Source organism: Enhydra lutris, unplaced genomic scaffold, assembly GCF_002288905.1.
Source record: "Enhydra lutris kenyoni isolate GAN:26980312 unplaced genomic scaffold, ASM228890v2 scaffoldscaffold55, whole genome shotgun sequence".
NCBI classification, from domain to species: Eukaryota; Metazoa; Chordata; class Mammalia; order Carnivora; family Mustelidae; genus Enhydra; species Enhydra lutris.
The window spans coordinates 545,564-612,727 of NW_019154139.1; the positions used below are offsets into that span (position 1 = coordinate 545,564).

General features: G+C 54.6%; 2 protein-coding genes across 2 annotated transcripts in view; one reads left to right on the forward strand and one right to left on the reverse strand.

Moving 5' to 3' along the window:
- Positions 1-2,439: 2,439 nt before the first annotated feature.
- LOC111157580 (Mov10 RISC complex RNA helicase like 1) lies at positions 2,440-60,590 on the reverse strand. Its single transcript, XM_022519118.1, has 26 exons — positions 60,494-60,590; positions 59,371-59,555; positions 55,293-55,455; positions 49,086-49,198; positions 48,287-48,474; positions 44,938-45,081; positions 44,060-44,301; positions 43,571-43,700; positions 42,214-42,408; positions 40,919-41,033; positions 36,478-36,655; positions 35,642-35,712; positions 33,104-33,195; positions 25,644-25,702; positions 25,114-25,211; positions 17,546-17,663; positions 16,911-17,089; positions 15,988-16,134; positions 15,041-15,162; positions 13,823-13,922; positions 12,804-12,968; positions 8,472-8,645; positions 4,542-4,691; positions 3,640-3,747; positions 2,910-3,047; positions 2,440-2,820 (listed from the first exon to the last, which is right to left on the reverse strand). Exons 1-26 carry the CDS (start codon positions 60,588-60,590, stop codon positions 2,725-2,727), a joined length of 3,567 nt encoding a protein of 1,188 aa, XP_022374826.1. The 3' UTR covers positions 2,440-2,724.
- A 3,659-nt stretch (positions 60,591-64,249) lies between these two features.
- Positions 64,250-67,164, forward strand: part of LOC111157614 (megalencephalic leukoencephalopathy with subcortical cysts 1) — a 17,977-nt gene continuing 15,062 nt past the window's right edge. Inside the window, exons 1-4 of the mRNA XM_022519189.1 lie at positions 64,250-64,456; positions 64,991-65,080; positions 66,135-66,188; positions 66,845-66,946. Of these exons, the coding sequence (XP_022374897.1) occupies positions 64,277-64,456; positions 64,991-65,080; positions 66,135-66,188; positions 66,845-66,946 (426 nt within the window). The 5' untranslated portion in view covers positions 64,250-64,276. The remainder of the gene's footprint in view (positions 64,457-64,990; positions 65,081-66,134; positions 66,189-66,844; positions 66,947-67,164) is intronic.

Genomic DNA, 67,164 nt, shown 5'->3' on the forward strand with positions numbered 1-67,164 from the left:
AGCTTCATCACCTGGCTGACCCCAGGGCCAGGCGTGAGGGGTCTGCAGTCAGTGGAGTCCCGTCCTCAAGCATGGGGGCCAGCATGGGTTCTGGGCTGGGCCAACGGAGCCTCAGTGTCCCCATCTGTACCCAGGAAGGCCTCTTGTGTTGGCAGCAGTGACAAAGCGCTCGCTAGTGCCCTGGGGAGCGGGGGTGGGGTCAGTGTCACAGGGCGCACTAGGGTCCTGGGTTGGGGGCCCTCTCTGCCTTGTCCCTCCTCACGATGCCCCTGTCCTCTGCAGGACCCACAGGAAGTCCTCTAGGACAGCACCAGGTGGCGGCTCTGGCCAGGCCATTAGGTTTGTGTCAGGAGCTGCTTGTGCTCCCTCTTCCTGCCCTGCCGCTCCCCCTTCCTGCCCTGCCACCAGCCCCTCCTCCCCCGACTCGCCCACCACTCTGGCTGGTGGGGATGGTGGGGAGGGCACGGGTCCTTGCACAGGCCCAGGGGCCAGGGACGGCCTGTGCAGACAGGGAGCCCTGTGCCCTGCCGAGCCCAGAGGCCCCAGCTCTCCTGCTGCCGCCGTCACCTGAAGTTCTTGGTGACTTCACGCCTGGTGACCGTTTGTACCGGAGGTCTGCCGCCCTGCGAGGCCAGGGAGCACAGAACTCCCAGGGACCCACCCAGGGTTCCCAGCCCTTCACTGTCAGGCCCTGGCCGCTTCTGCAGGGCGGTTGTCCAAGACCCAGAGAAGGGGCCTGGGCCCCACGTGTCTGCCCCTTCCCCTTTAGCCACTCGACAGCACGAGCAGCGCGGGTCAGGAGCCTGTGCACCCACAGCCCCTTTCCGTGACCGCTCTGGGCAGTACCGTGAGCCCGGAAGTGCCCCAAGTCAATTCTGGGACAAGTCACCGTTGCCCCCGAGGCCCGGCTTCTGCTCCCTCCCTGTGGAGATGGCCCTGGGGGCACACAGTGAGCCGGTCGGTCACTCACACCAGCTGCCTTCCAAGCGCGTGACAGCCCTCCCAGCTCTCCCACGGCCGTCAAGAAGCGGGTGTGCCGGGTGGCTTCTGGTCAGGCGACCCCCAGTCCTAAGTCACACTTGCTCTTGGCGCACTCAGGAGCACCGAGGGTTCCAGAACCAGCACCACTGAGCAGCTCCCAGGGTACCTTCCCCAGGGCCTGGGCCAAAGCTGGGGAAAGACACGCAGAGCCCTGCTGAATACTCGGCACGTCCAGACCCTGGGTGTGAACAAGGGTCTTCTGGGCCCTGCAGGCACGTGAATCACGCCCACAGAACCCCGTGTCTGCACACGTTGGGGGGGGACCTGCCTGGGGCCCAGACCTGCAGAGACAGAGGAGGTTCCCACCTGCCCAGAAAGGGCTGATGCCACGAGGCAGTCTCCCCAACTGTGAAGTGGGGCCCACTGGAGTGGAGGTGAGCACCCCCCAGAAGGCCCAGCCCGGAGCCCGCGCTGCTGGCCTCTGGTGGCAAAGACTCAGGGACCTGCTGGCCTGGGCAGGGTGGCTGAGTGGGGTCCACACCACCCCGTGGCTCCCTTGTCATGTCTGGTGCCACATGCTTCATCCTCAGAGCCACCGGCTTCATGTCCTGGGGGGCGGGGAGGGCTCTGCCTGGGCCTCCACATTCCGCAAGCAGCCCGCCACCCTGGCTGCCTTCCTGGAGGAAGCGGTCATGGGTTCCAAACACATGTGGGGACCCAGAGCCTCAGTAAGGAGCACTGCAGCCACACAGGGCCACGTGTCTGGGCAGCGGCCTGTCTTCCCGTGGAGTCAAGAGCCTCTGTGCCCCAGGGTCTGCTTCTTGTGGTTGGCGAAGGTGTGCCTGGGCTTCTCCCCGGCCAGGGCTTGACCGGCCCCCGCACAGGCTGCTGCAGAAGCTTCCCACCCCACCGAGAGCACAGCCGGCGACGCGGCCCCTTTACCGGGCGCCCGGGTATTCCCGCCCCCATGCCTGGTGCTGTTCACAGAGAACAGTCCCCAGCCAGCCCTCCCTGGAAACCGGTCCCCGAGGATGTGCACAGACGGCCCCCCCCAGCTGCTCCACGGTTCCAGGGGAGCAGGACGCTGACCCCAGTTCCGTGTGGCCGCCCGTCCCCACGTGGAGCCCCTACGGAGAACCCAGGCTTTACGCGGCTGACGCTGGCCCAAGGGGCTGGAGAACGCATGGCAGCCTGCAGGGGTCCGAGGCCATGGGAAAGCATAATGGCCTCCCCGTGTCCGGTGCGCCTGGAGGTGGAAAGCCACGCTGGGTGTCTCATGTGAGCATTTATTTGGGTGACGGGTTCAGGTACCTGCCCCGCGGCAGGAAAGGGCTGGTGCAGAGAACAGACCAGGCTCTGTCTGACCCCACGGGCCCCACACTCCTGGCTGAGGCTGGGACACAAGGCACGTGGCAGGGTTCCCAGCCCAGAAGGGAGGACAGCAGATGTCTGGGATGCCTTACCAGCTGGGGCTGGGGACCTGGTCCTGTGGGGCCCTCTGACCCAGGCTCTGTGGGGCGGGGGAGGGACGGGTCGCATGTCTCATCACAGCTACAGGTAGGGGAAGGGGAGGGAGCTGGTGAGCTGGGTTCCCCACAGCAGCTCAGGGTTGGGTCCTGGGGGCCACCAAAGTAGGGCTTGGGGCTGATGTCTCTTTCAGTGGCCCCGAGCGTCACCCCGGGACTGCACAAGAAGGAGGTGAGGGTGGTGGGCTGCAGGGCGGGGCAGGAAGAGGAGCGGAGCTCACTTTGGCAGGGACTGCAGTTCCGGAGGGAGACCGCAGCCCGTGTAGACACCGTTGGTGATGCTGTATTCCAGTAAAGCACCGAAACAGGGATCCTGCCAAAACACCAGAGAGCCAGGCCTCAAAGCCCAAGCTGTCTGAGCGGCACCCTGTCCCCACGCCCTGCCCTCCTCAGGTGACTCACTCTGACCAGAACATGAGGGTTTCCCAGCACGATCAGCAAGGCTTTGGGTCTGGTGATTGCAACATTAAATCTTTTCGAGTTGGACAAGAATCCCAAAAAGTATCTATCATCTTCAAATCTATCTTCATTTGACCGTACCTAAAAAAACCACAAAGAAGTAAAAACGGTAAGTTTGGCATGGAAAGAAATACGACATTTTAAAGCGTTTAAAAGCATTAGACATCAGTATGACTCCATTTTTGGTTAAAAAAGGAGACAACCAGCACTGTGGGGAGAGCCTCATGAGACCCTCTCACGTGTCTCTGGGTGCAGGTCCCCTTTATCCCACCCGCACTCTCTGACTTATCTCAGTCAGGAGAATCTGACAGGGAAAGAGTTGTGAGAATTAGAGCTGGTGCTCCCCGGTGGCCGAGCCGCTGGGGCCTTCTTGGGTGGCGGCCGTCTCCTGCTCGGCCCCTCCGTCCCCTTCTCTTTCGGCGCCCTGTGCCTCCTCCTCCAGTGCGTCTCCCACTGCTTCCCGGATCGCTCTGCTTTAGTCGTGTGAGGGTAGCTGAGTTTCTAAGGCGCCCCCACAGTCGGGACCTGGGATGCCGGAGCACCCCACCCTGCAGTGGCTTCCCTGTGCTGGGGAAGGGCCTCCGGCACGTTCTACGGGGAAGTACCAAGAACCCGACAGACATTGGGCGGCGTCGGACACACCGCCACCCCTACTAAGAGCAGGAGCACCTACGGTGGAGATGATGACGGCCAGATACTCCTGCCCTTGAAACTCCTCCACCGATCCAACCTTTATGTCCATCAGATCGACACTGCGCAAAAGAATTTTGATTTTTTCCACCTTTGAAGCAGATAAAAGTAGAACTTTACAAATATGACCATTTCTTTATATATTTAAGCATAAGCCAATATTAACCAATATGCAATATTGCTTTTCAATTCCAAACCCTATTTCATCTGGGTTGACTGGAGCACAAATTCTGCTTTCAGACCCAGTGCACTAGGGGAAAGGGGACAGCGTGTGTCAGGAGCGCAGCTTCTGTCTCCCCATGGTGCGCAGGAAGGAGGGTGGAGGCGCACGGGCCTGCTGCTCTGTGGACGGGGTCATCTCCTTGGGGACAGCGGAGGGACCTTCGGCCGGGCAGAGCCGAGTGGCTGGACAGAGACCTGGAAGCAGGCTTTGTACAACCACCGCAGGAAGGCAGGGGCGGGGTCTCTGGGAGGCACGAGCTCCTGGAGGAGGGGACTAGCCGTGGTGTGGAAACAGGACCCCGCACTGTGTGTCTAGAGACAAGGCTCTCCAGTGGGTCTTGGCAAAAGAAAAGCCGATTTGAAACCCTGGAGGAAAGCATGCAGTACGGGAGAAAGCTCGGCATGAGGGAAGCTTCTGTTCCCTGGGAGCTTGGAGGGTGGCCCCTCGCCCGCCAGCCAGCATCCTGTCCCCCACCCCGCCAGGGTCTGAGCACCAGGACTCTGGGGGTGGGGTGCAGGGCCGGCCAGCGGGAGCCCCCTGCTGGGCGCGGACGCAGGTGCAGTGGATGTGGAAGGACTCCGTGCCGCGTAGAGGAGCTTGTCTCCACCCTTTCCAGACTCCCAGACCAAGGACGCTCAAAGGAGCGGTGGGCAGGTCCACACCTGCTTCCGGTAGGGCGTGATCACACCAATGTCACTGGCGGACACCTGGCCGGAGAGGCCCCTGGCCAGCAGGCAGCAGTAGCGCAGGACCTGGACCGCCTCCGCAGCGTTGAACCACGACGGGCTCCTCCCTTCACGAGCTTCGCTGCCCTGAGGTAATCAGAGGACAAGGGAGGGGGACATGCATCAGGACACTTCATGTGCTCAACACATGCTTGCGAAGGGGGCTCTGAGCCAGGAGGGAGCAGAGGCTGGTGTTGGGAGTGCGGCACGAACGAGAGCGAGAACACCCCACCCTCCCAGTGGAGAGGCGCAGCACAGCCCCAAGAGGAGCCCAGAGAAGGGCTGCTTGGGGGCAGCGCGTCATTTGCTGCAACAGGAGTGGACGGTCAGCGAGGCGTGCGCCGACACAGCCACACGCAGGAGGGCATGCTAGGACAGGGAAAGGTGACCGGGGGCCTAGGGGGCAGGGTTCAGAGCAGACTGTGTGGCCTGCGGAGGCAGCTGGCCAGCTGTGGTCAGCTCAGCAGGGGCCAAGCACAGCCCTGCCACGGAACAGGTGACCATGCACCCAGGGTCCCACTCCCTCCCCACAACTAGGATTGGGCCCGCTCAGCCCACCAGCAAAGACGACAGACGGTAGACCAACAAGGACGTGAAGGTGTTCAGCATCACTAATTGGGGAGACACAGATCAAACATCCAAGATGCCGCCACACACACACACACACACACACACACACACACACACACACACACACGGCTACTACAGAAAAAACAAAACAGGTGTTGGGGAGGATGTGGAGGAACCGGAGCCCCTGGACGCGGCTGATGGGAACGTAAGTTGTACAATCACCGTTGAAACCAGTGTGGAGGTTCCTCAAAACCTCAATTCCAAAAAGTCGTTCTGACCCAGCAATTCCACTTCAGGGATTTACCCAAAGGAAATGAAAGCCGGCTTCAGAGAGACACTGTCCACCTGTACTCAGAGCATTACTCACGACAGCTGAAACGTCCCCTGCGGGACGAAGGGACAGACAAAATGCGGCCCGTGGGCGTCGTGGAACAGTCCTCAGCCTTGAAAAGGAAGGAGCAGCGGACGCCTGCCACGACCTGGGGGAGCCCCGAGGACACGGTGCTGAGTGAAACCAGCCAGACACAGGAGGACAAGTCCTGGCCCCACTTCTAGGAGGCAACCGCAGTGGTCAGACTCGGGGACAGAGTCGACGGTGGGGCCGGGGAGGGGGCGCTTTCTCTCTCAAATAAGTAAAATCTTAAAAAGAGAAAAAAAGTATATGGAACTTAAATTCCTCGAACAGAGATTGGGGGTTGGGGGATGTCCTTAGAACACCCACCAAACCGGATACACGTTTGGCCAAAGATTTCTTAAAAAAAGATCTTATTTATTTATTTGACAGAAAGACAGCGAGAGAGGGAGAAGCAGGCTCTCCACTGAGCAGGCCAGGACCCTGGGATCACAACCTGCGCTGAAGGCAGATGCCCAGTGACAGGCACCCAGGTGCCCCAGCCATACATTTTTAAAAGCAAAGAATTTCCAGGCCTTAGTTCCTGATCAGAACCTAATAAAAACAGAAATAAAAAAAGAGGTAAAAAGCATTCCTGGCCACTTGGGCATTAAGAAAAATGCTTCTCTATAACCCTTGGATCCAAAAAGAAGATAAAAACCAAGTTATAAAGGTCCAGAAAGTCATGAGAGAAGGGTCTCTCAGCAGACACATGGGGAAGAGAAAGCTACAGGATGGCATCCCCGGTGCCTTCCTAACTAAGAGGACGAGGAGTATGGGAATGAAGTGCCCGTCTTACGGGAATTACAACAAAGAAAAATAAGGAAGTCAGTAAGGGGCTGCTTAAAGAGAAAGCTGAAATTAATGAGCGAAACAGAGAAGACATAAACAAGTCCAAAGCTGGTTTTTTTTCAATTAGACCAGGGGTTGCCACATCTTACTTGTAAAGGGCCAGACAGTATCTCAGGCTTACCGGGGCTTTGCTGACCTACTCAACTCTACCGCAGGACGAAGTCTGAGATCAGCCACATGTCCACTGCGGTGCAGGCTTCCAACTCTCCTTTACCAGGACAAGACCACAGCGACCTTGGTGGTCCCTCCTTGGGCCGCCCCGGGGTTCAACCCCACAACGTTCACACAGCACACTCTACTGAGCCTCCCCTGCTGAGATGTGCTGGGCACGGGCATGGCGCCGTGAGTCAGACGGACAGAGGTCCTTCTAGAACCTCCCCAGGAGAAGGTGTGAGTCAAAGGAACTCCCATGAGGGGGTACTTGCCAGGGAGCATGTCTGACATTGTGTCCCGAGGAACTGGGAGTGGCCTGCGGGAGCCAAGAGTGAGCGTGCAAGGGGAGGGCAAGGGCCGGGCCCCGCCGGCAATCCTGAGGCCACTAAACTGGTGATAAGACCCTTTTGCTCAAACGAAGGGCGCAGACCATGTTCTCTGCAACCCAGCCCCAGAGCCCTGGTCCCCATTTTGTACTCAGGACATAGACTGGAGTCTGCGACACAGGCCCTTAAAAAATCCTTACTAAATAAACAAATGTTTCTGGACTTTGTTTCACTGACCTATAGGGTTTTTTTTGAGCTTGAAACTATGCTTTTATTTGCTACAGTTTGCAGTATGTTATCCAGCTGGCTTTGTATTTCCTCCTCCTACAAACACTTTTGGCACTTACAACACATTTACACACTTACAATCACTCTCCTGTGAAAAAACCCATGTGGCTTCTATGTAGGTCACACGGACATGCGAGTTACTGCGGGCAGGACGATACTGGGGTCTCCGTTCAGGGCCGCTACGTGCCCTCTCGCTCCACGCGCTCCGCTAGCGGTTTCCAACGCCACGGCCCACCCCGCTTAGGCTGGTTTCTGGATGGGCCCGGAGAGACCACTGCTGCCCTGCTCCATCTCCTTGCTTTACGGATCTACAGGAAAGCTTCTGAGGACGGACAGAGCAGGAGCGGAGTGTTCCCCGGAGAACGGCACAGAAGGCTGGGAGGAGACAGCAGCCCACGGGGCCTTGTGCTGAGAGCTCCGAGTTGGGAGGTACTGGTCTCACCACGGAACCCCTCGCCTTGAGCTCTCTTCTGCCCAAAGGGCAGGCATTCCACAGCTGCACCCGAACACGCAACTACCTGTCCAGCCGCTTCCGCGAGCAGATGAACCCGGGGGCCTGAGGTGGTGCTGCCGTCACCTGGGCCCACATACCTGAACGCAGGCTGCGTGGAAAGGGCAGACGGCACCCCGGGCGCACCCCAGCACTAGCTCCTCCCGTCCGAGGGTCCGGGTGCAGCCCCAGGTCTGGATGACTACGTGGGGTGGTTAATGCAAGAGGCGACCTGTGCTGCCCGACGACAGCCTCCGACACACACCGGCTCCAGGGCGCCCCGGTCATTTGCGGGATTGCCGAGGATCTCGCTCTTCCCTGCCAGGGAGCCCCCACCCACCGGTAAGGCCATGGTGAGTGAGGGGAGGCTCCCCCACCCCCCAGCAGTGTACTCACTCGACTCACGCACTCCTGGTGGGCACGGGAGCCCCTAGTGTCCAGGTGCCCTCGGCGCTGCTCATCGCCCCGGCCTCCCAGTCCCTGACGCGGCAGCTTTAATGCCCTCCCTTTAGGGTGACATTCCGATGCCCACTTGGCCGGCAGCCTCCGGAGTCTGCTCCGTATGCGGTCACCTGCGTGGCTGATGGGCCGCCTTGCAGGGCCACAGGCCTTCCCTACCGCTCTTTATGCGTCCGCCCCAGAACGGCCCTCAGCCCACCGGCGACGGGTAAATGCTTCCCGAGCGCCCGACCTGAACGAAACACACTCGGTGCAGGACAGCGCCGAGGGCCCGAGGGCTCGCTCCACGGCTGGAGTCGAGCCTCGTCCTCCCAGGCCGCCCTCAGTGCACAACTCACCCTCACGCCGTGGAAGACGAGGGGGAAGCCTTTCTTGGGTAACTTCTCCCAGCCCAGCAGGGAGGTGACCACCGTGGGGTCTGCGCACACTTCCAGCTCCTTGTGGTAGAAGAGCCGGGACGGCAGCGCCAGCAGAGCTGGGTGGGACCTGTAGTTCTTCACGAGCTTCGTGACCTGCAAGGAGAGGGCTGGCAGCAGGCCCAGAGCCAAGTTGGCACACGCAGGTCGCATGTCTGTCCAAGAGAAAAATGCTGAGGACCCCCTCAGATCGCAGCCCCAGGGCACCCTCTTCTCTCTCCCCCCCACCCAGCTGGTCACCTGCCACTGCATCAGGAAGCTCATGTACCTCCAGGGACTTTCTGAACTATTAGTTGCAGATGTGCGATGTAACGATTCAACACGTGACTCCGTGCGCGTCACGACCCCGCCCCGTGACCATCCGTGCGTTCTCTGTATTTAACAGCCTGTTTGGCTCATCGTTTTGTTTCTTAAATTCCACATACGAGTGAAATCACGCGCTGTTCATCTTTCTCTAACTTATTCCACTTAGCGTTGTTCTCCCTAGATCTGTCCACGTCATTGCAAACGGCAGGATTCCATTTCTGAGCGCTGCGTAATAGCCCACTGCACAGACACACCACATCTTCCTCACCCGGTCATTTCTCAAGTGACCCAGTGGACACTTGGGTCAGAGCAGCCCTTTCTTGAGAGGACTAAAGTGTTCCCACCACCTTTTAAAGATTCTACTTATTCATGGCCAGGGGTGGGGGGAGCGGGCACGCTCACAGGGGGAGAGGGAAGCAGGCTCCCCGCTGAGCAGGGAGCCCAATGCAGGGCTGGCCCCCAGGACCCTGGGATCACGACCTGAGCCAAAGGCAGAAGCTTAACTGACTGAGCCACCCAGGTGCCCTTAAACTGTTCTCTTTAAGACCATATAATAAAATATTAATTTCACTAAATGAGCAAACAGGAGAGCCGGGCTTAAAACGATCCCTACCAAACCAAACCAAACCAAACAGACCCATAAGCCAGAAGCAGTTCTTGGCTTTGCAGAGCCAGGGACGGTGCAGGTCTTAAAGGCCAGCCGTGATCAGCCGGTGACCGGTGACCTGGAGCAGACGGCAGGCCGGCTCATCAGATCACGGGGCTTTGGCTGGGGGACTGAGATGGGGAGAGACTGGGTGAGCTGAGCTGCCGGTGGTGGTCTTGGTGCAGCTGGTGCTGACCGCGAAGGGCTTAAAGCCAGGCGAGGAGGTGGCAGCAGGGATGGCGGGCCACGGTGCCCCTCTGTGGGCTCCTCCTCAGCTTCTGTAGGGCTGCATCCACCTCTAGGCCCCACTCTCCCCTGAAGTCCTGAAGGCACCCCGAAAACATCCTCCTCACCTGTGTCCCCAGCCCCCAGAAAAGGGTCTCCGGCTGTGCCATCCCCCGGTCAGGGAAAAGGGACGGCAGTGGAGGAGGACACGTCTGTGGCCATGGACTGGGCTGGCAAGTCGGGCACTGCCCGGGCCCAGGAGTCCGCAGGTGGCAGCTGCTTGGGCACTGGGGGACTTCGCAGCCAGGCCCCCGGGCAGGGTGGGCAAAGAACACTGTCTGCTCCAGGTCCAGACTGCCCTGGGCCTCCCCAGCTGGGCCACCGGGCCTCAGGAAGAATCCATCCCGGGCCAGGCCGGCCCCAGGTGGGGAGGCTGGGGGACCGGGAGCCGTTGTGCGGGGGACACACAGGCTCCGTCCACCCAGCCCCGGGAGCTGTTGCTGCAGCGGCGGACACGCTGTCTGCTGCATGTGTGAGAGCAGTCCTCTCACTCCCAGCCGACTGGAAGCCACAGATGTCCGTGTTGCAGCCTGAACTGGCCCTTTGTCCATCCCGTGTCTCTGTCCGTCTGACAGATCCTCCTGCCCACCTGGTCCCGAATCCAGCCTTGGCCATCCCGGGGCCACCCGGGTGGGTCACCTCAAAAGCGTAGGCAGAGGCAGAATCCGACAGGCGAAATCGGCGTCTCTGTCCCATCCCCCCAGCCGCAGACCCTGGGAGTCCACAGAATTCTCCAGGGAGCTGCAGGCGTCCTTCCCCTTAGGTTCCTCCTGATCCGCAGGCTGGAAAATGCCGAGGTTCTGGAGTCTGACCGGCCCGTCCTTACTCCGCTCCCCACAGCTGCCGCTCCCTGCCCCCTTGTCTTACTTGGCTCAAGACTCCTCGACCCACCCCTGTGGCTTCCCCATCTCCGCGCCACCACGGCCTCCCGCCTCTCCAGCCTGGTTCCCCGAGCTGTAGGCCCACTGCTGCTGCGCCCAGGCCTCGGGAACTCGGGCCATCCCGCCCTTCTTGCCCTGGTCCCGCAGAGACGCAGGGGAGGCTCCTGGGCACAGGCCGGAAGGTAGCTGTGGGGCCTGCTGGCATCCATGGGGCTTTGCACGATGCCCGGCGGTCCCTGCCGCTGCGAAGGCTGCAGCCGTGGTGGGGGACCCTGACCGTGAGGCTGACACACGTTGGGTGGCACTGGCAATGCCTGCCGATGGCTGCACAGAGCACCCGGGCCTGGCTCCCCGCCGGCCACCAGGGCGCCCTAACCCCCACTGCGCTGATGCCGGGTATGAAACACGTTTCCTCTGTCCCAGGGATTTTAACGTCCACCACCTGACTGGAACGCACGGTCCCTGACAGAAGAGCTCCTGCCCCGGGAGACGCATCTGGACGGCAAAGCTCCTGAGAAAGACGGTTTGCTGAGAAGCACGTGCTCTGGAGCTGGGGCCTCTGAGCCCACGCACTGGCCAATGGGCCTGTGTTTTCCCAGAAGAAGTGGAAATCGGGGAAGAGAAGAGAGAGCTGCTCAGATGGTCTCCTGGGTCCAGACAGCTGAGCGGCCTTCCTCGGGGGTGGAAGGGCCAGGCTGCATTCACTGTCCTGTGGCCCTGGCTTTTACACAAACCCATGAAGCCTGGTCTCGGCTCAGGTGCAGGTGGCCAAGAACACAGCCCCTGGGACCCACAGCCAACTTGAAGCCCTGCTGGGATCTTGTAGAGCCGCTGCTGCGGTCACCAGCACAGGGAGCAAGAACCACTCACGTTCTGCCTCCAGCTGGCCTAGAGCACCCTTCAGTACAAGGCGTCCTCCCCCCTGGGGTCCTGGGGTGAGGACCCGGGAGGCCCCACAACTTTCGGGCTGATGGCAGCAGTATCACCTCAGTCACTACAGCATGTCCCATCTCCAAGATGCTAATCAAAACCCCAAACTCAATTACGCACCTCAGCTTCTCACTCCCCCAAACCAGGCCCTGCATTAGCCTATGGGGTGCCGGGGAGAGAGGTTCTCTGCCCCCAGACACTCCCTGTAGCTTAAGGGCCTCTGGGGAGAAAGCAGGTGTGGGGTACTCAGGCCGGGGCAGCCCTGCCTCCCCGTCTGACCTGTGCCTGCGCCAGAGGCTGAGGCTCCCGCCTGAAGGAGGCCGGCACACAGCGCATCCCAGCTTTGCTGGAGGCCTCCCCTTCCTCCAGCAGCCCTGGGGACATGGGTGCTGGGTAGCCTAGATGGGCAGGGGGCTCTCTGCTGCCCAGTCTGGGCCAGCACAAGTTCACCACCTGCTCACGTGGTCCTCAGAACCTCCTGAAGGTCCAGTGCCCCCGGCGCCCCCAGCTCCCACACGCTCTCTGGCCTCCTCCATTCTCCAGTGGGTAAAGGGTCTGAGGACCGACAGCCTGACATGGGTCTCAAGCTATTTCCAGGAAAATCTGCCCAGAATCACTGCATCTCTTTTCTGCTCACTGCTAGAGTTTAGAAGTAGCGCTCGTTTTTGTAGCGTAGGCACTGAGAGACCACGCCCCTTGGCTCATCTTACTGAGGGACCCCCGAGACCCACGGTTCTAGGGCTCTAGTGTGTTGGGGGCTGTGGCGGGCTAAAATGCAGACTGCAAAGCCCATCCCTCAAAGTGCTTGCAGTGGGGCTGAGGAGAGACTGCAGGTTAGCCAGCAGACCGGCCCCACAGGAGAGCACGGGGCCTTGTCCTTCAGATGACAAGTTAGAGGCTCTTTCCTGTGTTCCCATCAACCCCGATTCAACTGCTGCTGTGTTTGGCCCCACAGAACCTCTGCCCTCGGGCTCGGACGGGACTGCCTGGAACTGCGGATCCCTGTGGGCCTGTGAAGCACCCGTCTGAGTGGCTGGGACGGAGTGCTGGCCAACGTCCCCTCTGGAATGGGAGGGGGAGTGTGAGTTCTCTGCCTCCTCCCCTCCCCTCCCCTGGGAGCAGCGCAGTGTAGGCAGGGAGCAGAGCCCAGCTACAGGGGAGGCAGGGACTGCGGGGAGCCACAAGGACGGGGATCCGCGTGCTTACCAGCAGGGGGTTGTAGGCGCCGCAAGCCCCAAAAGCGTTTTCGTCCCGCAGGTACACCTGCCGGGACATCAGTCTCTCCAACATAGAGACGCTCAGCCCGTAGGCCATGGCGAGTCTGGACTTAATGACGGGTCCGAGCTGCATGGGGTCTCCGGCAAGGACAATCTGCAGCACACGAATGGGCAGCCATGCTAGAGCAGGGGGACCGTGGTCCCACACACCCACCACCACAGCCAGGAGAGGCCCAGGACACAGGTGTGGGGGCCCCGGGCAGGCAACAGCCCAGCCTCCCGCCTTCTGATGGCCGACTGAGGGTCCCTGAGTGTAGGCTGGGAGGTGGCAGAGACTCAGACTGGCAGGGCAGCCTCTGTCCCCGTCATCTGAGCACGTGCCGCACCCTTCCTCCTGGACACTGCCCTTTGCCTACCCGTCCTGCCAACTCCTGGCCCACGTGGCAGCCAAACTAGATCTGCTCCCTGCTCGGTCTCTGTGCCGCCCCCGCACCTGACAGTCGGGATGGGAGGAGGCCAGTGTCCAGGGGCCAGAAGCTGGAGTGGTTCTGCAAGTACACTCGTGTGCCAAGAGCAGGCTAAGGGGAGCTTAAGAGGACCCCAGGCCATTCCCAGGGTGAGCACTGAGGAGGCAGCTGGTGTGAGCAGGAGAAGCCCAAAGCATCAGCCTAGGGTAACGGGGGTCAGCAGCTACGGGCAGGGGAGGGGCAGAGTGGTCAGTCTCCGGGAAGCGAGCCAGGGCCCTACCTGCAGGTCCCCACCCAGCTGCACAGTACCTCTTAGTGCTACTTGAAAAACAAATCCAAGGGCAGAGCGGCCCTTCCCAGGCCTCGAGGTGGGAGATATGGGACTGAACACAAGGCCCAGCTTCGCAGCCTCTGGGTCCTTAGCACCTCGCCCGAGCCTGTCACCCTGGGGCTGTCCTGGGCAGAGGCCGAGGTCGGGTGTGCAGAGCACCCAGCAGTGCAAGGGAGATGGGAGGAGAACCACACAGCAAGCGGGCCTTACCTGGCCGTTGGCGTCTGAAACCAGCCCCAGTGGAATCAGGCATTCCGGCTCACTCGCCTGTCCCGCTTCGTCCACAAACACGTGTGTAAAGTGTCCGACTCTAGAGCCAAAGATGTCCTCAGTGGTCCCAGTGTGTCAGGCAGCAGCCGACACCCCGCACGGCCGCGTCCGCCCCGCCCCGGCAGGCCGGCCAGGAAAGTGGGATTGTCTGGTCTGGGTGAACTACAGGCGCCGGCACCGGGGACTCCGGATGCGGGGCCTCTTGTGCTCTTAAGCGGACTCCGAGACAGACAGGGTGGGGGGCGGGAGCGCGCACACTAATGGGAGACTGTGCGGGCAGGGCCGTGACGGGCCCCATCAGAGCAGATGCTCTTCCCATTTGAGGCCTGGCTGGGACACAGCTCCACTGCCCACAAACCACGTGATCCTGGGCAGGTCGTGGTGCCTCCGTGCCTCAGTTTCCCCGACTTGGTGGATATGAGAACAGGGTGAGCTGGTCCGTCTGAGCGACGCCCCCACATGGTGGCTGCCGTCCTCCCTGATTCGCACTCTCCGGCGCGCGTTCAGCTAGGACGACAGCCAGTGCTCCAGGCGCAGGGGGCCCAAGGGAGAGAGCAGAGCATGTGCTCTGGGCCCCAGGCAGCCCCTGCCCCACCAGATGCCCGTAGAAAAGATCTGCGGCAGGGACCGCACGCTGAAAGTCCCAGAACCGCCGGCAACAGGACACACTCTGGGCTGAGCCTGACAGGAACCCCATCAGAGCCCTCTGGTGTGCAGTGAGGCAGCTCTGGGTCCCCATCTTCCTCCCTCCACTGGGAGTCCGATTACAACCCCACCACGACACCCGCGGGTCCCCCCCTAGAAAAGACGGGAAAATCACACGCTTCCATTCTTCTACCTCATGTCCCAATTCCTGATGAAGAAACTCAAGATTACATATCTTTCTTAGGATATAAACACTTGAGTTTTCCATTTTTAATAACCAGCTTAAAGTTATTTTTATCCTTTCACACTGCTGCGCGTTTACACCCTCTCAGCTTTGCGCGGCCCCAGCTCCCGCTCGCTCCCCAGCTGCTGGGTGGGGGTTCCGTCCTCACTCTCTGGGGTCTGGCCTGGCCCCCAGCCTGTGTCCTCATGTCCTGCCCTGCACAGAAGCTCCACGAGGACACCGATGCTGCTTCTGTGGGTCCCTGCGGCCCGAGCCACACCAACGCCCACCTCACACCTATCTGGTAGAAGAGCCCCGCACTGCTGCACGTCGTGATGATGACCCTGAAGCGGGAGGCCTTCCAGATGTCCTCTCCGTCTCTGCAGTACGTCTTGATGGCGTCAGTGACTGTCTGCAGGGAGGCGTGCGGCCAGCTCACTTTCCAAGTATTACTTTTCGAGTGTTTATTTTTTTAAAAGATTTTATTTATTTGACAGAGAGATCACAAGCAGGCAGAGAGGCAGGCAGAGAGAAGGGGAAGCAGGCTCCCCGCTGAGCAGAGAGCCCGATGCGGGGCTCGATCCCTGGACTCTGAGATCATGACCCGAGCCGAAAGCAGAGGCTTAACCCACTGAGCCACCCAGGCCCCCGTCAAGTGTTTCCTTAAATTGGACATCATCACAAAGCTGAAGAGAGTTCTAAAACAGAACACCCTGTTCCCACTTCTTAGTTCCCAGTTCTCTTAAAGCAGAACATTTTACATTTTCCTGTCAACTTACCCCATGTTCTACAGACTCTTCAGCCCCGAAGAGAACACAAAACCTGCAGAACTTTCTCCCAAAACAACTGTACATTTCCTAGATTCCGTTTCTTTTGTTAAGCAAACCAAGAGCTTCTAATTTTCCCAAAGGAATATTTATAGATAAATCAATAAAACAGAACCCAAAAGGAACAATACATTTGGGTATCAAATAAGAGAAAAACACCAGCATTCAATAAAGCGGAGAATGCCAAGGGTTCCTGGGTGGCTCAGGTCATGATCTCAGGGGCGTGAGACGGATCCCTGTGCTGCGCTCAGCACGGGTGGGGAGTCTGCCTGAGACTCTCCCCCATCCCCTCCCCCGGCTCTAACCAAAACCCCATGGGGAATGCCCGGCTCCCAGAGAAAGGAGAATGCCGTTACCGTCAGGTGCAGGTGGGCGGGACCCGTCTACCCCGGCCGGCTGTGGCGGCTCACCTCCTCGAACCTGCAGGTGGCATTTACGCGGACCATGGCACCAGGCCGCAACACCTGGCTGTCGTGCAGCCGCAGACACACGAGGTCAGCCGCACTGTTGGAGGGCGCACACACCAGTATCCGACTGTCCGGCAAAGCGTAGTACACCTTCAACCAGGACACAAGACACACAGGGGCATAAATGTCAACCTGTCCCGTGCTCGTGCTCACCACGCGGGCTCACGCCAGCCCCTTCTGTGCCTGAGGCCCAGCTGTGGAAACACGCAGGGATGGTTCTGCCCCTCACGTGCGTGTGCCAGCAAGACACGAGAGGAGGTGAGAGTTCTGTTCTCCAGGACCCTAACCTACCCCCCTCCAGGCCTCCAGGCCCCTAACCTAACCGCCCCCGCACCCCGCACTGAGGCAGAGACGGCGTCGGATCGGTTCGGTGCGTGGCTCGCACATCACGCCAGCGGCACACTCAGCACACGGCTACTGGTCTGAATCCCGAATGACACAAACACCTCCACAAGCTCCGTCTTAAACACAGAGACACGGACACTTCGGCACAACAGTGGCTTAGCTACTGTTAAGAGAACTTCTTCAACAAAATTTCATGTGACTGAATGGTCAGCCATTCCTTTTTTTCTTTTTAAGGACTTTATTTTGCAGTTATCTCTACACCCAACATGGGGCTCAGACCCAAACCCTGAGATCAAGAGTTGCGTGCTCCACCGAGCAGTCAGGCACTCCAGAATGGTCGGCCGTTCGGAGGGGAGAGCCCTTTCTAACCTATGGAATAAGCTTTGAAAATCCTATACATTCCCTTAAAAACTGTGAAACAAACTTGGCTACCCATGAAATAACTGGGATTTTTTCAAGCTTGTCCTTCCTTCCTGACGACACAAGCGCGGCACTCGGCCAAGGCCGCTCCCTGGGGTTACCTGTAAGACAGCCTCTATAATTGTCACCGTCTTCCCGGTTCCAGGAGGTCCGAAAAGAATATACGGGAGCGGGCGGCAGTCCCCACTCAGGATTCTTCTAACAGCTAACTTCTGGTTTTCGTTGAGCACAGGATTGAAAAATTCCTTTTCTCTCGCCCTGGGGACCTGCACTTCGTTTACTGTATTCAAAGTGAGAACCAGAGTCAGGCAGAGGTCAAACACCTTGGCACGACAGGAGCACAGGTCAGCAGGGGCCATCACGACGGCCACGATGTAGCCGGTCGGGTTCCCGCTACTGAGCTGTGCTCCACTGGGCAGAGTCGGGAAAGTCAACTTCATCTTCTGAGAGCCGAGATGCAGGCCACTCAGGCCGTGTGCAGCATCGCCTGGCCCGGGGTCTGAGACGCGGGCTGGGCGAGGCCCGCAGCAAGAGCCTGTAGTCACGTTCACGTCCTGAGCTGTGCCCTCACGGCTCCACTCGGCGTCCGGTCAGGACAGGAGTGTTCATCTCTCTGGCTGTGGCCAACACCCCACCCCCCGCCCAGGTCCCAGCTGGTCCCCTCTGGGCAGGAAGGAGCATCTCGAGGGGCCTATCTTCCAGGCCAGGTTCCCAAGGTTGCCCTGGCAGCCCTCACCATATGCACCCCGAAGAGCTGACTTTTCCACAAAGGCCGCCGGTCCCGGTGAGGCCTGGGCATCAGGCCACCTCTCCTGGGCTGCAGGCTTGGTGTGGTCCTTCGTGGCTTTCCTATTCTGGAGACAATCATGTAGAAAAACAGCCTTAAAGAAAAAAAGCTTTGCATCTACACAGGTGTGGAGAGTGACATAAGCACCTGCCCACGTTCTCCGTGTTTTATTTAACTCTGCATGGATCACAGGTTTCAAAACGCAGCAAAATACAGAATAGCTGAGAAAATTTGCTAAAAAGATTTCTTTTTTGAATTCCCTTATAAAAGTTAACATGAACCAACTAAATCCTGGGTAATGATGCCAGATCAAAGGGTGACACTTATCTGATGGGGCGTCTTTTCTCTTCCTGCATCCTTCCCAGTGCTCACCTACGAGGGGAAACCCACGTGGCTAAAGGCAAATCCTGGTCCCTCACCCCCCAGGAGCCCTCAGGCAGAAGCCCTTCCTCCGCAGCGGGAACGAGCCCTGCCAGGGATGGCTCCGGCGAGCTTCGGCTCCGAGGGGACCGTTGCATGCCTTTTGGGTACCGCCAAGGGCCGGCAGGTCCCGGTCAGCCGCGTTCCGCATCCTGCCCAGGAACTGGTTCTGTGGGTGCTTCAACACACCCGCTCTGGCCCGGACCGGGGGAAGCGGTTTCGGGCCTCCCGTGCTGCAGACCACACTGTGATCAACAGCTCCGCACACTTATCTGTGTGCCGCCACAGGCTCACTGTGTTCTGAAGATCTAGTTGGCGTTATGCAACAATCGCACAGCAGCCCACCTGACACAACGACTTCTACAGGATGAATTCTAGAAGTGAAATTCCACAAAGTTCCTCGTTAAAAACGGTGTGCATGCCGAGTTTTAGTCCAGAAGGCCACAGCTGTTCCCTTCCCTGACGCTGAGTGTTCAGGGTATCACGGACACACGTTCACATGCGCCATCTAAAGCACACAACTCGACAAGATGACACAGGGACACACGTGACAGGCTAAACAGCCCTGCTGAGTCCACAAGATGCGGCTTCAGAATGCCCCCGCTGTCAAGGGCACGGTTACCTTTCCCAGAACGCGCCGCGTGTGAAGTCCAGATGGCGCAGGGTCCGACATCTTCCCACCGTGGAAGCAGCCACCGTGAGGCCCACAGACACTGTCCCGTGCACGAGAGCCGGCTGCTGTCACTGCGGAGAACCGCTGCACCCAAGCAACAGTGCCATTCCTCTTTCCACTCGCACGTGGGTGGCCCCGGGGCTGTGTCTGTGCTGGCCCCTACTGAGCGTGCTGTTGTGAACATCTGTGCACAAGCCCTTACGTGGACACGGGTCTTCTGTCTCTGGGGCCAGCGCCGGAAGGGAAGTGGCCGGACTGTATGGCCAGTGTGGGCCGAGCTTTCCAGAGGAACTCTTTCAAAAGCAGCTTGTACAAGGCTCCAGTCGCCGCGCATGCTCACGACCCTTCGTCCAGTTGGTCCTTCTAATTTGTTTGGTCACTGTCATCCATGTGTAGTGGTGGCTCACCGTGGTTGTTCCCTAACGACGGATGCCGAACATCTTTGCATGGATTTACTTACTGTCTGTGTACACGGCCCGATGATGGTTTGTCTTACGGGGGTGCGAAAGCGGTCCGCGTTCTGCAGAAACTGTACTTGGCATTTTGAATCTGTATCTTTTCTGTGCTAGCGATCTGTGGTACGAGCCCTCACGATGCTGGGCTGCGGCCACAGTTCCCAGTCAGCCCGCGATCAGGAGATGGACAGTCCCGCCGTCTTTCCCCTTGAGTACGGTGCACGGTCCGTTACACGAGGTACTCGACGTCTGATTATAAAGAGGCTTTGCATTAGCTGATTTTACCTTGTATGGTGTTATAAATTCGGTTCTGAGTACATACGCTCGTAAATACACGAGTTATTTCTGTATACTGACCTTATACCCTGTAAGCTTCTCACCTATTAGTTCCAACAGCTTCTTTTTAGAGTCCATCAGATTTTACACATCAACAACACGGCTGCCTTTTATTTTTCTTGCCGAATTGCTGGTCTACAACCTCCCGCACAGGGCTGAACATAAGTGGCAGGACAGGAAGTGCCCTTACTTTCACGGGAAAAGTGCATTTTGTCACTCACTGTGTAGGTTTTTTTGTAGGTGAAGGAAGTTCCCTTCCATTTCTAGTTTGCTAAACTTTTTGATCAGGAATGGATGTTGGATTTTGTCAGATGCTTTTTCTCTGTCTGCGGGTTTAGGTCTGTTCACATGATGAGTATCACGGACTGAGATTTTGGAATGTTAAACCAGCCTCTCATTCCTGGTGCAAACCACCCTTCCTGGTCTCTCTCATATATACCTATACATACATGCACGAGTTCTCTAGAAAAATGACCAATGGGATGTATGTATATATAGGTAAAAAGATTTATTATAAGAGATTGGCTTACGTGACTGCAGAGGCTGAGGAGTGTGAGGTCTGCCACCGGCAAGCTGGACACAGAGGGCAGGAAGAGGCTGATGGTCCCATTCAGGGGAGCTGGGCTGGAGAAGTCCCTGAGAGCCTGCCTGCTCTGTTCAGGTCTCACAGGAGGGATGCCCCCTACCCTGACCAGGGCACCCACCCACATGATCTCACCCAGAAACAAGATATAACCAGGCGTCCAACAGCCCAGGGCCCAGGGCAGCTGACACATCCCACTGACCAGCCCGGTGCCATTCACCTCTCTTCTGTCCCATCCGCAGAGGCTGTAGTGAGTCACATCTCTGTCTCCTCAGGATTCGGGGAATTTGTGTCTTCATGCTTTCCCCTCATCAGTCTTGCTTGAAGTTTAGCAATTTCATTGATCTTCTCTGAGAATCAGCTTTTGGGTTGGCTCACGGGTCCCTCCGCTGTTCTTCTGCATCCTGGATTACCGGTTTCTACGCCAGAGTCTCATTATTTGCTTTCCTTTGCTTAGTGTGTATTTTATTTGTTCTTATTTCTCTCGTGCTCTATGGAAGCGGCTGAGGTCACGGAGTTGAAACCTGTATCCTTCTTCACATTGGGCACTCGGGGCCATGGCCTCCAGAGCCCCAGCAGCAGCGTCCGGCTTCTGGCGGGCTGCAGTGCCACTTTCGTTTCGGCAGAAACATTTTAATTTCTCTACTGATCTCTTCTGTGATCTGGTGGTTACATCTAAGTGTGTTTTCAGTTTCTCAACATTTGGGGATTTTCCAGAGATCTTCCTGCAATTGATTTCTAACTTGATTCTAAGTGGTTAAACTGTATTTTGTAGGACTTCAATCTCTTTTAAATTTGAGACTTCTTTTGTGGCCCCAAATAAAGTCTGTAGCGGCGAATATTCTGTGTTCGCTTCTACACCAAGTGAACGTGTCCAACTCTTTCTGAGCGGTGTGCTCTACAAACACCCCTCAGCGGTGACCGGTCACTGTGCTGTGCCCATCGTCTCTCATTCTTGCCCAGCCCTGGGGGAGAAGGCGGACACTGCGGACAGTCACAGGGAGTCTGTCTGGTTCTCTCTGCTGCTTCATCAGCTTCCGTTTCATTCCCTCGAGACTGTTACTAGGTGCATATGTATCCGAGACTGTGATGCACTCCTGACGGTCATCTTCGTTACTGTGACACACTTACCCTGATCACCTGTGCTCGGAAGCCTACTGACACCGACACGGCCGCTCTATCTTTGTTTTGATCGCATCTCTCTTCCATCTTTTCCTTCTGACATATTTGTGTCTTTGTATTTAAAATGTGTTTCCTACAGGCAGCATATAGTTGGGTCTTTCCTCTTTATCCAGCCTGACCATCTCCACCTCTTAACTGCTGTGCTGAGACCACACACATGCATGTGGCGGCTGACAGCAGACTGAACTCTCTTGTCTTGCAACTTGTTTTCTCTGTCTCAACTGTTCTAAGTACACAATCATAGCCAGAGACGTCAGCACCCCATCTACGTCCATCACTGTAGAGGGGGTAGGAAGTAAGTCAGGTTACGGTACAGTTGTCCGTGTGTCCCTCTTTTCTGCTTACTTTTGAAATAATTATTTTGTGGTTCCCTTTTATTTCCTTTGCTGGTCTAGCTCTTTATATTGCTATCTTGGTAGCTGCTCGACGGTTTAGAGCATGTATCTTCAACTCATCAGTTTCCTTCAAGTGAATTACACCAACACAGTGTAAGAAATGATACTCTCTTCTCCCACTCCTGTTGCTGCTGCCACATATTTTAGATCTCCACGTTACAAACTCTGTAATATGCTGTTACTATTTCAGCTTCAAAAGGCAATTACCTTATAAAATTATGAGATTTTATTGTGGTGAGATTTGACTTCAGATCTGCCCTCTTAGCATTCTACTCTTTTGATTCTAGGAGTCTGAATTTTTTAGAGCTCTCATATGAAAGAAATCACGCACTATGTGTCCTTCCGTGACTGGCTTATTTCTCTGAGTATAATGTCCTCCAGGTCCACCCATGTTGTCACATTTTAGGGGATTTCCTTCTTTTTAAAAAGTCAATTATCTTTTAAAGAAACTTTTTTTTTTAAAGAAAAAGTTATTTTAACGCGTGTACCTATTTATAATTTCTGGTCCACCTCTTTCGTCCGGGCAGACCCTCACGCCCACTGGCATCATTTGCACGTGCTGAAGGGTTCTCGTGTCCCACGGTGCAGGTCACCGAGTAACGGTCTCCCCCCGTCCCTCAGCCCGAGTGCGTCTGAGTACGTTTTCCCGTCTTCGTTTCTGCGGTGCTTGCTGGGCGCGGTGTTCTGGGCTGCCGGTTTCTCCTTCCGGCATCGTCAGCTGCTCTGCAGCAATGAGACGTTCCTTGTCTCGAAGACTTGCTATTTGTAAGTGACTTTCAGGGATGTGATGTCCTGTGCCTCAGTGCGGTCTTCTTCAGATCTCTTACACCTCGGTCTGTCAGGGAGTCTCCTGAGTATGTAGGGCTTATGGTTTTCATCAAATCAGGAAAGTTTCCACTCACTATTTTTTCTGGTGTTTCTTACACTTCCCTCTCTGGGATTCCAACTGCACGGATGTGAGCCTGCCAGAAAGTGTCCCACAGCTCACTGAAGTTTTTTTTAATTCATTTTATATTTTAGAGCCTTTAAAAAAATCGTTTTATTCTGTTTCATTTTGTCAAGTTTCTGTTAACTGTTCAAGTTCACTAGTCTTTCTTTCTTTTTTTTTTTTTTAAAGATTTTATTTATTTATTTGACAGACAGAGACCACAAGCAGGCAGAGAGGCAGGCAGAGAGAGAGGAAGCAGGCTCCCTGCTGCGCAGAGAGCCCGATGCGGGGCTCGATCCCAGGACCCTGAGACCGTGACCTGAGCTGAAGGCAGAGGCTTAACCCACTGAGCCACCCAGGCGCCCCAGTTCACTAGTCTTTCTGACTATAGTATCTGGTCTGTTAATTGTCTATTTTTCATCTTAGACATTGAAGTTTTTGTCTTTAAAAGAGAAATTTGTCTTTTATTGTTTGTATCTCCACTGAACACGCTTTTGTATTCCTCTCCCTTAACAACCCATGGAGTATAGTCATAGTAACTGTTTTAATGTCCTTACCTGCTAATTGCTATCACTGCGGTTTTTTTTTTTTAATTTTTTTTAGTTGATTTCAACTGACTGAAATGTCTTAAACAAGCTGTGTTTTTCAGTTTATTTCTGGATTAGGTACCAGACATTGTGAATTTTACACCTTGATGGGTGTGTATTTTTGTATTCCTGCAACTATCCTTGAATTTTGTTGTGGGATGTGGCTGCATTACATGGAGGCCACTCTCTGTCGGATGGGTGAGGCAGCGGGCGGTGCAGGGCGGGACTGTCTGCACCCTCTAAGGACTCTGCTTGCTACTCTGTGAGTTCTCTGGCTGTGGGAACAAACCATGCCCAGCACTGTGGGGACTCAGGATTCTTCTCTGCTCTCGGAGATACTTTCCCAGGCTCAAGTCTTTTGACCCCAAGAGCTCTGTCTTTCCCGTGCTCTCCTCCAGCCGTGTGCCCCACGCACTCCACCCGCCTCGTCCTTGCACTGTCAGGTGTGTCTACTCAACTCTGTAGACCACAGGCCTCCCCCTTTCTGCTCCCTGGCCTGGGAACTCTGAAGGCGCTGAGCTGGGGCAATCACAGAGGCCACCTCATGTCTTCCTCTCTCAGGAATCACTGCCCTAGGATATCTGATGTGCAAATGTCACCAACTGTTGTGCCATGTGTTTTGTCTGATTTTAGATTATTTAAGGTGGGAAGGTAAAATCAGTCTCTATAATTCCATCTTGGTTGATGTACGGAATGCCCTTGAGTTTATGTGCAACTTAGCTAATCCGTAAGAAGGTAACGTTCTACATTTAAAAATATTAAGATTCAGCTACTCAGGAACGTTATTTGTACAAACAGCAACATTTCCCCCACCTCAAATCTCCCATCAGGATCACAAACCTTCCTTGAGAGTCAGGGCATGGAGTGGGCCAGAGAGTGAGGTGAACGGAGACAGTCCACAGAGGACACTGTGCTGCTCCGATAAAGACTTCTTTCTACTTTTTGATCAGGTAAGAAATAAAGATAATTTTAATGGAAACTTTTTGCTGTTTCCTTCACAAAATTTTTTGTGAATATGCAGGCATTCAAAAACTCTCTTTTTTTTTGATTTTTGGAAAGAAGCTATAAAATGATAAAAGAGTTTCTAATATATGTGCTGCCGAAGTGAGCATGGTAAAAGGGTTTCTAAATATTAGATATAATTAGAAAATTGTATTTATTATAAATTTAAACATGCTCAAAAAAAAGCAAATTCCAGGGCGCCCGGGGTGGCTCAGTGGGTTAAAGCCTCTGCCTTCAGCTCGGGTCATGATCCTGGGGTCCTGGGATCGAGCCCCACATGGGGCTCTCCGCTCGGTGGGAAGCCTGCTTCCCCCTCTCTCTCTGCCTGCCTCTCTGCCTACTTGTGATCTCTGTCAAATAAATTAAAAAAAAAAAAAAAAGCAAACTGCAACAGCACAGAACTACAGACTAAAACCTCCCATAGACATGGAGAATTCTGCTCATTACTGGAAACACAATGATAAATAAAACCACTTCTATTTTACTCATAAAAATAAACGGAACAGCCAGGACAAGAGCGGGCGCATAACAGGCGCTATGTTACTATTTACAGAACTGGGTTGGAGAAGGAAAAACTAACTATCTTTTTAAGGGTCATAAAGATCACAAATGTTAATAATGACTTGGTGGATATATATTCACCCAGACATGCTCTGTGCAGTATATCATTACACAAATCTGTGTGAGTGTATACAAAAAGCATATAATTTTCACGTAGAACAATAAGCTCATACGAACAGACCCATATCTGGGTTTTCCCCACCTACTCTCTGGTAGCCATCTCAGCCTCTTTGTAGTTGTGCATAAACCTTTATACTAAATCCACAGTATAAATATCTTAGTTTTATTTGAGCTGTGATTCTGGGCTACCTGCGAGCTACACTCCTCTAACACTCCACGCAACTGAGAGCCAAAACGTTATCTATTTAAATATTTCAATGTCATCATATCGATACCTTGATGGTGGGCTGTGCATCATTTTTGGTGTCTTGTGCATGGTTCCAATTCCCTGCCACTTGAGGAGACTGTAAAATGATTTCTTCTGGGAACAGCACTTTTAAAACAAGGTAAGAAGGTAGATATTAGTGAAAAACTTAAAAAAGATGAATAGAGGCACCCTGTGTAATTCAAATCTATGCCTTCCTTTCCCTTCTGGCTTCTGTACGCGGCTTCTGGGCTACAGCAGAACATCAGGACTGTGCATCGTTCGTAAAGCAGCCATCTGCCTATCTGCAGCTACAACAGTGAGTTCATACTAAGAGAGGAAAAGTGCAGGCAGTGACTTCATTTTCAATGGTTTAAGCTATTTTCATGCAGTTGAAATATTAAGAAAATACTGAGACTTGCCAATAGGAAGAAAACTTTGGACTGCATAGTTTTACTTGTAATATATGACTGAAGACACCAAGTTTTATACCAAATTTTACATGAAGCTTATAAAAATACTCTGGGAAGATGTAACACTATTATTCCACAAAAAGAATACCTTTAGCACCTAAGTGGATGACGTGTTCAAGTGCAAAGTGACACCGTCTGCTTGTGGTCCTGCCGGAGAGAGAACAACGTGGCGTGATGCACCTCCAGTTTAGAAATCTCAAGTCTAGCACTGGTCATGGAAATCTCATTACGTAACCGAGCCAACCTGCTAATGTAATCTTTACACAAAAATTATAAAGGGGCCACATTGGAGTCCGAGCTCCCGGCGTTCTCACAGGCCCTGCAGGGAGGCTGGAGCACCAAGGGCTCACTTTACAGTGTGTGTCTGTACGCAACATTAGTAGGAGTTTTACAGAAAAACTTTAAACAGAGACATGCTTGTCTCAGGACAGCATGGACTCTTTCCTTTCTGGGAATATTTCTCTTTTAAAGATAAAGAGCACAACTAGGAAAAAAAAAAAAGAAATATGAGGCATTAGGGAAATATTAACACTACTACATCAACAGCAAACTAATTTTGATTGGAAAGATTTAAACTGGTGAAATGCACAACTGTTAAAAGATAAAACTGAGGCCTATTAATAATTTTAAGAGTTTGGGCAAAAATTGATTCAAACCAGGCAGCACCCAGCCAGCAGGTGGAGAGAGGCCCTGAGGAGTTGTGCAGAATGAAGGACCTTTACGTCTAGAAAGCAGTGGGCACAGGGAAATTATCCCGGGTCAGACAGGGGGTGGCTTATCACAAGCTCCTTTCCTTCAGGGGCGGGCAGGGGTCTGCCGGGCTGAACACCTCCCCGTCCCGACCAGGCAGGTCCCGCCGACTGGCTGAAGATTCCGTTTCCGGGGGACCCAGAACGGTAGTTCCCTCCGGTGTGGTGACACGGGGCTTAGCATAAGCCACTCTGTTGTGGGTCTGCTGTTTCGTTTCTTAACACAACAAAAAGAATAAAAAGTGTAAAACCTCATCTTAAATGAAGCAAGACAAGGCCCAAAGTGCGAGCGGAGACAGACGTCTGTTCGTTAAGGGGCATCTGGCCTCAAACTAGGAAAGGTAGGAGGGCAGCTCCATACTGGCTCAGAGTTTGGGCCATATGCAGGTTTCTGGAAAATTCAGACTTGGGAGCTTAAACACCACATGATTGCTTGGTGAGAGGTCGCCATCAGGACTCATCTGCACAGTATGGAATTGTGGGGGGTAGGGTGGGGGCGTGTGAAGCTGGAAAGCCTGAGTGCACAAGCCCACCCCTCAGAGACCGTCCCTTTAGGGTCCCAGGCATGAAAGTTCCTGGCGACCTCACTCTGTTCCTTCAACGTAATCTTCAGCAAATACTAGCCTGGGATACAACAAAGTCCATCCAAGATGAGTAACAACCAGAATAGCGTGTAAAGAGGATCACTTAAAGAGGAAGAAACTGAGGAAGGACTAAACGCCTCGTCCCCTTCCAGTGGGAGGCTTTCCAACCTCTGTGCCTGGCTGACTCAGGGCCATCTCACTCTTCCAGAGGGGAAGGAAGGTTTCAAAATCTTTCAGAAGGCACAGGGGCACCTGGGTGGCTCATTCGGTTAAGTATCAAGCACTTGATTCTGGCTCAGGTCATGGTCTCAGGGTGATGAGATCCAGACCTGAATCAGGCTTCACACTGGGCGTGGAGTCTGCTTGAGATTCTCTCTCCTTCTCCCCGCTGCTCTGTCTCTCTAAAAGAAGTAAATCTTAAAGAGAAATCTTTTGAAAGGCACAACAAAGACTGGGACATGGACCAGTGTGGACCACGATAACCGTGTCAGCCGGCAGATCACTGCCTACTTCCCAGAAGCATGGAAAACAGAAACGGAGTAATACTCAGCAAGCCCCAGAAGCACAGTAAAGGAGGAATTCACCAACATGAAAATAACAGTATGTTTTTCATTCTAGACATACAAGAAAGGTTTGATCTGACGTGATCCAGTGGGAACACTTCATCCTACAAACAGGCTGGAGATGATAATAATCTCAAGAAATGCCAAAAAGGCAATGAGTCTAACAGCTTAAAACAGAAGCTGATGAATAATTTCCTAATTTGATTAATCTAAAGAATAGCAAAATACTGAGAGGTGAAGTCCCAGAGGTCTTTGCACTGACATACGAAACAAATCACAAAGCTGGAAAACGATGAGGGAACAAATGGAACAGAAGAGTGGGAGCAAATGCTAGACAAGAATCCCAGAGGAGGACAAAGACTTAGAGGAACAGAATGAAGAAAACTTTCCTAAGTACAAAGTATTGTTGAAAAGGAGATTCCAAGCCGCAAAGATGCCTATTCTCCCTCCACTTCCACATCTCTGTAGGAGGAGGAAGAGTATTTATTGCTTCACTGTTTCTAACAGCAAACACCTGGGACCAGACAACACGCACCCAGCACGAAACACCAAAAAACACCAAAATTTCACCAAAGGAAGAAAGGTCTTTTTTAAAATTTAATTTTATTTATTTGACAGACAGAGATCACAAGGAGGCAGAGAGGCAGAGAGAGAGGGGGAAGCAGGCTCCCCGCTGAGCAGAGCCCAATGTGGGGCTCGATCCCAGGACCCTGAGACCATGACCTGAGCCGAAGGCAGAGGCTTAACCCACTGAGCCACCCAGGCGCCCCAAGGAATAAAGATCTTAAATGACCTCAACTTTCACCACCGGAATCTAAAGAGGAGCAAATGGAACCCAAAGTAAACGTAAGAGAGGAAATCACAAAGGCTGGAGCAGAAATAAATGAAATAAAAAACAGACACTAGGAAGTATGAATGAAGTCAAAAGTTGATTCTTCATAGGGCTGAGATGATGAACCTCTTGCCCGACTCGTGGGGGGAAGAGAAGGTACATGTCCCCACTGTCGGGGGTGAGAGGGTGGCACCGCCTGTTGCCCACAGACCCAACAAGTGCTACTACTAAGGAAATAATAGGATAATCCCATGCAAACAGATTAGATGACTGGGAGGAAATGCACACATTCCCTAGGGGACACATACTACTGAAGCTCACCGCACATGAACAGATAACCTCAATGCTTACTGACTTACTAAAGAAATCAAATTTGCAGCAAGTTATCCCCAAAGGTGGAGGAGCAGGTGAAGCTTTTTAGCTCATTGTAAGGCCAGTGTCATCCCGATATCAAAATCAGACACAAGATAATTTTAAGAAACTACAGACCAATACACCTCAGGAACACAGACGCAAAAATTAATGAAATTGTAGCAAATCAGATCTAATAATATATAAAAGGAAATTACATTATGGCTAAGTGGGGATTATTCCAAGGATGCAAAGTTGATTCTGAAGTGGGGGACAAAGGCAGAAAGAAATGCAGATAAAATGAAGTTTCCGTAGAACCCGCAGCTGACAATGTGTGAGGTAGGCAGAGTGTAATGCGCCTCCCGGAGCTCCCAGCTGTCTTCCCGCTGCTGCCTTGCTAGAGGGGGACCCACCTGAGCTTGACAATGTGGCCTCCAGGATCCTGTGTCTCCTTTAGCAGATGAAAAGTCATTTTGGAAACTTCCGGTGTCTCTACCTCCCCCGGCTCCGTAGTGTACCATCAGCAGCTCTTCACAATGCCGGGTAGCAGCCCTTCCTGCCCAGGGGTCCCATCTCCACGCTTTAATAAAACCCTCCCCTTTTGCACTGAAGATGTCTCAAGAATTCTTTCTTGGTCGTCATTGGTTTTGAACCCCACCACTTAAAGCCACATCAATTCTACATGAGAAAACCAATCAGTTAACAACAACAACAACAAAAACAAAAAACCCCATCAGTGTAACTGACTGTCTCAATAGACTAAAAAAGGAAAACCACGTGATCACCTTGACGGAGAAAAAACACCCGACCAAATCCCACACGCGCCATGCCCGATCGCTGGCAGCACACTTGGAGTCCCCCTCCTCGACCTGGAGGCCCGAATACAGACCACCTCCGTACAGCCCACACTGGGCGCGAGCCCTCAGGTTGGGTACAAGGCCACTTCCGTGAGACGCCAGCTAGCCAGGCCAGCAAACAGAAAAGAAAGGAGGCAGCGCAGTACTTCACTCGAACATGAAGATCTTAAACGTAGAAAACCCTGTGTAGCCTGTAAAGAGCTACTAGAATTACAAAGCGCATTTAGCGAGCTCTCAGGGTATGAGATTAAGGTATAAAAATAAGCGGCATTCGTAAACACTAGCTAGAAGCAACTGGAAATTAAGTTCAGATTACTGTTTACAACAGCATTACCTGTTTTTTTTTTTTAAAGATTTTATTTATTTATTTGACAGAGAGAGATCACAAGTAGGCAGAGAGGCAGGCTCCCCGCTGAGCAGAGAGCCCGATGTGAGGCTCCATCCCAGGACCCTGAGACTGTGACCCGAGCTGAAGGCAGAGGCTTAACCCACGGAGCCACCCAGGCGCCCCCAGCATTACCTTTTTTAGGGGTCACACCAATCACACAAGATGCGTGAAACCCACACAGTGAACTGCACAGATGCTGCTAAAAGAAATAAAAAACAGACCTAACTAGGTGGAGAGAGGCACCATTTTCAAGGGCTGGGAGATTCAGTATTAAGGTGTCAATTCCTCCTGAAATGGAGCTAAAAATTCAACGTAATCCCAGTCAGAACCTCTCCGGGTTTTTTGTAGAAACCGACCAGCTGGGCCACACCAGCTCTGCAAACAATGGACAAAGTGGAAGCCTCACACCACCCGATCTCAACTCGCCCTCAACAGAGAACATGCACGCACGGGACACGGGCACACGGAAAGGCGTTCCGCACGGCTGCTCATTAGGAAATGCAGACCGGAACCACAGCGACACACCACCTCACAACTATCACAACGGTTACAATTAAAAAGACTGACAAGACCAGGGTTGTGAGCCTGTGGAGCAACGGGATGCTCTGGGCCAGGGGGTAGGGGGTGGGGGTGGGGGATGTGGAAGGAGGCATCTGGGGTGGGAGATACTCTCCTTCTCTTGACTGTGGAGTTGCTGTCACAAGGCAGATAGATATATTTCAAAACCCTCAAACTGTGAACTTTAATAAGGCAAGTCTGCCTACATTCTATCTCACTAGACCTGCTTTTTTAATTAAATTCTTTTTATTAACATATAATGTATTATTTGCCCCAGGGGCACAGTCTGAATCGTTGGACTTACACAGTTCACAGCGCTCACCAGAGCCCATACCCTCCCCAACATCCATCACCAGCTGCCCCATCCCTACCCCCCACAATCCCCTGCCCTGCCTCTCAAATTCCTCATATCCGAGAGATCATATGATAATTAGACCTCTTTTGTTTTTTTTTAAAAAGGGAAAATACCTACACGAAGTAAGCAAATAACATGAAGCAAGCGCAGCCCCTCCGCCCTCAGCTCCTCTCAGCGTGCCGCACTGCGGGCGGGCCTGCCCATCCTTCACTGGTTCAAAGCGAGTGGGGAATATACATTTTTTTAAAAATAGGAGATCTCCTGGTTTTGCATAACTTACTGTAAATAACCTAAATGCTTATGTGGGGCAGGCAAAGCCTCGGAGTGTCAAATGTGGCAGCCCCCCGCCGCACACCCTGGCCTCTCGTCTCTCCGACACTGTACGTGGCTGCCCATATGCTTGCCCAGGCCCTGGGCGAACCCAGCATCCCCTCCCCACCTCATCATCCTGCCTTTCCAGCAGCCCTCACTGCTGGTGGGACCCAATGGCTTTTCCTGGGCACTTTCTCTCTGTCTCAGCCCCATGGCCTGTCGTGCCTATGGTCTGTGTCCCGCATCCTTCCGGAGGCGCACTCCCGCACCGCCCTCATCCCGTGCTTCCTCCGCTCCCCTCCCCCAATCTCCTCCTCCTCCACTGGGCTTGCCTGCCACGTGTTCCAGAGTAACACATGGTCAGAAACGTCCAAACACAAATCAGTTCTCACCTCTTTCGTCCAACCACCTTGAGGGAGGGTATTACCCTGTCAATGACTCCTACCCCACCTGGCCAGACGTACCCCCTCCCGCACGCACCCCCTCGTTACCCCTCCATTGCAGGGCCCCCACAGAGCTAGTTTCTCTCATTTCAAACAGCAAACACGGCCCCTTCCTAGACCTCCCCTCGCTCTCCATCCCACCTGCTCAGCTTCCACGGCCACACCACGGCCCCTCCCCGCTGACCCATGACCCACTCACACTCAGTACCTTTGATCTACTGGCAGCCCCAACACCCAAACATTTCTTTTTTTTTTTTTTTTTTTAAGATTTTATTTATTTATTTGTCAGAGAGAGAGAGGGAGAGAGAGCGAGCACAGGCAGACAGAATGGCAGGCAGAGGCAGAGGGAGAAGCAGGCTCCCCGCCGAGCAAGGAGCCCGATGTGGGACTCGATCCCAGGACGCTGGGATCATGACCTGAGCCGAAGGCAGCTGCTTAACCAACTGAGCCACCCAGGCGTCCCCACCCAAACATTTCTTAAACAAAACTAAACATCCCTGATCCGTCTTAAAATTCTGATTCCTAAAAGATACTCTACAGAAGCAAAACAACAAGCAACAGACCTAGAGAAGTTCAGAAGTTATCTGTAGCACGTCTCTCAAGGGCAGTCCAGCACAAAGAACACAGAGAAGAGTCCTATAAACAACAAAACCCAAACTGTTCAGGAAAAAACATGAGCCAGCGTTTCACGGAAGAAGAAATGTTATGGCCAACACACATGGAAATTCTCAACTTCGACGCAGTCAGACACATGCATGTCCAGACCATGAGAAGTTGCATCATATCTCTACCAAGTCAGACGAATTTAGAAGTTTAACAAAACCAGCTCCTGGGCTGGTGTGGATCAACAGGTTGTTACAGCTGTTGGTACCAAGGTCCCTGCTGCCACCGTGGGTAAAGCCACAGTCCTACAACCGAGCGTGCGGCCAAGACAACACGACCATTTGTGCGCAAGGAGGGAAAAGGTGCTCACAGCAGCGCCTTCAGGGTAGGGACGGGGTGAATGTCCACCACAGAGCAGGGAGCGTGGCGGACCGGCCCTGGGGCACGGGCAGTGGTGAAGACACTGGACAGCGACGTGCAGCATGGAGAATCTTGGGGACAGGGGAGTGAAAACCGCCCGGAAGCCAGAGACAGCTCAAAACAAAACCAAAAAATATATTTCTCTGGGAGTGTGTGTGTGTGTGTGTGTGTACAAAGATATACAACTGTTTGTTTTTAAAAGCAAGGCAGAGACAAACACAAAACCCCTGTTAACACTGGGGGGCATAGTGGATCAAACGGAGGGAAGGGCAGGTTGGCAGGGCCCCCACCCCACACCCGTGACAGGTAAATGACAACATCTCCGTGTGCATATGGTCCAAGAAGGAGGAAGAGCAAATGTTGGCAATCTGTTATCTTAAGACCCGTCAGAGTGAAGCATGACCCGTGAAGACGGACCCTACCACGTCGCATCTCCTACACCAGCGCGGAGACGTGCAGGGACGGACGGAGGGGAAGCCTGCTCCCCACGAAGGATGAAGACGCGATTGTAGGAAGAGTCAGGAAAGCATTACCTGTTATATGTGAATTCCACATCCATAGGTTCAAAGTTATATGCCTGCTCGAATTCTGGGTTAAGTTTAAGGGTTACATCTTCTTCATGAATCTAAAAAGGAAGCAGAACAATTAAATTCCCATACGTCATATTTGATCTGTTGAGACGATCTTCATCTAGCAACATGTCATGAAACACTCCACGGACTGGAGCTAAAATCTGGTATTTTAAGTCCTTGTGAAACCTATGAGGAGGATTAAATCACGGCGTCGTCACATCGTCCACAGAGGCCCCGGGCCCTGCAGGTGCCCACACCAGCTCACGTGCTGAGCTCCTCCCTGGCCACGCTCCAGAGATCTGGGCTCTGTGGAAACAAAGTGACAGCACAGGCCACGGCCTCGGAAGGACAATGACGCAGCGAGGGGCGCCTGCCGCACAGAGCCTTCACAAAGAGGACTCCCCTTCCAGCAGAACAGGGAACCAGACATCCTGGGACCCCCAGCCACCGCTAGGGCTTGCGCAGAAGGACTCCCGGAGGTCGGACAGAAAGGGAACTTCTGAGGAAGCACAGGGGGAAAGCGCGGGATGGAGAGTCCTGTGTCGAGCGAGTACAAACTGACAAAGCGGTGCTGGGAGAGCGGAGCCGTCCCGGGGAGACAGCGACACTGGCAGGAGTGAACACGGGGGCTGCCCTGTTGATGGGGCCTCTGCTTGCAGTGGAAGTCGCCGCAATCCCCTTACAAGGAGAGCAAGCCCAGCCCAGGGGCCCCGGGCTGCCCAGGGACCAAGGCTAACGGAAATGAACCTGTAGTTAAAAGGTCACTGAAGGAGCACCCAGGGAAGCAAATCACCAAGAGTGAGAGTCAGCACAGCCTGCACAGAGTTCGGGCCCCAGGACGTCACACGCTGCCGTTATCATTGCCAGGAGCTTGAAAAACCATGTGTGAAAAACTGAAAACCCAGACAGAAAAAGCCAATATAAAAAACCACAGGGCAACTTCCATGAATCAAGCAAAGCACGCAGAGATGAAAACCATGCGGAGATAGACTGAGTGGGAAGAGAAGAAATGACAAGGCCTGTTCCCAGGCACATGCTCTTGGTGACAAGAAGGCCCCTCTGTGGAGGTGGCCATGGTGGCTGGGGTCTGTGCAGGGCCCAGCCTTGGGAGACTTCTGTCCCTTGGCCCTGGATGTGCATGAGAGCACAGTGGCCCCACTGGAACTCCCTCTCCCACAACCGGACTCGAGGTTGAGAATCCGGGTTGCCTGCCCGCCCGTCATGGAAACACCAGTGTGGCGTCAGTGGGATAACTGCTCATCCTGGACGTGCGTCTTCTGCGCACCACGCCATCTGTGGGGCTCTTCTGAGGCCTTTTGGACCATCCTGGTCTCCAGCACCACTGCAATGGCCAAAAGTCAAACTACAGACAATCGAGAAAGGCAACGAGCTGAGACCTGTAGAGTTTACCGAGTCAACCGCGAAGTCCGTCGCTCCGAAGGAGCGCACTGTACGCACCAGCCCACCAAAGGCTCAGGAGGGGCGCTCAACGCTCCGGGCTGGGGCGCCTGTAGCTTCAGTGTGGGCCTGTCAGGCTCCGGCGCTCTTCAGCCGCGTGCAGACGAAAACGGCTTGTCAGCGTGTGACGGTGGCTACCCCCACCCGCGGGGCCAGAGAGACCTCCTACCTGTCATCTCTGGCACTGCTGCTCTGAGGAGTCTGTCCCCAGGGCATCTTCCCTGAGGGGCGCGACTGGATCCACCCTTTGGAAGCTAAGAGAGTCCGTGGTCTCTGCGGGCCTCTCGCATCTCTTGGCCAACAGCCAGCGGTGTTCAGGCCGGCAGAGCTGCCGTGCTCTGCAGCTGAGGCCGAGCGGCCGCCTCACTGGGAAGTCTGCGGCAACAGCAGGGAGGGCACCAGGCGTCGGCTCCCTCCCCAGTCATCTTAGGACAGCTTCCTGCGTTGGCATGGGCCAGCACCCTGTATTTTGGGGCAGAAGGCAGCCAACACAGCCGCAGAGGCCTGATGCCGCCCCTCCTTGGAATCCTTCCCAGACCCTGCCCCACCCCAGCCCGGGGCAGGGCTTCGGCATTTCCTCAGTTCTGGGCATCAGGCAGGAGCGGGCCTCCTCCTTCCCTTCACACGAACGCAGCAGGCCAGGCGGCGCGGCGGGGGGCAGAAGCAGGGGCGCGCCAGGAGGGCGTGCGAGAAGTCAGCCGGCTTCTCCAGAAAGGCCTTTAGAACTGCAAACCTTGAAGTGTATTTTTCCTTCCGAGGCGCTCTCTCCTGGAGCATGTTCGGAAAGCCCAAATTTGACTGAATGCAAACACCATGAACTTATAAGTAATAAAAGGTAAATATGGTTTATATAGCTGAAAATTACAGGGCTTTTTAAAGTTCTCTATATACATAATATATTTATTTAAATAGTCACTTTCTCCTGAAACTTCTGAAATGCCCTCAAAGGCTGAAGGGGCACCCCTGCCCAGCCTCGGTAGGAAGCTGACCTCGGACTGTGGGAAGAGCCGGCCCGGCCAGCGGGTCAGGAGCACTGCTCACCTCAATCACATAGCCGATGTACTCGATGACATGTCCATTGTACTCTTGAGTTTTTAAAATCAGCTTATCTCCTAGTTAAAAAATGTAGAACCACATGTAAAACTACAAAATCCCCAAATTTTGCTGTTGTACCCTAAAATCAAACATTTTGAAAAAGTAAAAAAGAAATCACTGGGACCAGCTGCATAAAACCAGCACCGCTGTGACCAGAGCGAGGGGCCGGGCACACCGCCAGTGCTGACCAGGTTTTACAGAAAATCCTAACCCAAAGCAAAGGAATGAGATAATGTGACTGCAGTGTTGCCAGTTAAAACACTCCTCCCCAGGGATGCCCATGGGGCTCAGTCGTGAAGTGTCTGCCTTCAGCTCAGGTCATGATCCCAGGGTCCTGGGATCGAGCCCCGCACTGGGCTCCCTGCTCATCCAGGAGTCTGCTTCTCCCTCTCCCTGCCGCTCTACTTGTGCTCTCTCTCTCTTTCTGCCAAATAAATAAATAAAATCTTTTTTTTTTTTTTTTTTTTTTTTTTTTTAAAAGTTTTTTTTTTTTTTTTTGTCAGAGAGAGAGAGGGAGAGAGAGCAATCACAGGCAGACAGAATGGCAGGCAGAGGCAGAGGGAGAAGCAGGCTCCCTGACGAGCAAGGAGCCCGATGTGGGACTCGATCCCAGGACGCTGGGATCATGACCTGAGCCGAAGGCAGCTGCTTAACCAACTGAGCCACCCAGGCGTCCCAATAAATAAAATCTTAACAAAACAAAACAAAAACATTCTTCCCCTGACGGGGGGGTTTAGCGTCTGCTGATCCTGCTAGTAAAACGTGACACGTAATGGACCCACCTGCATATAGAGAAGGTCTACTTTCAGCCAGTCCTGGGACCTCCAGAACCAGCAGGTCACCGTTTCTTTTCAAGGTGACCCCACTCATGTTATACTCTTTCAGTTCTAGTTCTGCATGAATCTCTTCAAGCCAGAGCAAAGTTGAAAACTTTTCCTTGTAGTTCGACATGTTCAAAAGCTGGAAATAAGAAAGCCGGCAAATGAGTGAGAGCAGTCACACCTCCGGGGCCCCCGTGGTCCAGGAAAGCGGCAGCACTAAGTCCAAGCACTGAAGCTCAGACGAGAGGGAGGTAATAATGGCTCTTGAACACGGACGCGCAGGCGGCACAGGACGGTGGTCCTGAGGTTGGGGAGACTACCTCAGGGAGCCCTGCAACTGCTCCAGCCCCTTCCTGGACAGTTTCCAGGCCCGGATGCAGAGAGCCCAGGGGAGCTGTGTGGGCTCTGCGCTGAGGAGATGGAGCTGGGGTCCAAGGAGGCCGAAGGGGCAGTGTGCCACAAAGGTCCGCAGAGCTTCAGAGGGTCCCCATTGAACTGTCAGCTGAGCACTGGTCAGTGCATGAGGGTAAGAAACCATGTCAGGCTGGGACACCCACCCGATGGTGTGAGAGCAGGTTCCTCAGCCCTGGCACGACCAACACCTGGGCTGCGCCTTCTCTGGGGTGCGGGCCGTCCTGGGCACTGTAGGGCACTTACTGCATTCCAGGCCCCTACCCACTTGTTGATACTAGCACCCCCAGCCGTGACAACCAAAAATGTCTCCGGGGAGGACAAGTGTCACCTGGTGGGAACCACTGAATTAGTGGGAATGATTCACAGAGCTCACACAGGGCTGAGAACCGTGTGAGTCCCACCAGCCCGAATGGAAAAGCTTGTAATAGATGAGACTTCGGATGGACGGGATATTCAGAAGGGCGTCAGCCCTAAACTAAACACCATTCTGGTCCTACCGGAAAAGGCTTAAAGCCAGGCTAGAAAGTATCTGTTTCAAAGTAACTCAATTGCATCCCAGAACAAACCGCAGAATATTTTCAGGAACAGTAAAACACCCCAACAGCCAACAAGGTAAAATCCAGAATGTCTGGCATCCAAACAAAGATTACGAGGCTTAGAAAGAAACAGAAAATACAGCCCATAACGGGGAGGAAAGCCCCTCAGCGGAGCCAAAACAGACGCGTGGCGGAGCTCCAGATGAGCTCACCAGAGCAGCTCTTACTCGGAAGCAGGAAAAGACTGAGCCTGTGCAGGGGACACAGAAGACCGGGAAAGAGCACTGCACTGCGGGAGAGGAGAGCCACCACGTGTGACATGAAAATACCCTGGATGCACGCTGCTGAGGAAAATGCTAGTGAACTGGACTGGTCACAGGGACCTTCCAAAACGCAATGCAGCGGAAAAGCATGGAAGAAAAGTGGGCAAAGAGGCACCGAGCGGTGGGGCAGCTCCAACGGGGCCAACGTAGGGCCAGTGCACAGGCAATGGGTATCTGAAAAAGGGGTTCAGCAGAAAGAGCCTCTGAAGACAAAATGGCCAGAAATTACCCACTTTAAAAAAAAAAAGATTTTGGGGCGCCTGGGTGGCTCAGTGGGTTAAGCCGCTGCCTTCGGCTCGGGTCATGATCTCAGGGTCCTGGGATCGAGTCCCGCATCGGGCTCTCTGCTCAGCAGGGAGCCTGCTTCCCTCTCTCTCTCTCTGCCTGCCTCTCTGTCTACTTGTGATCTCTCTCTGTCAAATAAACAAATAAAATCTTTAAAAAAAAAAAAAAAAAAAAAAAAAAGATTTTATTTATTTGACAGACAGAGATCACAAGTAGGCAGAGAGGCAGAAGCAGGCTCCCCGCTGATCAGAGAGCCCTATGCGGGGCTCGATCCCAGGACCCTGAGATTATGACCTGAGCCGAAGGCAGAGGCTTAAGCCACTGAGGCACCCAGGTGCCCCAGAAATTACCCAAATTTGAGGAAAACTATAAGCTCACGTATCCAAGAAGCTCAGAGCACCCCAAGCCAAGAAATTAGAAGAAAACTACACTAAAGGCAAATTGTAAATTAAATTTTCATAAAAACAGTAATAAAGAGAAAAACTTAGACTCTGACTGGGGCGGCGGTGAGCAGGGCCCTGTGTTAGGGAAAAAAAACCCACGCTATATGTAGAAGAACAAAACCTGAAAGGAAAGCTGACGTTTCACGGAAAACACAGTGAGCCAGGAGACAGCAGAATGGCAGTTTTGAAAATTCCAGCCCAGAATTCAAGACCCAGCAAAATCAGCTTTCAAAAACGGAGGTCAAATACCTCCGCCCCCACAGGAGCGGAAAGGACCGATTCCTGGCGGACGAGTGCCACAGAGGCTCACATGCTCGGCAGAAGCCCCGCGGCGCTGCACACCCGAGCTAGCCCAACACCGCTCTCCACATGTGGCTCCTCGTCTAAACGTCCTTCCGGCTGAAGAGGACTGAAGACCCCGTTCCCAGGCTGCATCTACTTACACAGATCGCCAAAGAGGGAACCAACCTCTGGTGGCAGAAAGCCACCCACGGGAGGCCTAGGGACAGGGCCGGGGGAAGGGAGGGCTCACTCAGGGCAGTGGGGGGAGATAAACTCCTCCTCTCGACTGTGCAGGGGTCACAGCGCACACCTCGGAGTGTGCTCCTGCCATGGGCGCAGGCCGCTGCCCGTCTGTCCCGCCTCAGTGAAGCTGATGACAGGAAGGCGCTGAGAGCCGGGCACCCTCATGGGCAGGGACGGGATTAAACAAACCAGCAAACCACGCCAGCAGGGCAGCTGTGGAGCCAGCGGCCACAGGGTCCTGCTCACCGCCGCGCCTGGCAGTTTTACTCCCACTGTCCAGCAGGAGCGCGCTCCTTCCTTCTGTCTGCATGAGGAAGGTCCCTTCCCAGTGCCAGGCTCAGGGGAAGCGGAGTTGGGGAAACGCAGACTCACACGACACTCCTAACGGCTGCGTCTGCACCAGCAACAGTCACCTGGCCTCTGGGGACCCCCCCATTTCTTTCTTTTTTTTTTTTTTTAAAGATTTTATTTATTTATTTGTGTGTGTGAGAGAGAGAGAGAACACAAGCAGGCAGAGAGGCAGGCAGAAGCAGAGAGCGAAGCAGGCTCCCCGCTGAGCAAGGAGCCTGATGTGGGACTCGATCCCAGGACCCCAGGATCATGACCTGAGCCGAAGGCAGCGGCTTAACCCACCGAGCCACCCAGGCGTCTCAGGACCCCCCATTTCTAAGGCCCGCCCGCTGCCACAGAAGCTGGTTCAGGTGTGGGATTCGCCACAAACAGCGCAGTGCCTTCCTGACAAGCTTCCCCACTTCTGTATGCGGCCTGCCCCAGCCCTACTCCGCCAGGGCAGCAGCCGCCTCCCACCTCTGCGTCTCAGCGTGCCCCTCGCTGGATGTGCCATCTCCCTCCCTCTTCCAGAACGCCAGCAAGTCCTTGGGGAGGGGCCATCTCCTGCCCGTGCCCAACTGCACTGCAGCTTCGTGGGAGCCTCTCCTGCCTGCCCAGCTAGGGGCCCAGAGCCGGGCAGACAGGGGGGCCTCACTGCTCCCTCTAGCATCTCCTCCTGTTCAAAGACAGCCCCTCCCCAGGGCCCCAGCTTCCTCCTAAGCCTTCTCTCCTCTGCAGACCACCCCACCTCCGTCTGCTCTTTCCTGCCGCACGCCCTCAGCCCACAAACAGGCCTCATGCTGGCTCATCCTCAACCAAGCTCTAACCATGTCTCGCCCCAGCTGCTGTCTGGTCTCTTCTCTCATCACCGGGGCGCTGCTCATCTGCTCTTCAGCCGATGGACCCCCAAGCTCTGTGGGGAGTGCCCTCCTGCTCAGAGGGCCGCACTCTCCCCTCTGACAGCAGACGTGACACTTCCCTCGCTCCTGGACCTGGTGTCCACGTGCACACAGGCATGTGCTCTGTCGACCCTCGGCTCGTCTCCATGCCACTTCTCCCCTGCCAGGGCCTCACCCCTTGTCTGGCATCAGCACCACCCGAAACAGCAGACGGGCCGGACAAGCTCCCTCCCATGAGCCCAGTGACGGGCTCGCACACAAAGCAGCCCCACCGCCGCACGGAGTGGGTGATGGGAGGGCGCTCCAGGCACAGGCAGCCCACGTGAGACCTCATGTGCTTGCCCTCGCCCCAGCCACCGGCCTGTGGAGCTGCAGGGCTTTCCCACACACGTCCTGCCTTCTCAGTGGCTCGGTTTTATCCCGAATGGAAAGCCGTTGAGAGGCAGGCCGCTGGCCTAGCTGCGCGGGCGGCAGTGGGCATCCCCACAAGCAGTGTCAACAGCAATGACCCTACCCCTCATTACCCCGGTGTTCCCAGCTACCTGCAGGGACAAGCTGAGGTCTGAACCCGAGCAGGGTTCATCCTGAGTTTGTTGGAAAACACTCAAATGTGGCAGAAAAGATTTCATATCAGATACATTTCCTACCTCTGCGAGCAATGGCTGAAAATTCAGAATGTCAATTTTTTGTTCCACACATTTCTTAAGTCTATCTGGTACTGGATACTGTGGAAGAAAACTTGGAAGTTGTCGTCTTGAGTTCCTAAAAAAAAAAAAAAAAAAAGGCACAAGTCAAAATTCTTAATCGCCCTGTGTCTCAGACAAGCCATTCACACTCAGGCATCCTTCTCTGCTTTGGAAAGACTAAAGGTCCTTTGAGAACCAAAAATAAATGTGAGCTGGCGTGAGTCTGGAGTTTGCAAACTTACTTCAGGTGCTTTGGGATCCTTCCCGCATACCAGCTCTCACAGAGCCCTCTCGTGTCCTCCAGCAGAGGAGAGCAGGGCCACCGTGCCCAAGAATCCCTCTGAGCCAGGACTGAGAGCACAGGTCCTGAGCTCCCGCTCCGCTCTTACAGCGGCTGTGAGCCTAGAGCATCAGAACACTGCGGCAGGAATGCCACAACACGTTCAGCAAAGGCTGCTCTCTCTGGGTCCTGCTTTTCGGCCTGGAGTTTGGGGAAACTGGGGATCCCCCTCGAGCTTCTGTCTTTCCCCAGAAAGGTGTGTGGGGAGGAGTCACTGAAGTCAGCCACCATCAGGATGAACACAAGTCCTGCTGTGGACAGGTCTAAGGCAGCTCGAGAAGCGACTGGCAAGCAAACAGCAGGAAAAGAGACAGTGGGGAAGCGGCGACACGTCACTGGGAGGCCCAGCGACCCTCTGATTATGCGCACCCGCACGCACTGAAGAAAGGTACTGCTCCCTATTCCAACCCTGCGTCCAGCTCCTGCCTGAGTGCAGCGGCGGAGGGGGACACGCAGCTCTGACCCCCTTACCCCACAGTCACCTCCCTTGGATATCGCTGTGGCTCAGCTCCGGACGGAAAGGTTGCTTAGAGAGAAGTTCTGTGGCAGAAAGGCCTTCAGAGCCACCACAAGCAGCACCGGGGAGGCCCGACACCTGCCACCCGCGACGCAGGTCTGCGGCAAGGGCTCCGCCAAAGCACACCCGTCAAGTACGTGTGGAAGCAGAGGCATTCGGTGAGAGCCACTCTTAATTAGGAACACGAACACGACGAAGGGGACACACACTGTGGGGCCCTCCCCAGAGACCGAATCGTAGGAAACACCCGGCCCCGCCCCCCCGAGAGTGACGAGAGGAAGAGGCGCCCGCCCCGCTGCCCCCGGCGTCACGCCAGGACGCGGCCGCTGCCGCAAGTGGAGCCCGCACGGCTCTCACACCGCGCACACTCGATTCGCACGGCTCTTCCGCTCACGGCACCTTTTCTGTGTGGTCACCACGACTGTAGTTTTTGCGGGTGTGAGCGCGGTGGCACTTCTCGACTTCTTCCATGAAAACGGCTCTCGGACGGGTATAAGCGACTCCTCCTGGCTCACGACAGTCACCTCGAGGAAGCGGCCGATGACGAAGCCGGAGAAGCAGAGCAGGAGGAGCTCCCGGCAGCGGCCGGGGTCGCTTGGAGGAACGAGAAGATTCAGATTCAGACTGACTTGCAAGTGAGGTGCGCAGACCCGGAAGAACTGCTCTGCGCACGTGCACGGAGCGTCGGCTACGAAACCACAGTCACCCTTAGCTTTGCGTAATTTCCATCAGAGAACACGAACTTGCTAAACCAGGCGTCTTCCCACAATAACATCAGCCACTGAAACTGCTCTGTGGTTCCCAAACTTAGAGCAATAGGGGAGACGCTGTCAGTGTTCTCAAGTTTCAATCGGAATTGTGTAATTTACCAAAAATAAACAGCTTTTGCTTTATTTTCTGCCCAATTTCCTACTGCTGCTCCAAGGCAGGCTCTCCTGGAGGCACCATACTTGGTGCTCACCTGCTGCCTTCCACCGACTTCTGCCCGTCACGTCTAAAAGGTCATTTAAAGAGGCGGCACCGCACAGCTCTGACTAAAGGGCTGTTTGTGGGAATGGCTGCCCCAGCCGTGACGGCGGTGGGCTTGAAGCAGGGGGTGGTTTAATCAGAGCCACATTAAAAAAAATCTATTTTATTTGAGACAGAGGGAGAGAGTGAGAGAGCACGGAGCAAGGGTGAGGGCGAAGCAGACTCCCGACGCTTCACAGCCTGAGCCAGCTCGGTGACCAGAGTCAGATTTTTAAAAAGACTAAGAATTAGCAACTGTGGAGAGCTGTAGAGCGCTGCCAGAACGTAAGCGGCCCGCTGCCCAGACGCGGGACTGGGGGTGGATCGGATTATACACAGGCCTCCCAGAAAGCGAGGCCTCAAACCCCTGTCCCCAGAGCTTGGACCTGGCCAGCTGCCCAGCTGGAGATGAGGGGCAGGAAGGCCTCAGCTGAAGGCACTGGCGGGGAGGGGAGGAGCCGTGGCCAAGGGGCTGAGAGTGGATGGACTGACAGGACTGAGGGTCAGAAACTGGGGTGAGTGGGGGGGGGCGTGCAGGTTATCAGGCCGGGGGAGGCCACGCTCTGGTCAGTAAACTCTCTCAAACCATTTTCTCCACCAGTGCTTTTCCTTCTTTTTTATTTTTCTCATCAGAATAGGTAGGAATACTTTTATAACCTCCAACGTAGAGTATCACCCACGACACCTAAAGACCCAAAGACAAGAATGTCCCCAAGGAGAACACACTCCCAGCCCTCCAGCCACGTACCCCGCATCGCATGCGATCACGACCGGGGCTCTTGCACCGGGAGGGATGAGCCCTTCTGGCTCCAGCTCTGTCATCTGCTCCCCCCGCCTCCTCTCTTCTTTGTCCCCATCTTCTTCACAAGCACAGTCGTCTGGGAGATGGAATTTAAATCCAGATTAGATCAGAAGCGAGGCGGTCTCGGACAGTGGTACCAGGCTAGTGGAAATGCATGCGGACACACAAAATGCCAGACAGTAGGTGACAAAAACATCAGTGGACAGCGGCCAGCCCTTCCTGAGTCTGGAACCACTCGCAGGAAGCAGCACATCTAAAGGGTCTCGGCCGAGCTATTCTTGTCTTCTGCTCGGTCCTAAAGACAGGAGCCCAGAACCAAAAGAGCACAGCAAGTGCCGTACCAGGCCGGAGCCCAGGGAGCAGCAGCACCCTGTCGCGCAGAGCCCACGGGCCTACGGCTGGCCGACCGGACACAGTGGCAGGAGAACCATCTACCTGGAGAGACGTCTCTGCTGTTCACACCGCTCTCTGGCGCTTGACAGGTTGTGTTTTTTTGGTAGGTCTCTAGTGAGTCAGTATTTTCATCTGAAAAATTCGTCTCCTTCCTGGGAATGGGAACAAGAGACCCTACTGGGCACTTCTGGGTTTTCTCCAGCGTTTGAAACCTGAATTGTTTAGTTTTATCCCAGCCGGCCAGTTTACAGCTGACTAAGTTTTGAGGAATATCTCCTTTGTTCCTGGAAAAAGAAAATGAGCCATGAATACAGACAAGATTCCTGAAGCTAAAATAGTCACCTGCCATAAAACACATAATTCACTCTGGGCGAAAAGTGACTGCAAATAGCTTTTTTTTTTTTTTAAAGATGTTATTTATTTATTTGACAGAGAGAGATCACAAGTAGACGGAGAGGCAGGCAGAGAGAGAGAGGGAAGCGGGCTTCCTGCCGAGCAGAGAGCCCGATGCGGGACTCGATCCCAGGACCCCGAGATCACGACCTAAGCTGAAGGCAGCGGCCTAACCCACTGAGCCACCCAGGCGCCCCTGCAAATAGCTTTATGAATAGAAGTAAAAAGGATACTTTAGGGTGAAAAACTTCTGAGAGATCTCCATGAAGGAAAAAATAAACAGCCAAAATAAAGTTGGTTCTACAGAAATTCCTTTTTTTTTTTTAAAGATTTTATTTATTTGACAGACAGTAGTAGGCAAGTAGGCAGAGAGAGAGAGGAGGAAGCAGGCTCCCCGCTGAGCAGAGAGCCCGACGCGGGGCTCGATCCCAAGACCCTGAGATCCTGACCTGAGCCGAAGGCAGAGGCTCCAACCCACTGAGCCACCCAGGGGCCCCGACGTGACTTTATTTAAGTGACAGACTTACTCTATCCAGATCACCAGACTTTTACTTTCTCCTTCCTTTAATGTTCCAAAATTTGTCATCCTCGTGACTTCAATACCACCTTTGTTCTTCAGTAAAAGGGCTCCACAGAACTCATCGGTAGCCTCTTCAAAGGCAGCAGGGTCCCTGTAGAGAGCACCCCAAGAACAGCATCACGGGAGCAGACACCCAGAAGCTCTACCACCGCCTCCCAGCCACATTCCTTTCAGACGTGCCGCACCCCAGCACCAGGCCAGCAGTGACATGAGGGACGGACTGTCCATCCCCCAGGGACGTATGGCCACAAACCACATACAGAGTTCCTACAAAGAATTTTGGAGAATGACAGCAAAACACCTTGAAGAAGAAAATTACAAATTCTCAAAGGTCTAGGTAAAGGGAAGTGACGTGGTGGTAATATCTTGAAGGAGTTCCTGATTCTGGGAACATGCCGGGGGAGAGAGTGTTCGATTCTCTTCTCTTCAGGCTGCCAGGAGGGGTGAGGGGAGGCACCCTCCCTTCATGGACCCCGATCCCCTGCATTCTGTGGACACTGGTGGGAAGCAGGCGGCTTCCTTCTTCTCACTGTGCTCCCACAGTGCTCATCTAGACGGTGGGGCCCGGCCACACCCTCAGTGCCATTCTCGACCACACTGGCACCCCCTCCTCAGCCAGCTCCTGGCCCTCAAACTCCTCCCGTCCACACATTCCTCCCTGCAATGTCACCCCCAACCCTTCCTTTCTCTTCCCAGCCACAGTGCGCGCGCGGACAGCAGCAACCAACCCCTCTCACGCCTCCCACAGCTCACATGGCCTCGCACCGCCCTCACCCCAGAGCCAGGCGCCGCGGAAGCAGAGTCTGAACCGCTGGGACAGCCGCGAACGGAGGCCCGAGAAGCACAAGCACAGGAGGGTCGGGGACGACTGGAAGGTCTCCGGCTCCAGCCACCCAGCAAACACAGGTGGGCGGATCAGGAGGAGAGTGGGAGCTCTGCTTTGTGCTCAGTAACTGGTGCCTTTGCAACACTCAACTGGGCACCCACACAGCGGGTCGAGGATTGTACACACAGGGCTGATACCGGGGCCTCGGGACCAGCTCGTGGACAGAACCCCACAGAGCCTCACTGCCCCACGCCGTCGCCAGGAGCCTCCCCTCAGGGGTCCGGAAGCCCGAGTGAGGTGACAGCACATGGGCTCTCCCAGGGCAGAAGCGTGGCAGTGCCCCCAGGGCTGGCGCAGGGCCGGCACACAGGGCACCGACTGCCCACCTGCTTAAGGGCGGCACGCTCATCCCCACTGTAAATCCAGGGAACGGGAACCGACCGCTCACAGGCTGGGAGCTCCCCGGACCCAGCACATTCCCTTCGTCGACCACTCGCCTTCTAATCCACTACGCTGACTAGGAGGTTACGAGGGAATTCTCAAATCACAGGGTTTGGGCTTGGCTCACAGCCAGCGTCCAGGGACGCAGGTGGAAAAACTTCCCTTGCCTGTGAAGATGACTACGGAGGCAGTCAAGGGAGAAACTTCATGCAGTGCTGGGGCCAGAGAGTGACCCCCCCCCCCACGGACAGCCAGCGCCGCCCAGACCTACATCAGCCCAGGGGCCACCTGAGGAGGCTCCCCAGACACTGACCACCCACAGCCAGGGAACCCTTCGGTTGTGCCCCCACCCATTCAGCTGACGCTCGTCCCCACCTGCTCTAAGCCACCGCTCCTCTCCAACACCGTACACGCCGAAATGCCACACAGCGGGCTAAAAAGTGCTCACACGAAACCGCAACAGACTAGACAATACGGATCTAGACCTGGAGACAAATGGTAAGTCAGTCCAACCAACACACGTGGCCCTGAAGCCCGAGACGGCAACTGCTTTCCCTCTGATGGTCAGTGAGGGCAGGACCGGCCGCCATCCTCCTGCACCCGTGCGGTCAGGAGCCCAAGCAACTGCAGTGCCATTCTTCAAGCACTTCTGGCCTCAAAAGAAGAGTCAAGGAAACATATTTTTACGGCACAGGTGTTTCCTTAACCTGGGCATCTGCCTCCAAGTGGCTATGATGCCTAACGTGGGAAGCGGGCCTCCCAGTTTCTGCCCCAGGGCTCCTGGCTGCTCGCTACCAAGATGGCGACAGAACCAGTGGGGAAGCCCGAGAGCCTCATTCGCACACAGGGAGGAGCCACACGACTCATCCGGCACAGACCCAGGGCAATGGGCTCCTGTCGTGTCTCATGCTTACACCACTGAGTCCTTTCCTCGGAGCTAAAAGCAGACCTCCTGTGCCCGCCAGGCCCTCGTGGGTGACGAGAGGACGTAAGGGCAATGTGTCTGGCTTTACCGCCCCACAGATGGGCCAGAGTCATCCTCCAACAGCGGAGCAGGGTCCTGTGGGGGCAGGGCAACTAGGCACTGAGTGGCCAAGGACGACAGCGTCTGCTGGACAGGAGAGGGGCACGGCTCCCCACCCACACACCTCCACAGCCTTGAGCCAGGTGGTCCATCTTCTAGAGTCTCCCTGTCTGTAAACCAATGGCGCTCCCCACTGCACTGCCCCCGACAGATCCCACACGCACACCCCGAGGTGCCCAAAGAAAGGCATGGAGGCAAGTACTCAACGTGTAGCAGGAAACAGGACGCGAACTCCTTCCTGCACAGAACCTGCACCCTGGGAGGTCCGCTGATACAGGGATAACTAAGGAGAACGTACAGTAAGCTCACTGGAGGTGAGTGCTAGGGAGGAAAGCAGCCAAAGAAAGGGAGCAGGAGGCAGGGCACGGCAGCCATTACACTGAAGGCTCGGAGAGGGCCTCGCGGTGCTTCAAAATCATGTGGGACAAGCGGCACAGAACGAACACAGACACGAGAGATTCAGTAATTCTAAGGGGCCCCTGGGTGGCTCAGTCCATTAAACGTCTGACTCTCGGTTTTGGCTCAGGTCCTGATCTCAGGGTCATGAGACTGAGCCTTGCATCAGGCTCTGCGCTCTGTGTGGTCTCTTCTTGGGACTCCTTCCTTCTCCCTCTGCCCCCACAAATGAATAAATACATCTTAAAAAAAATTAAGAACCTACTATGTCCAACATGTTCTAAAAGGTACCAACACGTGAAAGAAGAACGAAAGCTATAAAACCACCAAAATGTGAACATTGCTGATGCGAGATCAAGAATTAAGAAGGAACTGTTAACCTCGACTTTAACCAACCACAGAGACCGCTGAAAACCTTCCAGAAGATACTTTCCCCCTTTAACCACACAGCTCAGGATTTGGACAGGCTATTACCTGGGCTCGTTAAAGCTACTCTTAAAATACACTTCAACTGGGCCTCCCCAAAGAAGCAAGCTGTTTCCTCGTTACCGTCTTTCCACGGGGGTCATGCACAGGGCTCTCCAGACATAGCATGACTGGCTGCTCTCCACCACCACGGCACTGACCATGTCATGTCTTCGAGGCACGTATCCCTCGGCAAGTTTCAGAGAGTCCAAGGTGAAGAAGATGCTGTCATCTATCACCCCGTTTCTACCGCAGAGGCTAGAAATGCAGACCTGCGAACACAGTAATTCATGACTGTGGGAACACGTGCCACACCAGGGCCTGCCTCTCCAAACCAGCCCGTCTCGGGTTGGCCTCCAGAACCAGAAACACACACCTGGTGCGCTGTTTGGCAACACCTCACCTGGGCCCCACTGCAGACAAAGTCCAGCCTCTGGTGTGGAGTGGGGACCCTGGTCTTGGAGGAGCAAAGCCCTGAAGATTTCATGAGTGTGTGAGGGCCTCAGAGCCAAGGCTGAGGTTGTGCAGTCAGAGTGTGTTGGGTGGCCGGTGCTCACTCCCCATGTCTCCGCCCCAGCCCAGCACACGCTGTCACCTGCACCCCTGAAAACTCGTGTCCAGTGCCAGAGCATGCCGGCCTCTACGGGCAAGCTCCGGTCCTTCACCCACCGTCTTGCTCCCAGCAAGTAGAACGTTTGCACCTTCTGCGTAAACTACAGAAACAGAATTTCATCGTAGGAGCATGCCAGGTGATCTCCAGTGATCTCCTTAAGGAAATCCGCATTCTCAGCAAGGAAACAGCTTGACTTCCCGATGCACCCAGGAGAAGCCTGGGCCGGAAAAGACAGGAAGGTAATAAGGATAGGCGAGGGCTGGCACCTACCCTGTCCACGCGCTTGTACCTCAGCGGCTTCACGGAGATGGCCTCGCTGTTCCACGTGCCCGGCCGGATCCAGTACTCCGCCTCCACCCAGTCTCCCTTGCAGGGCTGGAAACCTCCAAGCAGGGAAACCACAGTGCTTACTTGGTAATGTTGGTTATACCAAAGTATACAAGTCATTCTGAGGTTATGATACACTGAAACCATTTCTCTTCTACCCAAGAAACCCGTTTTCAACCTTAGTTTCTCTTCTGGGTTTCCCCAATTAATCGGAGCAGTGGATGCAACAGACTTGCCTTTCTGCAGTCTTACCCTCTCCAGCCTGCGAGGGCAAAGGCAGGGAGCCCAGAGAGGCTTGTGGCTCACATGGTCAAACACCTGGCTTGTGCAGTTTCAGGATCCCATGTGGTTTCCAATATTCCCCATGTTTTTCCTATGTGTTATTCCTAATTGCAACAAAATAGGCTCAATAGCACATCTCTTCCACCTCCAGCCTCTAGGGAGTGCGGCTCAAGGTGGCCAACAGTCTAACACAGGCCACTGCTCTCTGTCAGCTCTTCCCAGAAGCAGTGTGAGCGCCCCCCACCCCACCCCGCAGGTGACAAAGGGCTGTGCGCTCACACCTGAGAGTTGGGGTGTCTATGCCAGCTCCGGCGGTGGGGGCGGGGAGCACTCAGTGCCCCTGCCAGGTCCTGGGGTGTCGGGGGGTGGCCAGGCAGCTGTGCTGCGGCCTGCAGGAGGCAAGGTGCCCTGGGCTGCCACTGGCTGGTGGGCAGGAATGCTGGGCAACTGCAGGCTCAAGGACATGCCGTGGCTTAACCATCTGTCCGTCCATGACACAGGAAGCACCGTCTGAGAGGGTCTGTTATGGTGCACGGTGTGAAGCTACAACAGGTTTTGCAGTACTTTTGACAGCCATCAGTTCAAGGGACAGAAGCACAGGGACACCCGAGTGGCTCCAGCAGGGAAGTGTCTGACTCTGGATCTCGGCTCAGGTCACAGTCTCAGGGTTGTGGGATGGAGCCACTGTGCAAGGCTCTGTGCTCAGCGGGGAGTCTGCCCGGGAGTCTCCCTTTCCCTCTGCCCCTCCCCACTGTAGTACATGTGCACTCTCTCTAAAAAAGTAAAAATTAAAAAATACACAAACAAAAACTGAAAGTGCACAATTTAAAACTGAATTTGTTTCTCGAGAAAGCTGGTGACAAACACCCGAGAGCCCAAACATCTCCTGACAGGTACCGATCAGCACGAGGGCCACAGTGGTACCACTGACGGCGTGGAACCAGAAGAGAAACCTGCTAGAGCCGTCGGCTTCCAGGCAAGGTGGCATTTTAAGAGGATAGGCCCGGAAGCACAATTTTACAGGTTAGGACATACTTATATGTTGACTTAAAAATCAAGACTTTATTTATCAAATATTTAACATAATTCCACTAATTTTTTATTCCAAATCTCTTCAGATACACGTGAAAAAGGAAGCAATGTGCTAGTTTTATAAACAGTTATCTCGAAGAGAAAAAAACCAGCAAAACAAATTCAAATAACAGTGTGATTTTTTCCCCCCATCAGAATCATGGAATCAGGGATATCTGGGCAGCTCAGCTGGTTAAGCATCTGCCTTCAGCTTAGGTCATGATCTCGGGGTCCTGGGACTGAGCCCCGAGTTGGGCTTCCTGCTTAGTGGGGAGCCTGTTTATTCCTCTGCCTCTGCACCTCTCTCTCAAAGAAAATCTTTAAAAAAGAAAATAAATTGCAGTTATTGAAAATACAGCTTGTAAACAGAAGACAGCGATGCTCCTTTCTACCAAAGCAGCAGAGGGAACGAAGCCACGAGGCCCCCGGAGCCTGCCTGGCACCTGCGGCGTAAAGCTGAAGTCGTACGATGGGATTCCACACGATCCCGGCCTGTGCCAAGTCTTCCAAAAAAGCTCTGATGTTTAACTGGGTAAACAGATACTCTGTCATGGGATGCGGAAATGGACAAGACGTACCAATTTACAGCATCCACATTTGATTTGACACTCAAAAAAATCTTAGAGACAACTCATTTGATGAGTTTTAATTTATGAGAGCATTTGATCACCTTTGCACTCATAGAGGCAAACAAACAGGCCTTGTAAAAAAACATCTCGGCTGACATAGTCAACAAGTCTCAATAGAAAAATACCAGACGTGGGGCGCCTGGGTGGCTCAGTCGTTGAGCGTCTGCCTTCGGCTCGGATCATGATCCCAGGGTCCTGGCATCGGGCCTTGCATCGGGTTCCCTGCTTGGCGGGAGCCCGCTTCTTCTTCTCCCACTCCCCTGCTTGTGTTCCCTCTCTCCCTGTCTCTCTCTGTCAAATAAATAAATTTTTAAAAAAAGAAAAAAAGAAAAATACCAGACTTAAGGATTTTGTAGAATTTGCTCTGAGCTTACTAATATTTTCTCAATTAAAAGTGTTATAGCCTAAAGGGAAAGCCAGTCAAAGGCTTCAGTTTCAAGTTTATCAACCATAAAATAGTTTAAAGATTCCAAACCACTGAATAAAAAATGAAATTAGATACTAAAAAATTTATGTTTCTAATTTTATTAATTTTTTTCTTTTTAAATATTAAGATTTTATTTACTGGTTTGAGAGAGAGTGAGAAAATGTGTGCACGTGGTGGGGCGGAGACTCGGGAGCAGAGGGAAAGGGAGAGAGAAGATCTCAACCAGACTTCCGCTGAGCCAAGTGTGGAGCCCAGTTAAGGGGGCTGGATCTCACGACCCTGAGATCATGAACTGAGCTGAAGTCAAGAGTCAGACGCTTAACCAACTGAGCCACCTATGCGCCCAGTGTATGTTTTTAATATTAGTGACATGGTGTTAGAAATGGGGAAAAATTACAACGTTATTATGTGTCAAGAATATAACAACTGAATAATATTAAGTGATTTTAATAGGCCCAAGTATTCTTTTTCTAAAGAAACTTCTGCAGTTTCTGAATAATGCTACTTTAAAGGTCCGCCAGTGTAGTAAAATCCGTCTGCTCATCAATATGCAAGTATCCAAAAAATGATTTAATTCCTTTTCACACCTCTTCCCACTTCTCAGTGTGTACCAGTGTGGACACGAAGTGACGTGATCACCCCGGCTATGACTCCAGCCATGGGAGAGGAGAGAGCCACTGTCAGAACATGAGGTGGGGGTGTGATCCTAACCTCTCTCCCCTGCCTTCTGCCAGTCGCTGGGAGCTCTCCTTAGGCTAATCCCAACCCAAAGCCAGAGGGCAAGGCTGGGCGGTCCCTACTGGGCAGGCAGAACAGGGAGGATACAGAAGGGCACCAGAGGCTGAAGACCTCCGGCCTCAGGAGAGGGTGTTCAGAGAGCTGGGCCAGCTGCTGGGTCGAGGTTTTCAGAGAGAAAATCTCAGGCCCTCAGGGACGCAGGCAGATGAAAAGCAGGGCCTGAAGAGGTGCACTGGTCACTAAGGCCCAGCCCCACGCACGGCACGGCGCCCTGTCCTGTGTGTGGCACCGGTTCCTGGGCCTGGTGAAAGGGCTCAGGAAGGACCCATGGCACTTGTTCTTTAACTCACAAATGGGTCCATAAACCAGTTTAAGTTGACAAGAAAAAAATAACCTGACTTGTGACCCGGGCTGGGAGCTCGGGTCACACCAGTTACGTGGATATGCAGATGTCACAGGGCTACCCACTGCTTGCCCTGCGAAGAAAGAGGAAAGAAGTGGGTCGGTCGCGCAGTCGGGACTCTAGATCCCGCTCTTAGGTGACTCCTACCCAGGGACATTCTGTCTCCCAGCCACGTCCACAGACATTCGAGGTTCTCAAAACTGGGGGCTAGGATGGCAGTAACCGGCATCTAGTGGGTAGAGGTCAGAGATGCTGCTGAACACATTCCACAATTCACACAGCGGTCACCAAAATGGAACGGCCAGCCTCAAACGTCACCGCGCAGAGCACAAGAAAGCTGCTTAGGCTGAATGCCCAATTCCATTCTAACAGCCTTGGGCAAAAGGGTTAAGGAATAACTGGATATTCATGTGTAAAACAGATTGGGCGCTTCTCCCCATGTTAAGAATTCCCATGAATAGGAGGAGGGCACCTGGCTGGCTCAGTGGGTACAGTACGTACCTCTTAATTTTGGGGTTGTGAGCTCAAGCCCCATGCTGGGGGCTGGGGGTAGCATTCTCTTAAAAAAACCAAACCAAAACAAAAACTTAGAAAAAGAATTCCCATGCGTGTGATTTGTGGGCCGAGTCATCCATCATGTGGATGAAGAGTCATCCACAAAACTGGGCTGATGGCCACCACTGCCTTTACAGTCTGAGACTGAGGGGACTCTGTGATCCTGACACCTTACCTCCCACCTTCACACTCTTCAGTATTCACAGGCTCACACCTGTCCCCAGTGACACCCCTTCCTGAAGCAGCCAGACCTTGCTCAACTCCCACGCTCGCTGCGCACAGCTGAAGACTCTCTCAGGTTACTCTGGAAGGGTCCGAACCCAACCTGAGCTTCACCTGGCCCCTCCTCACAGAGCCCTTGGTCTGCTCTGCACACAGGGACGCTGGGCCTTACGAGCCCCAGAGGAATCCTAAGCTGGTCCACCTCCTGCCCTACCACAGCCACCCAGTTCCTGCAGAGCAGAAAACCGTGTCCTGTCTATTCTCCCTTCCATTAGAGCACATTCTACAAAACTGTGCCGGGCCCAACGTAAGCCCTTCCAGTATTTGCTGAATGAATGCCAAAAAAGCACCGGTATATTCTAACTCTCCCTTAAGTAAATGAAACATCTAGCCCAATTCCTCCTCCTCCCACTTTCCGATCAGGGATGTGCAATGGAATCCTGCCACCTGTTTTTGCAAATACAGTTTGACAGGAACGCGCTGCACCTTTCTGCTCCCGTGCTGCCTACGGGCCTGTGTTCACGCTACCATCAACCTCGAGGTAAGGAGCTGCAAGGGACCACGCGGCCCACAAGCTTTACTCTCTGGCCTTCTCCAGAAAAGGCCTGTGACCTTTATTTTGGACACCCATGATCTTTTTTCACATTGTGATTTCTCTTCCAAGGATGTTCATTTTGCTGTGGAGGTCAGGCCGTCAGCTGTTTGTCTCTCTGAGCCCGACTTTCACAGCTCAAGAAGACTTCAGAAAGTCTTAACAGAATGCCTTGACCCGTGCTTCAGGTACCAGTCCTCATGGTCAACTACTTCAGCACCTTCCAACAGTATCTGCGGCATGAACTGAGTCCCTGTGTGGGAGTGGCCTCCTGTCGCATAGTTACAGGGACCTAGCAATTCCCTCTGAAGCTGAGGAACTGCAGGATCGATTTTGCCAGAACTGAGAGTTTTCTGGCAGAACAGAGATTTAAAACCCCCAGCCATCTGTCAATTTCATTTCGGAGGCTTCCAGGGTTAGCAACCAAGGTCAGAATCACGGCTTTTACACCTAAGAAAAGTAGAACAGCAAGCGGCCAGGGGGGCTGAGCTCATCGACCTCCTGCACTGGGCTCCTGGGCAGCTGAGGTGGGAGAGAATTGTGGCTCTCCCTCTCTCAACGTGTGGCTGGCAGGGTGAGCAGCTGGAATTCAGCTCGGAAACCACCCTGCTCATGCGGTTTTCCAATCTCGCCCAATTCCAAGGCATGTACAGGTCTGTTTCTCCTTGGGAGGAAGGTCTAAGGTCTTCCTCATCTTGCTTCCCTACTGTGTTACTCCCGACCCATCACTGTAGACAGCAGTACACAGTCAACTGTTGTTAAACTCAAGAATGGCATTAACAAATTATATATTTACACGTAAAAACAAAATTTGATAGTTAAAAACAAATGCAATTAGAAACGGATATACATTTGTGGGAAGAACAAAGCTATCCCCAAGTCCTATTTTAAAACATTCGAAGTACCGTAAAAACAGCAGGTGCCTTGTACATCTATGACGCTGTTGACTTGGATTAGTAACAATACTTACTTGAAAGGAACAATTACCCAGAAATGAGTGACTCCGTTCCAACAAACGGCACAAAACCCATCACAGCAGCCTACACCATCTATGCCGCTGGGAGCCAGCTCCTGGCGAAGGAATTCTCGTCCAAAACCACTCCAAAAACAAAGCTCGCTCAAATTTGGCACTTTCATGTATGTAACCATCTCAAAGCTAATTCATAAAATTAAAAAAAAAAAAACACAGAAAACTTCATCTCAAAAGTGAGCAGAAACCCATCTGACATACCTTCGCAAACGCTCTCCAGAGAGAAGTATGTGGTCTGACTGATGTAGCCCGCACCCTCCGTCAGCGAAGTCACACAGCCGATCAGCACCCGGGGGCTGGAGTGCGACAGCCCGCTGCCCTGGCTCTTGCTGTCGTCTTCCCACTTATCAGAGACGGCCTCCACCTGTAAGACACCCTGCTACTCAAACCACAAGAAAAGGCCTGTAAGAGAAGCAGACTACAGGAAAGTATCTCATGAAGACCGATACTAAAAATCCTCAACAAAATACTAGGAAACCAAACACGAGAGTGTATTAATAGGGTACCACAGCGCAACCAAGGCCAGTTTATCCGGAATACAAAGACGTTTCACACATGAAAGCTCATCAGTATAATACACCGCTCGTTGCTAAAACAAAGGGAAAAAATACACAAAATTCCCCGCTGACGCAGAGAAAACATGTGAGAAAACAACACCCTTTCATGAGCGAACGCTCCGACTCCAAACCTGAAGATTTCCTCAACACGATCAAGCGCACATAGGAAAAACCCGCGCCTGACCTCACATTCGATGATGGAAAAATTGGAAGGTTTTCCGTTAGGATAAGGAACTAGGCAAGGAAACTTTGCTACATTTGTTCAAAAATAGTATTCAGGCCCTAACCAGAGAAACTGGACAAGAAAAAAATAAAAGGCACCTAAACTAGAAAGAAAAAGTTAAAATATTTGTTTGCAATGGTACGATTTTATATGTAGAAACTGCTAAATATTCCATAAAAATCTGTTAATTTTTAAAATTTCAGCTAATAAATTCAGCAAACTTGTAGAATACAAGATCAATATAGAAAAATCAACCTCATATATACACACTCACAATGAACGAGACAAAAACAGAAATTTGGAAAACAATTCCCTTTACAATACCATCAAAAAATAATAAAACACTTAGGAATAAAGTTAAGCAAAAAGATGAAATACATACACTAAAAACTACAAAACGTGGCTGAGAGAAGTTAAAAAGAAGACACAGATGGACAAAGCATTCATGGACTAGAAGACCTAATATTAAGATATCAATACTCTCCAATGTGATGGACAGATTCAATGTAATCCCTCTCGAAATCCCAGTAACATTTTCAATGGTATTCTAAAGTTCACGTGGACTCTCAAGGGACCCTGAACAACAAAAACAGTCTTGAAAAGGAGAACAAAGTCCTATAAAGCTACAGTAATCAAGAGCACGGTCGTGCCATAAAGACAAACGTAAGACCTATGGTAAAGAATATGGGCAAGCGATCTTCAACCAGGGTGCCAAGATCACTCAAAGGAGAAAAGGTATTCCCGACTGTGCAGTCCTCTCGAAAAATGGTGCTGAGGGGCGCCTGGGTGGCTCAGTGGGTTAAAGCCTCTGCCTTCGGCTCAGGTCATGATCCCAGGTCCTGGGATCGAGCCCCGTGTCGGGCTCTCTGCTCAGCGGGGAGCCTGCTTCCCCCTCTCTCTCTGCCTGCCTCTCTGCCTGCTTGTGATCTCTGCCTGTCAAATAAATAAATAAAATCTTAAAAAAAAATGGTGCTGAGAAAACGACACTAACGCGCAACTGAACGAAGGCAAACCTTTACCCAACACCATATTAAAAACTTAACACAAGGTGGATCAGACTTACATGTAAGAGCTAGAACTATTAAACTTTTAGAAGCAAGCAAAGGTGAAAATCTTCATGATCTTGGATTAATCAATGACTTTTTCATTGTGATATCAAAAGCACAGTCAACTAAAAAAAGGATAAATTCCACTTCACCAAAATTTAAAACGTCTGTGTACTGAAGAAAACGATCAAGAGAAGCTGAAAAGATAACCCACAGCACAGCAGGAATGCTTGTAGACCACATATTTGATAAAAGATCAATATCCAGAATATATAAAGAATTTCCCTAAGTCAAGAAGAAAATAAGCAAGACAATGAATGTATGGACAGAGAACTTAAATAGACATTTCTCCAAATAAGGTTTATAAATGACCAAGCACAAAAAAGATGTTCAACTGATTATTAAGGGAAGATAAATCAAACCCATAGCAAAACACCACTCCGTATCCACTAGGACGGCTACTCTCAAAAAAAAAAAGAAAGTAACTTGTGTTGGCCAAGATGTAGAAAAACTGGAATCCCTGTGCATTGCTGGAGGGAATAGAAGATGGTGCAGCTACTATGGGAAAGTCTGCTGGTTCCTCGAAGACCTAACCGCAGAATGACTGCGACCTCCGTAATCCCACTGCAAGGCACATACGCAACGGACAACAGGGACTCAGAGACACTTGCTGAGAACGGCACCATGAGCAATAACCAAAAGGCAGAAACACCGCAAGCGTTCATCAGCAGACGACTGTACTAAGTGGAGTCTATACATACAATGGAGTATTCCTCAGCCATTAAGAGGACTAAAATTCTGATACAGGTTACATAGATAAACCTTGAAAATGCTATGCCTAGTCCAACAATGCAAATACAAAAGGACAAATACTGCATGATTCCATGTGTGTGAGATACTAGAAGAGTCAAATTCATAGAGAAAGAAAGTGGAAAGTGAATTATTGTTTTAGGAATGATGGTAAAATTGTGAAAATGATGATAATGGGTATGTACTTGTCACTGGGTTGTATACCAAAAACGGTTAAAACGGTAAATTTTACGTTACGTGTATTTCACCATAGTAAAGCTGCGTATAAGATGAGCACGGAAATCCCACACCCTTCACGAAATCAGCGCGCACTACCTCACGCTGGCAAAGCAAGCGAAGGTCTGAGGGTACTGCCCAAGTGACTCCGGAACCTACTGAAAAGCTGAGAACAGAAACCAAGGAAAGCTCCGGGCCTGAGGAAATGAAGGACAGCTGGAGTACACGCGGTTTCTTTCTTTTTGTAGCACCGCAGGCCAGAGCAACCTACTAGAACTTCCTGCAGCGACAGAGACGCTTTATGTTGTGCGGCATGGTTTGGTAACCACCAGCTGCGCTTAGCACTTAAAATGTGGTTGGTGAAGCTGAGCAATCCTAGTTTATTTACTTTTAATACGTTTAAGTTAAAATAGCCAACACGACGGATGCTATCACCTTGAATGATGCGATTCTAAAGTTTGTTATTTAAATGTACTGTTTTCTAAAAACATTTTATTTATGTATTTGACAGACGTAAGTCACAAGCAGGCAGAGAGGCAGGCAGAGAGAGAGAAGCAGGCTCCCCGCTGAGCAGAGAGCCTGACACAGGTCGATCCCAGGACCCTGGGATCATGCCTGAGCCGAAGGCGGAGGCGTAACCCACGGAGCCACCCAGGCACCCCAGTAATACTGTTTTTAAGCGGAAACAATTGATGGTAGAGTCCACTAATTATCTTTGCGAACTGGATTACAAGGTCCACTCTTTCTGCCCCTTGGAGTTTGTGGAGCCTGCGGGAACAGGACTCCTGAAGCAACAAATGTGTCTGGAAGGCTACGGTCCAAGGCCATTCTTACTGGCTACAAGTGGGACCCCTGGAACCGGCGGAGGACACAGCGCTTCTTAAAATCGGGAGCGTTTATGCTCAGAGGAAACGGCTTCCGACCAGGCAAGACTCGTGCTTCTGTGCACAAAGCACAGAACAAGAGAGTGAGTCCTGGTGGCAAACCTACCCAAACCAGAGTTGCCTGGGGAAAGTAGCTGGTGCTCCTGGAAACAGTGGCATGGTTTGTGCCAAACTCTGAAGCCACCCTCGTGCTAGAGTCACCGGCCGCAAAATGCGCGGGATGCTGAGCACCTCGAGGGTTTAAACTTACAGAAAAACAGCTACACAGGGGTGTGGATTCGCTACAAAGAAAAAGGCTGCACGATGATCGTTTTAAACGACGTTTTAAAGCGCCAGAACGGAAGCGTTAAGACTCTGCCACGACGCGAAAGCACAGACGCGAGGCGCGCTCTCAGCGACACGCTTCTGCGTCGTTGCGGGAACCGGCCGAAACTCCCGTGGAGGTCTCCGGACAGAAACCGAGAGCGCCCTGCGCAGGCCCCGGGGCTGACTGAAGGCCCAGCCCAGCGCGCACACAGGCGCTGCAAACCGCGCAGGCCTTACCCTGACCGCTTTGAGTCCCCGGGACACCTGGTCTTCTTGCACAACCGCAATAACTTCCTGCCCCACGTCGAGCAGCACTTTGCTCGCCACAGCTTCGCTGGAGAAGTAGATCAGATCGTCGATCATGCCGTAGTCGCTGCAGTACCTTGTCACGACACCCCGGACGGTCTTCAGCTGGGTGCCACCTGCGACGCACACAACGGCGCTGCAGCCCCGCGGGGAAAAGCAAACCTACCCTGCAGAGAAAGGCGGGGTCCAGGAGCGCGGGCGGCGGGGGCCCTCGGGGGCGGGGGCGGTCTCCTGGAAGCAGGGTTTGTCCTCCGAGGCTACAGGTGACGGTGGGGGACCGCGCAGCCAGACTCCCTGGGTCTGCGTCCCGGCTCCCCGGCCGCCGCGCGTGCGCCTCCGGGCTCGCTCTCAGTGGTAACGCGGAGACCGGCTCTACCCACGCGACGGTCTGGGGGGGCGTGACCGAAGCGGGTCCAGCGCAGAGGCCGGGACGCGAGCTCATACCGGCACGCGGCCCCTTACTGCGTGCTGCCGCCACTCCTGTGCTCCCTCCCGACCGACACATCAGGACGGCTGTGCGGACACGGGGCGTCGCCTCCCCGACCTCCCCGAGCGCGGCGCCGGAACACCGTCCGGCCTGCAGGCTGGCAAGCCCTCGGGGCGCAGCGACTGTCCCCACTACCGGCCAGGCTCCCTGCAGCCGCCGTGCTCGAGGGTCCCCAGTGCGGCTCGGCCGGTCCTCGTCAGACTCGGGAAAGACCTGAGCCGCGCGGGGTCGGGGCCGCGGAGGATTCAGAGCTGCGGAGGGTCGGGGCCGCGCGGGGTCGGCGCACGGACGGCTCCCCGCGGCTGCTCCGCGGCTCCCTCCGGACACGCTCCGTTCTCCAGAGCTCAGCGACGACCACCAGACCGTCGGCGCCCGGAACTCCGCGCCCACGGGGAGGACGGACGCAAGCTCGGTGCAGGGTGAGCCGCACGGACCCTGCCGCCGCCCGCTCCGCCCACACGCGGGGCCCCTGCTCCCACCCCGCGCCCAGCCCACGCGCACACGGGCCTGTCGCCCCCGCACGAGGCTCCCCTCCTCGCCCGCCCGGGGCCCCGCCCCGCGAGGCACCTTCCGCGAGCTCGGACCCTGGCGGCCCCGCGTCCTCGGCAGGGCCGTCCGCCCTCCTCCAGAAGAACGCCACCAGCTTGGTCGCGAGTCGCAGCATGTTCCGGCCGCCGCCTCAGATGCCGCACCGCCCGCCGCCGTTGGAGCGTCCGCACGCGGCCACGCGCTTCCCGCCGCCCTCGGCCAATGGGGTCGGCGCGCCCGCGCCTGCGTCCCCGCTTCGCAGCTCGGCCAATGGGGTCGGCGCGCCCGCGCCTGCGCCCACCGCTTCTCTGCTCGGCCAATGGACTCGCCGCATGCGCCGCGGCCGTTAGCAGCTGGTGGTTGGCGGTTGGCGACCGTTAGCACGCGCCGGGTGAGGCGAGGTGCCGGTGAGCGAGACGTCGTGCTGGGCGCCAGGTGTCGCGCTGTGGGCGGGGCCTCGTGCGCGCGGGCGTCCTGGGTCCGCCCCCCCGCGCGCCGCCCGTGGGTTCGCTGGCCCGAGCGCGCTGCGGAGGTTCGGCCCCGGTGGCTTGCGGGGCTCGTGTCGTGTCCGCCGGGGCATCTGTGCACGGAGCGAGGCGCCCAACGGTCCCTGGCGTGTCCCTGTTCCCCTTGCGTTGCCTGCAGGGCCCGCGGTGCGGATCGTCGGGCGCAGACCCCCGCGGCCGAGCTGGGGGTCGCCGCCTCCAGCGCTAACCCTGGACCCGCTGCGCTGCCTTTCCTCTGGCTGTTGAGCTTGTGCTCTGACGTCTCCGATCTGCTCGGAGCCGGTCCAGCCGCGGCCTGCACGGCGGGGCGGGCTAGCTGTGGTCACCGGCGCGGACGCGCGGGCCGGGCTTCGGGTTACCGCGAACGAACCGTTCGTGTGGGGGATTTCCCGGCATTTTGTGTTACTTCCTGACTTGATTTCGTCCTGATCGGAGAATGCGGTGTGGACGAGTCCACCCATCCACGTCCGTGTCGGGAGCTGCTCCCGGGCGACCCGGCGGCTCCCTGCCCGGGCCCTGCCCGGGCCGGCGTCGGTGTGACCCGTGCTGTGCTCAGTAGATCGGCCCCGGGGCCCCGGGGTCCTGTGACTCGTGCTGTCCTCAGTTGGTCAGACCGTGGGGGTCGTTGTGACTTGCGAGCTGTCCTTTCAGTAGATTATCCTGGGGACCCCGGGGTCATCGTGGACAGGATGCTGCGGTTTCCTGGGGTGGTGTGACCTGCGTGTTGTCCTTTCAGTAGGTCCGGGGCAGCCTGATCCTTGCGCGTCCCTCTGAGCCGCATCCTTATGATTCCCCTTGGAGAGCCTATGAAGGTCGTCCTTCCCCAACATCTCAGAAGGCAGATGCAGTCTGCATCTCAGACTGGTGCTGGGAACGTACCCCGGAGTGGGGTGGTCCCTGGGTTTTCCTGGGTTGGGGGGCAAACGTGCCCAAGGCAGATGCTGTGGGCCCTGGTCGTGCATGCTGCCAGGGTGCCAAGGAGAGGCTTGGACCGCAGGGTGGCCTGCAGCAGGAGTGTCCACTCCATAAGACCATCCCCCATATCCATCAGCCCTGTGTTCTGGCCTCTCCGACTCGGCTCTTCAGCTGGTCCACGTGGACACCCAACAGACCTACCAGCCTCGGCCTTCAAAACACAGTCGTGTCCACGTCGGTGGAGACATGCTGCCCCTGCACTGCTCCTGGGGAAGCCTTCCGGGCACGGGAGCTCTTGAGCCTCTCACCCCACATCATCCACAGGGCACACCGTCTGGGTGCGTCCACATCCATCCAGAACCTCTCGCCGCTCACCACCCCTGCTGCCCACGGTCCCGGCCGGCAGCTGCCCCCACCGGCTGCCTCACAGCCTGCTCCCAGATGCTCCTGTGCCCGAAATCTTCCAGAAGGTCCGCCTCCAAGTCAGACTCACAGCGGCCTCATCCCTCATGTGACGGCTCGGCCCATCATCCTCCAGCCTGGCCACCTCAAGACCTTTGCATGCGTGGCACCTCTGTTCTGTCTCTTGGTGAGACTCTGCTCCTTGCCTCCTCCTCACTGAGCCCTGCCCTGACTCCCCGACGTGCTTCCTGTCACAGAGCACACTGTTTATTTGGTGCACTCCCGTGCTCCGGTTAGAGCGCGGACTCCGCGTGGGAAGGACCGTGGTCTACTCTGTCCACTCTGTCAGTGTCTGCTGAATGGCGGTGAAAATGTTAAAACAGGAGTGGGATCTCAGCGGGCAGACGAGGGAGGGAGGGTATTTTAGGAACAATAGTTTGTGTGAGAAGACACGATTTGTTCTGGAAACTGGCGCTGCCAACAGAAACAAGGACACACTTCTCAGGGGCTGACGAGTCCAGAGCCTCGAGGAGGCTGCTCCACAGTCTCCGATTCGAGGCGGCCTGGTCCCGTTTCTTTGTTTGGAACCACCTTGGAAAGCTGCAGGAATGCTCAAATCTGCTTGACTTTTTTCTTCAAAAGAAAACACAAAAGGTTCCATCCTGTTAGATTCCTCCTAATTCAGTTATCCAGAAGACGGTCGGGAAGGGGTGCCTGGGTGGTGCCCTCAGTTAAGCATCTGACTCTTGGTTTCAGCTCAGGTCATGATCTAGGGGTCCTGGGATCGAGTCCCGTGTCGGGCTCCCTGCTCTGCTCAGCGTTTGCTGGAGGTTCGCTCTCCTCCCACTGCACCACCCAGCCCGTCTCTCACCAAAAACCAGAACAAACAAAAAGGCAGTGAAGAAGTTTGGGAGAGTCTTCAATCTGTTCGAAATCCCTTCTTGACTTGCCAGGTTGTAGTTTGACAAAATTCGGGTCTTTGTTTGGTGGGTGAGGAGGACAACAGAGCAGCCCGTTACCTAGAACCCACGCCTCGCTTCAGCGCCATGTGGATTTGCAGTTGGAGGAGCAGTTTTTCAGAATGCTTTGATTTGAGCCATTTTATGGCTTCCGTGTCCACAAAGAGTGACTGTCAGGGTGCCAGTGTTTCCGGGCAAGGAAACTCCCATCCTTTCTTTTTGCTCAGTGAGCAGAAATAAAGGGCCTGTGGGAGTGCCGGGCTGCCGCGGGAACCAGCCAGTCCCCCTTCCGAGCAGGTCAAGGGCCCTGCCTGCATTGAAGGCACTCGTGTGCGTGTGCCATGGTGACGGGTCATCCTCTGGGGTCGCAGAGCGCGGGACCAGCCGCCCGAGAGGGTGTGAACATGCAGCTCCTAGTTTGAACCCCACCCGGCTTCCGAGCTCCGGACACTGCTCACGGGTGGGCGGTCACCCCCCTCCGTGGCCCTGAGCAGAGCTGGCTGGCACCGATGCCCTCGCCCTTACACGACTGCCCCAGAAGCTCAGCGTCCCACTCTCAAGTCTCATTGAAATTCGGGAGGCGACGGCGTGGCTTTGCCGCCCTTTTGTTCCTCTGTGAATAGCGGTTGCTGGAAGCCAAGGCTCCTGACTCCCCAGAGACCAGGGCCGGAGCCTCTGGAGGTGAGCACACCGGCCACACCGTGGGCGCCTTCGGGCTCTCGGCTCGGTGGGCACCTCCAGCGGGCGCGGGGCTGCTACTGTGGGTGCGGGCTGGGGGTGCGGGGGCCCGCGTCCCGGGGGCACTGGCGGCCGCTCAGCGCTGGGGCACCGGGGGCTGAAGGGGTCCTTGTTCTCTTCAGGTTCACGGCGTTTTCCTACGGACGATACTTCTTTTACTGAGAGCAGCTTCCTCTAACTCGACGCTTCAGAGCGGGCCGGAACCGACAATTGTTTTCTTGCTGGTGTGGCAGTGGCAGTGGAGGGGGCCCGGCAGCCGCGGTCCCGTGGCCTCTAATGCCGGGGTCTGTGGCCCGAGCACCATGACGCGGGAGGAGCAGGGCAGGGAGGAGCTGAGCTACGACAGGACGCCCACCCTGGAGCGGGCACGGCCCGAGGCTGGGAGCTATGGCCCCGACGCCAAGCCCAGCGAGCTACAGCTGGCCACAAGGCTGCCCCCATGCCTCACCCACAAGACGTGGGTCCTCTCCGTGTTGATGGGGGTAAGTAGCTCCTCCTAGGCGAGTACCGTGTTCTCCCTTGTTCCCAGGACCCCGGACCCCATGCTCCCATCACGATGGGGCACACACGACCCTGGACCGGACCCAGAGCCTCAACCTGGCGACGTTTCCATCTCTCAGGCCTGCCGTGAGGCCCGGGTGCCCCTCACAGCCGGGAAGCCCTTGGCCTTGTGGTCATTTCCTGGCTGTCCGCTTGGGCCAGCTTTGCAGAGAGCGCGGAACGGCGCTGTGTCCCGGCCTCCGAGACTGGCCCTGAGGGTGGAATGCTAAGGCTCCTGGACCTGTCCGTGTTGGGGTGAGCAAGCGTCCAGGGGAAGCCCCATGTCTTGCTCAAGATTCCGACAGAGGCGTCTCCCTTCCCGCTCAGTCTGACCCTGCTGGGGAGAGAAGGGGAGGAGTCGGGTGTGGCGGGAGCTGGCGACTGCGCTGGCCATCCTGGCCAGAGGACTCGTGGTCGAGTGGCCTGATGGCCCAGCGGGCCCATCTCGCCCCCTGAGCCGTGCTGCTGTTTTGCAGAGCTGTCTGCTTGTGACGTCGGGGTTTTCGCTCTATCTGGGGAACGTGTTTCCCTCGGAGATGGATTACTTACGCTGCGCGGCAGGCTCGGTAAGCACCGCTCCTCAGGCGCCCCGCCTGTGCTGGGCTTTGCGGCTGTCTGTCGGGAGTTGTTGGCTTTGAGATTGGCCTGTTGCTGTCACTTGCTCCCCTTCTGACTTTAGTTTCAAGTAGAATTTGATGCTGTCTGAGGTTCTCGCCGCAGACACCCGGGCGGGAAACAGCCCTTGGGTTTCTAAGAGCTGCACACTGCTTCGGGTGTCCCTGAGCTGGCAGGACGCCTGGCCTCTGCTCCCTTAGGACAAAGCTCCTTGAGAGAATTGGACCCTTTCCCTGCCGTTGTCTCTGGGTCCTTCTCGGTGGCCCTTTTTCACCACCGGAGCGGCCCTTCTTGGGGGTCCCAGTGCTGTCTGGCCCAGATGCTCCCGGGCAGCACTGACCTGGGCTGGACATTCCAGCAAAGTCCTTGGTGGTACCCTTCCCCCTCAGCAGTGGCAGGCTGGGGACACAAGCCACGTGCTCCTGCCAGCTCCCCTCTACCCTTACAGGCTCTGTCCCTGTAGCTCGTGGGGTCTGTGGGGGCCCTGGTGTCTACAGGGGCGACACCTGGCACCCATGGTGCCCAGGCTGGTGCCCTTCCCTCCACCTCCCCACTACCCTGACACCCCAAGTTTGCCCGCACGCTTGCCCTCTTCCTCGTCCTCCATTTCTGTGGGGATCAACTGTGGGGTCTCTGACAAGAACTTCCTCAGGGCTCTGGGACTCCTGAACATTTCCACTTCTTCACACGGAGATGAGTTTCCCTTCTGGGGTAATTCTCCAGCCAGGACAACCTCGATCTCGTGCAGCTGGCGATGGCTGGCTCTAAGTGCGCTCAGCATGGAGAGCTTTCGTTTTCTGCGTCTTCTGTCCCTTCGGAAAAGTTACAGTTTTTCCAGAATAAATTGTTTTCAAAGCCCTGAGACCTTGCGCCGCTGCCAGCACCTGTGCCTTGGACGGGCGGCCCTCGTTTGGCCAGCAGGTCTGGGGTCATTTGGAAGCGTGAGCGCTGCAGGGGGGACAGCAGGGGTTGGCCGCGGCTCACGGAGCTCGGGTTTCTTTGCAGTGCCTCCCCTCAGCAATCGTGAGCTTCGGGGTTTCCCGGAGGAACATCAGAGCGGTGAGTACAGGCCTCCGTGCAGGCTCTGCGGGCGCGGCTGCGGGCCATGCGGGAGCCTTGGAGGGCGGGACGTGCCAGGTGGGCGGTGGGGAAGGAGGCCCAGGCTGCCTGCAGGGCTGACGGGCACCCACCCGTGCGTGCATGTGTGTATCCGTGTGCATCTGTGTGCATGCGCGTGTGTCTGCACACACGTGTGGACGGGTGCGTCCGCACTGCCAGCAGCCCCTATGCCCCACACAACAGGGCTTCCTGTACCCTCCCCCCGGCCTTGAGGGGCTGCAGCGCACCCTCCTTGGCTCATTATGGTGTTTTTTTTTAAATTTTATTTATTTATTTTAGCGGGGGAGAGCTAGAGAGTGCGTGTGCACATGCGCGAGCACGGGGTGGGAGGGGCAGAGGGAGAGGGAGGCCTTCAAGCAGACGCGCACTGAGCACAGAGTCCAGCGTGAGGCTCGAACCCAGGACAGTGAGATCAGGACCGTGGCCAAACTCAGGAGTCTGGCGCTCTACTGACTGAGCCACCCCATTGCCCTTGCCCTGGCTCGTCCTCATGTGGCACATTCTGGGGATTTTTAATTAATGACCTGGAATTTGGTGCAATGATACCATTAGTTTTTAGTTATGCTCGGAAGAGTGACCCCTGTCTTGTCTTCCAGATCCCCAACTTTCAGATCCTGTTTGTGTCCACGTTCGCCATCACCACAACCTGCTTGATCTGGTTTGGATGCAAACTGGTCGTGAAGCCCTCAGCCATAGACGTGAGTCCCGGGTGGGGCGGCGGGTCCTCCTGCTCCCGCGGGGGCGGGGGCTCTGGTCCCGCTGAGTCTGGGCCTGAGAGGGGGTGTGGCTGCTGGGCTGCAACGGTGCAGAAGCCATGTGGTCTGCGCGCCCGAGCTCTGGAGTCTGGCAAGGCTGGAGTTTTATTTTTGCGTTTGAGAGTGGTCTTTTCTCGACTGTTGTGCCGGATCCGTGGATT

Coding starts and splice junctions, on each gene's coding strand:
- LOC111157580 (XM_022519118.1), bottom strand. CDS start 60,590: ATGCTGCGACTCGCGACCAAGCTGGTGGCGTTCTTCTGGAGGAGGGCG. Junction 43,701..44,059: donor CAGCAGAGACGTCTCTCCAG/GTAGATGGTTCT, acceptor TCCATCTCCCAG/ACGACTGTGCTTGTGAAGAA. Junction 2,821..2,909: donor ACCCTCATGTTCTGGTCAGA/GTGAGTCACCTG, acceptor GTGTTTTGGCAG/GATCCCTGTTTCGGTGCTTT.